The sequence below is a fragment of the Lactuca sativa genome, chromosome 2 (genome assembly GCF_002870075.4).
Source record: "Lactuca sativa cultivar Salinas chromosome 2, Lsat_Salinas_v11, whole genome shotgun sequence".
In the NCBI taxonomy this organism is placed as follows: Eukaryota; Viridiplantae; Streptophyta; class Magnoliopsida; order Asterales; family Asteraceae; genus Lactuca; species Lactuca sativa.
This window is the reverse complement of record NC_056624.2, coordinates 228,099,966-228,172,054: the sequence shown is the minus strand read 5'-3', so window position 1 is coordinate 228,172,054 and position 72,089 is coordinate 228,099,966. Positions and strand designations below refer to the sequence as shown.

At 36.5% G+C, this 72,089-nt stretch overlaps 3 protein-coding genes across 3 annotated transcripts; all 3 read right to left on the bottom strand.

Moving 5' to 3' along the window:
- Nucleotides 1-31,452: 31,452 nt before the first annotated feature.
- LOC111903248 (subtilisin-like protease SBT1.3) lies at nt 31,453-34,101 on the bottom strand. The gene has a single exon (XM_042899625.2). The coding sequence runs from the start codon at nt 33,965-33,967 to the stop codon at nt 31,625-31,627; it is 2,343 nt and encodes a 780-aa protein (XP_042755559.1). The 5' UTR covers nt 33,968-34,101; the 3' UTR covers nt 31,453-31,624.
- A 1,635-nt stretch (nt 34,102-35,736) lies between these two features.
- LOC111903293 (uncharacterized) lies at nt 35,737-36,147 on the bottom strand. The gene has a single exon (XM_023899070.1). It carries the CDS (start codon nt 36,145-36,147, stop codon nt 35,737-35,739), a length of 411 nt encoding a protein of 136 aa, XP_023754838.1.
- A 9,542-nt stretch (nt 36,148-45,689) lies between these two features.
- Nucleotides 45,690-47,506, bottom strand: LOC111903249 (3-ketoacyl-CoA synthase 5). Its single transcript, XM_023899029.3, has one exon. The coding sequence runs from the start codon at nt 47,316-47,318 to the stop codon at nt 45,867-45,869; it is 1,452 nt and encodes a 483-aa protein (XP_023754797.1). The 5' UTR covers nt 47,319-47,506; the 3' UTR covers nt 45,690-45,866.
- Nucleotides 47,507-72,089: the final 24,583 nt, after the last annotated feature.

Genomic DNA, 72,089 nt, shown 5'->3' with positions numbered 1-72,089 from the left:
ACTGTGTAAGTATTTATATCTACAAAATTGTTGGGTAGAACATAGGTAGATGGAATAGTTGGTGACTATGGAGTTAGCGCCTATTGTATAAACCTTGGCGACGATGTGACTTCGTGCCTATTGTTGAGTAAACCTTGGCGACTATGGAGTTAGCGCTTGTTGAGTAAACCTTGGTGACTATGGAGTTAGCGCCTATTGTTGAGTAAACCTTGGTGACTATGGAGTTAGCGCCTATTGTTGAGTAAACCTTAGCGACTATGGAGTTAGCGCTTGTTGAGTAAACCTTGGTGACTATGGAGTTAGCGCCTATTGCTAAGTGAACCTTGGTGACTATGGAGTTAGCGCCTATTGTTAAGTGAACCTTGGTGACTATGGAGTTAGCGCCAGATAACTATGGATTTAGTACTTGATAAATAAGCTTTGGCAGCAATGGAATTCGTGCCAATTCCTTACGAATAAATGAATGAAGGATAGTTGGTTCTTAGGGTGAAACCTTAAGAAGATAATGGGGATGGGTAATTGGGTTGATTGTTTGTTGATTAAATATAATAATTATATTATTGTGGGTTGAAAATCCTATATGCTCACCAGGCTCCCAAGCCTGACCCACTCAGTTTTCTTTTCATTACAGGTAATGGCACAAGGGTATAAGTTGGTGGACTTGACGAGAGATTTTGGGATTATAGATCAGTAGTTATAAATAACTATTGTAAGATCTATTTTATATTGTTTATGCTTTTGGTCTGTAACGAACATGACATCCCGAGGTTTTATTATTTAATGAAAATACATTCTTTTCGAGAAATGTTTTGATAAATGGTTATCATATTTTATTTTGGGAACAAATTCCGCAACCGTTTTCTTTAAACGATCACTCTGATTTATAAAACAAAGCATAAACAAATCGGTCTTTTCTGGCCGTGAAATTGGGGATGTCACAGTTGGTATCAGAGCATTAGTTTAAGCGAACTAGGAATATGGATTTATTTCTAGACTTAAACTTAGAATGCTAAGCAATGATTGTGAGTTGAGTGTGTCCATTATATTTTAGGTAGTACACCTAAATTGACACAAGCACTAGTTTATTTTAGGAGTGATGCCTAAAATGCTTTTATGTGCTAAATGTTTTGTGTGATAGCTATATTGATGCTATTATTTGTTCGGATCTATGGTCTGTTGCCGACCGGATCTGGAAACCTTATGTGTTTAGGATTCTAAGCGTATGGCTACGATATTAGAACTAGCATGTAAACGTTTCGGGGTGATAAGGAGATTTATACGTTTATCGTAATTAAAGCTTTCTTATCTTAAAAAAAATCTCGCTTGGTACACCGAATGTCTGCTTGGATGTACAAGGGGTCATGGTGAAGACTCGTAGAGAAATTGAGTAAATGGAGGAAATGAAGAAGGCTTATGATAGTGGATGACACCTATCAGAAGATATCGTAAGAGTGGTATCTTGCCTTTAGAGTATGTCTTATGAAATAAAAGTATGTTTAGAGGAGTACGGTACGTCTAAAGTACACCTTCGTTTGGCAGGATGATGGAACGATTGGTGAAATTCTTGAAGTTGTCTCATCGTCTGATATTTTCATCACCAATCGAGTTGAAGTAGAGTTGATGATAGAAGATTGAGCAATGAAAAAGTCCTAGTAGAGTCTAGGGAAATTGTTTATGATTACTTGGACACATTCGTATGTGTTAAATTGTTTTGTGATTTTCTTGTATGGTGACTTGGTCGACTGCGGGACAATACTTGGGACGAGTATGAGTAGGTGTGAAAGGTAGTAGATGCATATACTACCGGAAGCACAGGACTCACACTTGGATCAGGGAAAGTCACAAGGTTACCAAGAAGCTAGTGATTGATTCCATTTTATTCTGGTATGTCATTATCATTGTTTCGGTAATGACTAGTAAGATGGTTCTTGTTCCGACCCTAGTGGTCATATTTAAATTTGAGTTCGACTACGAGGAGTATGTTACGTGGTCTAGAGGACCAAGTTAGATGTAACATCTGACTTAAGTCAGAAGGTTGAAGTTAATGCGATTGATAGTGTCGCGCTCGTTGTTAAAAGAAGTTTGCAGGTAGAAGTGCTACATGCTGAAATGTGATTATATCACATTAGAATATGAAGGAAGGTATATTCCATTATGGAATTTAACTTTATTAAAGACCGAGTCTAAGCGTCGCATCGTGCGATGAGAGGTCAGTAGAGCACGACCCATCGGTTTGTTACAATAGATAAAGGAAAGTATTTATCCTGAGAAGAAGGAGTCCATAATAACGACTTATTTGGTAACTCGAGGGTTACGATTGAAAGTACAACATAGTACGATAAGCAGATGCAAGATTGGGCATCGTCTGCGGTCAAGAAAGCCATAGGGTTAAATACTCTTTCGAGGAAACATAGAATTTAAGGTTATTACCAAGGATGAATAAATAACGTGTGGAATCATTATGCAAGTTCTATTTTCGTTGATGATTCCGGGACGTAATCATCCTAAGGGGGAGATAATTGTAACGCCCGTAGATCAGGGCTAGTCAATTTAGAGACAATAAGCGTCAAAAATGACTTTTTGATAGAAGATTATTTAGGATGAATAATCCTAACTAAGTTGTAGTATATGTTACAAGGTTTCCGTGCATATAAAGAACGCCAAAATCCGAGTTATAACAAAGAAGTTATGACCTGTCGAAGCTTCGCGACAGAACCGGCACGACACATCGCGACGTAAAATGTGAATTTACGTTAGAGCGATATTTAGCCTTAGCAATCTAAACGAGAATCGAAGATCTCGTTGTTGGTATCGAAGCGATAAAAAGTTAGGCGAAAACGGACGTCAGACGAAGAAGTTATGAATTTATAACGAAATTTTCTGTCCCGGCCTATTAAAAATAAATAATAAAAATAAAAGTCAAAATTAGCCGACGGAGTCTAAACGAAAGTCGTAGAGCGTAGTCTCACCTACGCGTGGATATAAAGAACGTCGAAAACGGAGTTCGTATGAAGAAGATATGAATTTTCGAAGTTTATTAAATAATTAATAATTAAATTTAATTATTAAATTCGGCATTATCCGAAGAGGAGTCATCGGACTCATCCGAAGTACGCCAAGCGTACGAGCGTACGCCCCGCGTACAGCGACGCATGACACGCCTCACACTCGAGTTCTTCGGATACGTAAGCAATGACGATTTCGGACCAGTACGCCCCGCGTACTCCGAGGCTTCAGCCTCCTATAAATAGGATGCGAGGGCAGCCGACTCCTTTGCTATTTTTCTCTCTTCTCTCTCCCGTTTTGCATCGATTTGCATGCCAGAAATACCCCGAAGCCCCGGTAATATTCTCGAGCCCCGAAGCAAGTCCCGAGATCCCGAAGATCCCGAGAAGTGCGGTTCCCGAGCCGAAGCTCTGCCCGCGAGAAGTTCGATTTTTGTGGAGATCTTCCAGATCTACCGAAGAATACTACTTCTACAAGTCGTAGTGCTGTCCGATCATCTTCTAATCAAGTGAGTGTATACTACCTTTCATAAACACGATAATAATACAAGTATGGTTTGAGTGTATTAAGTATATTGTTGTTTATATGTGTGAGGGTGTAGTTACTTTCTTCTAACACATAAATATGAAGTATTTGCTATGAAATACGTGCTATGTGTTTATATGTTATTTGTCTATTTGAGATGGGCATGGAAATTGGAGTTTTATACAGGTGTTAAATGATTTAAACTGTGTAAGTATTTATATCTACAAAATTGTTGGGTAGAACATAGGTAGATGGAATAGTTGGTGACTATGGAGTTAGCGCCTATTGTATAAACCTTGGCGACGATGTGACTTCGTGCCTATTGTTGAGTAAACCTTGGCGACTATGGAGTTAGCGCTTGTTGAGTAAACCTTGGTGACTATGGAGTTAGCGCCTATTGTTGAGTAAACCTTGGTGACTATGGAGTTAGCGCCTATTGTTGAGTAAACCTTAGCGACTATGGAGTTAGCGCTTGTTGAGTAAACCTTGGTGACTATGGAGTTAGCGCCTATTGCTAAGTGAACCTTGGTGACTATGGAGTTAGCGCCTATTGTTAAGTGAACCTTGGTGACTATGGAGTTAGCGCCAGATAACTATGGATTTAGTACTTGATAAATAAGCTTTGGCAGCAATGGAATTCGTGCCAATTCCTTACGAATAAATGAATGAAGGATAGTTGGTTCTTAGGGTGAAACCTTAAGAAGATAATGGGGATGGGTAATTGGGTTGATTGTTTGTTGATTAAATATAATAATTATATTATTGTGGGTTGAAAATCCTATATGCTCACCAGGCTCCCAAGCCTGACCCACTCAGTTTTCTTTTCATTACAGGTAATGGCACAAGGGTATAAGTTGGTGGACTTGACGAGAGATTTTGGGATTATAGATCAGTAGTTATAAATAACTATTGTAAGATCTATTTTATATTGTTTATGCTTTTGGTCTGTAACGAACATGACATCCCGAGGTTTTATTATTTAATGAAAATACATTCTTTTCGAGAAATGTTTTGATAAATGGTTATCATATTTTATTTTGGGAACAAATTCCGCAACCGTTTTCTTTAAACGATCACTCTGATTTATAAAACAAAGCATAAACAAATCGGTCTTTTCTGGCCGTGAAATTGGGGATGTCACAGTTGGTATCAGAGCATTAGTTTAAGCGAACTAGGAATATGGATTTATTTCTAGACTTAAACTTAGAATGCTAAGCAATGATTGTGAGTTGAGTGTGTCCATTATATTTTAGGTAGTACACCTAAATTGACACAAGCACTAGTTTATTTTAGGAGTGATGCCTAAAATGCTTTTATGTGCTAAATGTTTTGTGTGATAGCTATATTGATGCTATTATTTGTTCGGATCTATGGTCTGTTGCCGACCGGATCTGGAAACCTTATGTGTTTAGGATTCTAAGCGTATGGTTACGATATTAGAACTAGCATGTAAACGTTTCGGGGTGATAAGGAGATTTATACGTTTATCGTAATTAAAGCTTTCTTATCTTAAAAAAATTCTCGCTTGGTACACCGAATATCTGCTTGGATGTACAAGGGGTCATGGTGAAGACTCGTAGAGAAATTGAGTAAATGGAGGAAATGAAGAAGGCTTATGATAGTGGATGACACCTATCAGAAGATATCGTAAGAGTGGTATCTTGCCTTTAGAGTATGTCTTATGAAATAAAAGTATGTTTAGAGGAGTACGGTACGTCTAAAGTACACCTTCGTTTGGCAGGATGATGGAACGATTGGTGAAATTCTTGAAGTTGTCTCATCGTCTAATATTTTCATCACCAATCGAGTTGAAGTAGAGTTGATGATAGAAGATTGAGCAATGAAAAAGTCCTAGTAGAGTCTAGGGAAATTGTTTATGATTACTTGGACACATTCGTATGTGTTAAATTGTTTTGTGATTTTCTTGTATGGTGACTTGGTCGACTGCGGGACAATACTTGGGACGAGTATGAGTAGGTGTGAAAGGTAGTAGATGCATATACTACCGGAAGCACAGGACTCACACTAGGATCAGGGAAAGTCACAAGGTTACCAAGAAGCTAGTGATTGATTCTATTTTATTCTGGTATGTCATTATCATTGTTTCGGTAATGACTAGTAAGATGGTTCTTGTTCCGACCCTAGTGGTCATATGTACGCCCAGCCACCCGTTGCATGCACACGTTTACGCTAAAGCGTACTCATATGTACGCCCAGCGTACGGAGGGTCCTTATTTGCCAAAAATGAAATACTTTGACGGTAAAAGGGGATACCTGGATTTGAGTGTCACAACTATGTCGTAACTTTTGAAGAAACATAACTTCTTCATACGAAGTCGGTTTTAAGTGCTCCTTATATCCATAAAATAGTCAGTATGGCCACTACATCTTTAGATAAGATTATTTACTATGTCTTAAATGTCTAGTCTGAATTAGCGGGCGTTACACCTACTCGGGAGGTCAATCACATAAGGCTATCAATATTTTGGACTTGTCAAGATTTGAACTATAAACTTCATGTATGTAACTCCGCACTCGACATATTGTAATCGTGAGGCTTTCATAATTTATAAACTAGAGATTATTATTGTATTTGTAAGATTCTCATAATATAGATTCATAAGATTAAAGAATGTCCGAATGTAGTTGAATTTTATTATTTATATCTAAAAGGACTTATAGAATAAAAAGTCCCAAGATTTAATTGCGTAATTGGGAAAAACCTAACATTTTTTTGGTTGACTTTGGCTACAACTTTTACACAGAGTTATCATTCTAGCCCACTTAAACAGTTTCATGGTTAACTATGTTATCTTTCTTGCAAAACCAGTTCTAAAATTGGGTTTAAAGTCCAAATTTGGTCCTTGTAGTTTGCAAAACATTACATCACATGTCCAAGAAGTTTTCAACTTACACTATAGGTCCTTGTAGTTCAGGGTTGATTTTGAGATTTTCTGATGAGAATAGGATTCTCCGACGAGACTTTTCTGTCGACAGAAGGTTGACATTGAGGGCATGGGTTTGTCTGTGATGGGGAGAGGGGTAGAAAGGTGATATCCATTTAAAAATTGAGGGGTGATGGAGGTTGTAACAACCATTTCCAGTTAGGGTGAGTTTTCAGCAGTAAGGATCTCCGACGGAGCTAGAGACGTCGAGGTTGGCTGGGTTGTGGTTGCAAGGTTGGTGCAAACACATTGGAGGCCTCAATTTGTGGCTTAGTGGCGGTTTATGGGGCCAAATTTAAGGTTATAGGTGGCTGTGGCAGATGACAAAATTAATCACATGGACTAATTCATGAACTAATTTTGCAAGAAAGATAACAAAGTTAACCATGAAATTGGTTAAGTGCATTAGAGTGATAACTCTATATAAACCTTTTAGACTTTTATGGTGTAAGTCTAGTCCAAAATGAAAATAGACCTTGGTAATGGCACAATTAAAAAGTTTGATAAAATAATTTATAAAAAACATTAATGTTTTATATTGAATGAAATATAAGAAGATTAAAATAGTAAAATAAACATGATTAGGCTAAAGTGGGTTTGTTCGATCGGGAATCAACTAGACACACGCACGCATATTCAATGTGTGCCGATCGCAAACAGTGGGGGTTAGCACGACAAATCCTGAGAGAAATTAGATGCAGTGGGTTAGTAGACAGAATCAGAAGATGCGGGAAAGAATGGGTGTCACTGAAAGAGAGATCGAGAAGGAGGAGGGTGTAGCAGGGGTGGCGATAGGTGGTATTAGGGCAGTGCAAAGAGCCCAGGGCGGACCTGGTGGTCGGAAATCCATTCAAGAAGTGGAGGAATCTACAGGAAATCGATGGGAGTTCTCCCTGTTCGTGCTGCATTATCACTTCCGAAGGCCAAATAGGAAAAATCGATTTCATAGGGGATAATTATAGACAAGCCTGGAAGATTAAACTCGATTCAAGAAGTGTTAGAAATATGGTTTAGTGGCACTTGGAAATCTGAGAATCTTGATAATCACTTTCAAATCGAAGTATTTGGGTGGTACTCCCAAATCCTCAATTAGATAAGACTCAGATAAAATCAGAGAGAAAAGAAAGAAGGAATGAGATGGTGTAATTTCGTGAGTACCAGAAAAGTGACTAAAATTGGTTATAAGCCTTCTTTATCTGAAAAACTGTCAAAACTGTCATATAACAATTTTTCTCAACAGTAAAAACTGTTATAAATCCGGGTTTTGTATAAGGATTAATGCAAAGTCAAAATCGGGTCAAATATTCAAAATTTGGATTTTATGATGCATTTTTAATACAGCCAGGGGTGCTGCCCCAAACCCCCGTTCGTTCAGGGGCTTCGCGCCTAAATGACAGTATACTTTGATACTTGATGAAACTTAAACAAGTGTGTACTCCACATCTTCCTTACTTGTTTAATATTTATCAAGATCATTTTTAGTCACCAAAGTAATCCTATTACACTTAAATAACATTGATGATAACAAATCACCAACAAGAAGTGGGACTACATTGATCATCGATGTACCAGGGGTGGTTAGGGATCGTTATTTGTGCTGGAAGTCGAGGCTTTCATGAATATTAACTCATGTGAAGGAACTAAACCTTAATATGAGGTACGATCATCTCTGTTACTGGTTGTTTAGATGCTATTGTTGTCAAGATCCGTACCCATGCCATCTTCATGTTACAGGTTCAATAAATTGATGCCATGTATTGAATTCATTAATGATGTATCATGTTTATCATGAATTCAACTTGGAACAGGTACTACTTTCATGATTTGGTTGTTCAGACCTAACATCACCTATGTTGGTTAGTTAAGTAGTTGGGTTTGAATATAAATCTGAATTAGGATGAAATTGGTGATAACTACTGAAATAAACAACTGATATAAATTGCTTACTTTGACAATATATACAATCAAATGACGATTGTTGTGTTAATTAATTGTAATTGCAATAACAGATATAAAAAGGGTTCACACGATAATACTAGACTTTTGTGGTGGGTTAGTGTTGGAAACACTCTTATTCATAGAAAGATGTAAAAATGTCACATGTATTTCAATCTTTGATATATGCCATGTATGTTGTATACAATATTATGTGTAGTTGCATCACAATTGCTATATTATATTATTATTGTATTAATGTATTGTACAAGATAGTGGTTGTTTATCATGTAGGTAAATGTCGAGTAGCCCACTAGTGATCCAAAGCCATCAATCCAATGAATCCGTTGTCAAGCCCACTTTAGGCTCTTAGCTAATGTTGATACTTGATAACTTCGAAATCTACAATAGATAAAGAAAGCCTCCAACAATGACTCATTACGTATGATTTAAAGTTTAAACAGGCAATAAAATTTGATATGGAGCAAGTCGAGCAATATGTCTAAACTCATGGATATGTTAAGAGTATGGAAACATGATCCAACTTCAAACATTCATAGCTTTTAAACTGTATTTAAAAGCTATAGAGTTCATGCACTCGACATAAAAAATTCATACTTTAGTATTTCAGGTTTATTAGGATCATTATTGTTGTTTATTTAATTTTTCTTTTTTAGTCGGTAATTTTAATTGTTACTCTTTAATTTTGAAATTTTGATCAATCCTTAAAAGGACATTTGCATTCAGCTTTGAAGACAATGAATACTATTCTGAATTTCTTGTCATGGCATGTGTAAAGACTAAAGAGTATTTGTAATCTATTTCATTACAAGTCACATGTCACAATCATAGGGAGCACAAAGCAAGTTTGAATGTTTGAATTAGAGATGTCAAATATAATTCATACCCGACTAGATAATATATAAAAGAGGCATTTTATTTGTGCTAAAATGGATTAAATACTGGTAATAGTGATGTCAAATACATACAAGTCATAACCGACTAGATAATATATAAAAAGAGGCATTTAATTTGTTCTAAAATAAATTAAAAACTGATAATTTATTAAATGTGTTGGACTTTTTTCGGTTGACTAATCAAAGCTGCAAGGAGTTGTCTAAACAATAAGCATACAAACTGATATACTTATTGTATTGTGATCAGTGATGTTTTATATTGAACTTTATTTTATGAATACAATTAAACCTGCAGCTCATATGCTTAGTTCATAGTAATTGACCTCTTGTGACATCTGGTACATTAAATCTTTGATATAAAAATTTGTCATTTTTAAGTTCCATGGGTGTTGTCGATAATTTTAAGGTTCACGACCAATGTTTTTTTTTTTTTTTTTTTTTTTTTTTTTTTTAAATTGGAAAGAAAAGTGAGGGAACATATGGATTTTCTTTATTAAAAAATGCTAGTTAGTCTTTTCCAACTAATCCTTAATATTAACTAGGAAAAGGTCCGTGCGTTGCACGGGTCATTCTTTTTAGAAAAAGACGGTGAAAGTTGTATGACGAAATTGAGAAACAATAAACAATAGAGACTAAAATTATCAAAACTTGAAAATTATATCGCCAAATTCTAAAAGCAAAAACATTCCTATTGAAAGAGTTCTTTTAAAAAAAAGACGGTGAAAGTTGTGTGACGAACTTGAGAAAAAATAAACAATAGAGACTAAAATTATCAAAGCTTGAAAATTATGTGACCTTTTAAAAAAAAACGGTGAAAGTTGTGTGACGAAATTGAGAAAAAATAAGCAATGGGGACTAAAATTATCAAAGTTTGAAAATTATGTTGCCAAACTCGAAAACAATTCTTTTAAAAAAAAGACGGTGAAAGTTGTGTGACGAAATTGAGAAAAAATAAACAATGGGGACTAAAACTATCAAAGCTTGAAAATTATGTGGCATTTTTAAAAAATGATGGTGAAAATTGTGTGCCGAAATTGAGAAAAAATAAACAATAGGGACTAAAATTATCAAAGTTTGAAAATTATGTGGCCAAACTCCAAACCCAAAAACATTCCTGTTTGGTGAGGAAGATGATCAGGAAGGAGTTAAGAGAAAACCATGTGAAAGTGAATAAGTGAGTAAGCATTTGGGATAAAAGTGTGCAAATATTAATAGACGATGAAAAAATTGAGGGTAAAGTGTGAATTAGCTAAACAAACCGTGCAGTCTTACAAATATATAAATACAGTGTGACAAAAGTGAGAAATGAAAGAAAGTTCCTGTTGAAACATGCCATGAACTTTAATATATATATATATATATATATATATATATATATATATATATATATATATATATATATATATAATTTGCAAAAGTATTCATTTCTTGGTAAAAAAAAACTCCACGCAAAAATCATTAGTAAAATGACTACAATCATTTTTAGCCCAGTTTCTAAAATGCTAGTCATGATTTTGTCATGGTGTGTCCTGACTTTAACACTTGTATTTCTCGTCAAACTTTAACAAAATGTCGTTTTATGTCATATGTATATAAAAATGAATAATAGCAGAATATATATATATATATATATATATATATATATATATATATATATATATATATATATATATATAGACACACACACACAGGGGACGGTTCCCTTGAGATTAAAAAAAATAGAGATCTTGTGATTCAAACTCAACCATATATTTCTTAGTTGCCGCTCTAACGTCCAGCGTACCGGCAGCAGCGAACTATGCTTAATCATAAATGATTATATCGCAGAGAGGTATAATCATATATGATTATGCATGTTTATACATATATGCCTAATCATAAATGATTATACATATATGTCTGTTCACAAACTGAGTAATCATATATGATTGTGACAGTTGATGGCAGAAAAGGTGGTGGTGACATAGATAGCAGTGGTATAAGTAACGTATGTGACAGTGGTGGGGTCGGCTGGTGTCAGAGGTGGTGGTAAGGGTGTTGGCGTTGGCGGTTATGGTGGTGGGGGTGGTGGCGGAGGATAAAGGAATGGGTGGTGCTGTGTAATCATTTATGATTATACCAGACCTGCCGCGCCGGTACGCTGGAAGGTTATTGCGGCAGATGTGAAATACATGGCTGGGGTTGAATCTCGAGATCTCTAATTTATTTTTAATCTCAACGGAACCTACCTCTCTCTCTCTCTTATATATATATATATATATATATATATATATATATATATATATATATATATATATATATATATATATATATATACAAAATTTCCGACTTAAATCACGTATTACAAACGGCGTGCCTCGCCACGGCTTGAAAAAGCTTAAGACTGTATATTACTGTCAAGTTACGTTTAACGTTATTTAAAACTTAGTTTCTAGCACCAACCTAATCTTCAATTACATGCCTCTTTAATATTTAACGCCTTTACACTGCAACATGCTTCTATAATGCATATGTCACCGTTTGTATCATATACATATGTATATGCAAGTATATTTTGAAAGAGGGCATAAAAAGAAAAAAACTTGTATTTACGGCTCATGCAATGGGATTTCATCCCATTTCCCACCATCAAGTTGTGTACCATTCATGTTTTTACAAATTACAAGATACATATTTTTAAATATTTATGAAATCTCTAACGTTCATTATATTAATGTTTGGTATTCTTTCCCATGAGATTTCGTTGAATCATAAATAAATACAATAGATTGGGCTACAAAACTAATGGGCTAACTATATATAGAAATGGGGAAATAATAACAAATGTAGGCACACCAATACACCTTCTCCGTTTAAATGAGAGATCGAGAACATACACTCAAATTGGTTCTAAAGTCCGTGAAAAGAGAGGTTGGTTGTCTCTTTGTGAAGATGTTTGCATACTAGAGGCAAGAAGAGACATGTAAAACACGAACTTGCTAGTGTCGAATTTATCCTATGCAAAATGAAGATGTTACAATACACAATGGTAGCTTTTACCCGCGGACAATGTAATTCCCAAAGGAGAATGTACAACCATAATGTCTCAAGGACTGCGTTTGCAACTCTCTGAAATTTCGCCTCAACACTGGATCTAGAAACAGTAATGTAACATCCATAAAAATTAAGACAATTTAAAACATTTTAAATATTCAAAAATACCATTAATTATTACAAAGTGTTTTCAAAATAGTTTAAGCATCAGAGTTCCCAGAAATCATAATCATAAATCGAGGAAGTGTACGGTCATGTCTTCGCCTTCCCGCAGTCATCCGTTGTACCTGAAACAATAATCAATAAACGTAAGCTCGAAGGCTTTGTTAGTTACCCCCAAAATACCTGTTGGATTAGTGTCTAAGTTCATAACTATTTTGGTATGTACTTGACCCGATTATGAGCATGGTCCTTTTGGGTTGCCTTCACCATAGCAATATGTAGGATGAATTAAGGAGAGAAAGGTTTAATTATGATTTATTAATATATTATGAGAATAATATATTAAAGGATAAATCATATTGTTTAATTAATATTAGTCAAGAATTAATTGATAATTAATTTTGTGGCTAAAAGAGATTAATTAAACTTAAGGGATTGGAATTGTAATTATAAGATAATTGCAAGAGTGGGCTAATGGACTCCATAGAGTGGAGTGGACGAAATTTATGGGGAAGCCCATAAGATTTCATCCATGACTCTAAAGAAAGGTATCCATGGGCTGCTTAGGTCCTAAGCAGTCAGATTAGGGTTTCCCAGTTGAAAACCCTAATAGCCTACATGTATATATAGATCCCTAAGGCCCCAAAAACGGGGTAAGGAGTTCCTCTAGGGTTTCTAGACGTTTTGGGCAGCCTCCTCTTCATCCGAGTTACTTAGTGGTGTTTGTGACTCCATTAGAGGTGCGGCACTTGAGGCACTAAGCTTTTGAATCCAATCAAAGTAAGGAATTGACTGTTATTGCAATATAACAATCAAAGGTAATTATTAAACCCTTATTTCAGTTTTTATTTGATAGATCTAGGGTTTATAGCTTTGGATATTCAATTGCATGTTCATTAGACAAACTAGATCCAAAAGCTATTAGGGTTTACATGTACACCATAGGATTGTTGTATTGCTCAAAACCCTTCAATACCAACCTCGTACAACCATAAGCATATCATATAACAAACACATAACAACCATGCATCTCGGGTCTACAGTGTGATTGGTCCGCTCGCACCAGGTCTTCAGTCCACCTGGTCTACTCTCTGAGTCAACAGTATGAATGGACCGCCCGCATCGGGCATTCAGTCTATCTGACCCAGTCTCTGAGCCTCGACACGCCTGGACCGCCCTCTTGGGGCCTTCAGCCTATTCGGACCGCTCGCTGGGCCTTCGGCCTGACTAGGTGCCCTCCTAGGCCTGCAGTCTATTTGGTCCGCCCTAGGTATGTTGGCCTATAGCACGAAGTAGGACCCGCCTCAACCCAACCCCTTACCAATCTAACAATCATGTGCACATAAATATCATGCGCTAGCATGTATGTAACAAATAATCATACCGATCTAACAGATCACTAACACAACAACCATCCTATAACCAGGATAGCAACCTAACCGGTCACTAACATAACATCATCCTATATACCAGGATACCGACCTAAACCAGGTCACTAACATAATACCATCCTAACTACCAGGATGCAAATCTAACAGATCAATAAACATATCAAGCGAATACCCGGATACAAATCCGATAAAGGGCCGACCTTGGTGCCTTAGACCTGGTTGATATAGTGAGGATAACTCACCTCGCAAGTAGCGCCGAAGTAACAAAAACCTCTGATCGCTGTCTCACCGGAAATCTCGAACTATCACATAATAAATACCAAGTCATTACACAACATAACAATCTTGACTAGGGGTCCACACAATCCATCATGTCCATTCTCTTTATTGGGCCAAGACCCAATGCCAATTCCATAACCTTGAAAGTCCTTATGTAAAGCCTATAATTGGCCCAAATTACCAAATTGGGCCCAACTCCCTAATTGGTCATAATTCCAAGATCCATTATCAAAACTTAGCCAAAACATAATATTCATAAAGTCCAGCAAAGGCCCACATCCAACTAGTCCATAAACAACCCAAAACTTGAATCCCAATTGCCAAAGAACCAACATAGGACGTACGCGGGGCGTACTCCTCTGGTACACGGGGCACTCGTCCTGATCTAGACCACCATCGGGGTAGTTGACCCAGTACGTATGCATACTGGATTTACGTTGGGCGTACGCAGGGTTTCACCAAAGCCCTAATAAGTGCTTAACGGCTTAAGCACTTAAGCCCAAACTCCAGATCCATCGACCAAATGTGCCATAGGACTATAAAGTCTCGAACTTTATCACTTTGGACGTCCAGAAAGTTCTTAACACGTGGTCTTAATCCATTAAGACCCTACTTCATGCATGAGACAAATATAGCTATTGGGACACCATTTTCATCACTTAGGACCTCCTCTAAGGTCTGAAAGGACAGCTCATTTCGTCCAAATAATAACATGCACTATTTTGGGACTTTTGGGACAAGAATGCTTCCATAAAGCTAAAATGACTAGATCTATCTCATATAAGTATAAATTTCCAAGCTTTTTACCTTCTGGAGCTTCTAGGGCACAAACCAACTTCAGATCTACAAGCTTGATCTTCTTCTCCAAATCCTTGATGCAACACCTTCTTCTTAAAACACTCGAGAAACACTCAAAAAGATCAAACACTCAAGGAAATGGCTAGGGTTTTGGGAAAACGACTCTAAGCAGTGGAGGTTGGGGTAAGGGAGGGTTTTGTGCCCATAATGTTTCTTATATATTCCCCAAACCCTAAATATTAGGGTTTCCTTCTGATATGAGTACACCCAACGTACACAAGTGTACGCCTAGCATACTAGGGCGCGCCTAGTACGCTCAGCATACCCTTATGTATGTGCGATGTACTCCTCCTAGTCCCAAAATTTCAACTTAGCCCTTAGAATTTACATGGCTTCACCCTTCCATTCTCATGGACTATAAATGGAAAATATTGGGATGTTACAAGTGATGGGTTTTGGTCATAAGACATCCTATGTGCTCATACAAACCCTAAAGCTCGGATCTAGGTTTCTCTATTGTACATACTTTGAATCCAAGACTTTGAACCCTAATTCTAGCATATGGAAATCAGAATTCACATGTAAATAGGTTTAAGAACATACCTTGATTGTTATGTAGCAATAACAATCCAATTCCTCCTTGAATTGACCTTGGAAAGCAGAGAGTCACAAGTGTCACTCCTCTAATGGCTTACAAACACCATAAGCAAGTGGAGAAGGTATAAAGAGAGAGGAGGGAGGTTAGAATTCGTCCTTAGGACCTCTTGGGAAGGGTTATACGAATTCCTAAGCCCTATGGGGTTTATATAGGTGTAAAGATTAGGGTTTTAGTCCTTATCCTTATCTAGTTGCTTGCCCACCAAGCAACCATAAGATAAGTCTTAGAAACCCTTATCCTAGTCGAATTCTAAGGGATTTACACCTCAAATTCGTTCACCATATATATAAGATAATCCTTACCTTATTTTGTAACTATCACATAATTACAATTCAGCCCCTCTAGTTTAATTAATTACACTTGATCACAAAATTAATTCTTAATTAATTATTGACCAATATTAATTAAACAAATATGATTTCTCCTTTAATATATTATTCTTATAACATATTAATAAATCATAATAACCTCTCTCTCTTTATTTATTTCTCCAATCAAGTTGCTTTGGTGAAGGCAACCCAAAAGGACCATGCACCATCGGGTCAAGTACATACCAAAATAGTTATGGACTTAGACACTAATCCAACAGTCTCCCACTTGGATAAGTCTAACAACTATTCTGCGTATGACTTAGGATCCCGATCTGCAATCGTAGCTTTCCAAAGCCGCTGTCAACTCTGATCATATCAAATACGCGTGTCCTTAGATAAGGGATCATATATTCCTCCATTCTAGATATCATATGAGATATGATTTCAAATCATTCTCGTTGTACTATATCTCGATTCCCGATTTATGACGACTGACTAATTGAACGAATCAAATTAGCCCTAGCCCGGCCGAGCATTTACGTTTGTCATCACTAAATCATCGAAGGGCCCAAAGATATCGCTTTTATTCTACTTTGAATAAAAGGAATGGATAAACTTTGATACAATGCTCGCTTGCACTCACCCACCGAATTACACACAACAATATGTTTTATAACACCAAGTTACTGGTGCGTTTACATATTATCAATGTGCAATCGATTCGCAAGATACAACTCACACATCTCGGTTTCAAGAATATAAGATGTTATCGTCTCACCAATCACTCGTGATACAATTCATGGAGTGATCCAAGTGAGCGTGGGTTTAATCCAATGCTCAAATCATATTCATAAGCACTCATGAACGTTGCAGCAAACATTTGCTTATGTCTAATACTTTTCTAGACAATCCACACACCAATTCACAACAGTCTTCATTCATATCTACTTCCAACATATGAATGACTGCGGCCCGTTCGAATAATTCGATTATTCTTAATAAACTCAATTATTCTGGAAGTCAAAACATGCAAAGTGAAACACAAGAATAATACTAATCCCATATGGCCTCAAACCTTTGAGTATAAATAAAACACCTTTTATTTATCACCATATCGATTACTCATTATTTGTCGTTTCGGTTAATCAACTTCTTACTTGAATTTCAACACTTTTCCCATGCTCCTAGCATGCACACAATGTTTACCTATGGTTCTTACTTTGTGAAATAGATCACATTGAACACATTTCCAATTCTTCTCATTTCACAACTCCAAATCCGTTTTTCATAAGTCAAAGAATATCAAATTCTTGCTACTTATAGAATATGCTAGATTCTAACATTCTATGCAACTATCCTTTCGTAATATCACTGCACCAAAGTCACAAAGACTATTGCCAATGATATTACAAAGTCCTCTATTGGAGATTGTTACAAGACAATTCCATAGACGTGATGTCTCTCACTTAAAGTACATTCTTTGAACATCCTTTTGCATAGAAGTTTCTAATCTAGTCATAGATTTCTCAATATTCAATTCCCAATATGGACACACTTCCATATGTTCCATATGACAACTCATTCTTAATAGAATCTTATCTATTCGTAATGATGTCGATACGGTCCATCTAATATGGAAACATTTCCATATTTTCCAATACTATACTTCCAACTACTCACAAGCGACCAATCCTCGTCGAACTTTGGGTTGTCCTTTGATAGTTGTTTAATTGTTTTAGTCAAAACCAATTCTAGTCCCTTTTCCCTCTAAATGCGCTCGACATTTGGAAAATTTTAGAATGGTCAAACATTAAAGCATTTGCAATCGATCCTATACCTGAAGCGTATGGGACACGACGCATAATGTTTTATTTGCTATGTTCTCAAAATTCGAATTGTGAAGAGGGATGCCGTAATCATAATCGAAATTTTAAGAACACACTTTGTACCTTTGACTAAATTTTATTAACATTTCTCAACCTAAACCTTTAGATTTGAAATGAAGCATAATATTCTCTCCCTTAATTATAGCAAAACAACTCTTCAACTATTGCGACTTTGCAAAGTATGACTCATGTTTTCTATAATTAATATTGCTAACCTTGCAATACTTTCCTTAATAATCATACAATCATAACATTTATGCTCCCACTATCATGATGATTATTATAAAACATAACACTTATGCTCCCACTAGCTTCGACATGTATTCATAAACATCTTAACTTTCAGAAAACAATACTTATTGAATTTCTTAAGTTCATGTTTTTAATACTTAGTGCTTTGATAATCTTTTATCAAGGTTTCTTGAACTTATACACATTTGCCTTCGATAGTTCATATGTGTGTCTAAACAATTAAGACTAATTGCCAAACCTCACAATTCAAATTATGGAAAGGGATACCGTAACCATAATCGAATTCGAGAATGCAATTTTACAATCACTATATTCTTAAATCTTTCTTAGTGAAAGCATTTCCTCACAATCATTTTCATGAAGGAGGAAATCTTATGACACTTAGATTTGAGCGGTGTATGTGTTCCTATCCATGTGAATTTGTCAAAACCAAAGTTTACGACAAATTCAAACTCTTATGGATCGAACTTTCTTGATCTCGATTTCTTGCCTTTATGGTAGCACAGCTGCCCACCATGTCTTCCAAGTAGTTAAGCAGCTCACCCTTTCCTATCAATGTACCTTTCATTGATTAAGGTGCTTTGCCTTTTATGCGTTCAAAATGAGAACTCATATAACTCACATGCATAATTAACTCGATTGGATTGGCACAAAATCAAAATAATGTCAACACGATAGGTTGTAAACCTCAACTCGTGTGCTAGTGATGATCGATAAGGTTTATTTGATTTGTTCTTGAAACCTTTCAAGACCATTAAGACTCCCACTGACTCCTTGACATATAAGATTCTCTTGTTAATAAACATTTCTTGACAAACAAATATTCAAGAGTTAGTGTAGTTTTTATCAAAACACTTCATAAATTGGTCCTAGTTGGTCTTTGTCTTATCCAAGACATCACAACTTTCCACATTTAATGAAAGTTACAAATCTTTTAATACTTTTCACTTATTGCCACAATCTTAACTTTAAGACTTGTTATTGGGACGAAGTATGATTGACTTCTTGATTTAACCATTTATTCAATCCTTGATTCCTCTTCTTAGACATACAATTGTACTAAGACTCACTTAGAGGATCAATTGAGATATGGTTCTTAATCATTAAGATCTATCATAAAGCATAAAAGTTACTCTCCCTTCTTCTTAGAACGGAGAAACTTTTATCTTTCTGCCTACTTGACTCTTCTTATTCGTTCTGCCGTTGATTTAAACATTTTCAATCAATTCAGAATTACACTTAATCTTATAAGTAAAATCATATTTACTAAACCTTTAGTAAATTATGACGAATATCTTTGTTACTCTTATGGTGAACTTGATCAATACACAATTTTGTGTACTCGATCTCCTAGTCCTTCACTTGACACTTTGTCAACGAATTAGTGTAATTTCCAAATATGAATTTCTCATTCATCATGCAACCAAGTTGCGTGATTCCAAATTTCTGTCCAATTGAAATTTGGGCGATGAGAAACTCTCCCTTATTTGGTAAATTCTTGACATTTCCATAAATAACATAACTAAGAATCATATCCATTCGTTGTAGAAATATGCAAACATCAATTTTCATAATGATTTCATTGCAAGGAAGTAAACAAACAAATAAATAAGTCAAACGAAAATTTATTTTATTTATAAAAGCAGTGGAAAAATTTGTCCTTACAATGCAAAATCCATTGAAAACTATGTAAAAAGAAAATTTCTAACAACTCTATCATAACTATCTAAGCTCAAAATCTAATCTTCAAGTCCATGCGATCGAGATCCATCTCTTGCGATTAGATTCATCTCGCTCTCTTATCAAGCTTCCTTTCTTTTCACCGATCCTGCAAAACATTCAAATGCAATCTTATCACATTATGTATTAAGAATCAATGAATAGGAACTTAATGGAGTTAGATAGTGGATTTTACCTGAAGTGCAGCCATACTCTTTGACTCTCCCATCTTCTGGACTCTTCAGGCTCTTTAGGCAGACTTGTATCCAACACCCTTTCTTTTGGCAGCAAACGCAGGTCGGTTCTCCTAGAACGTCCTCAGAAGTATGGTCGGTTGACTCTCCCAACAAATATGCTCCATTGCTTCGCCAAATCATTTCTGATTCAGCAGCAATGAGCATGTAAGTTAGGTCAATGAGGTTGTCGTCATGATCCAACATATAATACTTTCTTTTGAACTCATTATATGATTCTGGAAGTGACTGCAAAACCCAATTCACAGCCAACTCATTCGGGAATGACACACCCAACATTATCAACCTATCAATGTGTGATTTCATTCCTAGAACGTGGGCACACACGGGTTTACCATCTTCATGTTTCATTTCCAATAGGGCTTTAGTGATATTGAACCTTTCAATTCTTCGATCTTGTGGGTTGGGGAGAACAATAGGAGGAGGAGGAGGAAGTGAAGCATGATTTCTCGTTCCTCGATTGAATCGTGGAATACCATCTTCATGTGGAATGTTTGTTCCACGGGATTTGGGAAGACCATAGTTGTCGAACTTTGACATTTACAAAACGGGAGAAAAAAACAAATTCAAGTTAGTTGATAGATCGAGTCCTTAGTAAATCACCCAAATGAAATACTAAGGCTAGGACCCAACACAATATTCTACAACTCGGGAGAGGGATGCCGTAACCCAAATTGTAAAACATTTGAAGGTAAGTGAATGACGATTCACTAATTTCCACCATGAAAAACGAAAAGAAATTTAAGTTTTAAATCTATGAAAACTCCTAGATCCTTTGAGATTCATCGAACTTTCAATGGCATGTTTAAATCTCGATATGCCCCTCTAGTTTGTGACTGGGATGCCGAGGATCACAAAGCGGGTGTGAATAACCATGCAAACTTACATGGTGCCCTCACATGTTACAGTCACCTATTCGATGTGCCGGTAAACCACACACGCTCCACCGAACTATGACAAACATTGAGTCACCCTTTGCTACCATTGCTTAGAACCATTTAGTGTGCCGGTAAACCACACACGCTCCACTAACGTCTTTGCAAGGGCACAAAGTGTAATTTCATGGAATTGCATCAATTCACTTTTGCCTAAGTAACTAAGATTGGGAATTTTATGAAACATTTAGTTACTTTAATAATTCCATTACTTATAATGGAAGGTTTCGTCCTATCCTACCCGTTCGGCTAACGACCCTCCACTAGTCAAGAGTGCGGTGGGTAAGAGTGGATACCCATTCAATCGCCATTTTATAGGCAATTTCCTTAAACACCCCTTATAGACTAGCTTCGTGAATGAGGCCTACTAACGGTAAGACTGACTTTTACTCATACATATATATAATGTTAGACTTTTAATGTTATATAAAGTATAGGGTGTATTCTTTATACTTTTAAAAATACTAGGTGGTCTAATTTAACAATTATACTTTTAATTCAATTAAATTGTAAACCTAAACTTTTATGGATTTATTAAACCTCTTTTAATTATACACCTTAATTAATTAATAAAACCATAAGGGTGTGATTTGAACCTTTTCAAAACTATACTAGGGTTTTAGAATTTAACATTCCTAATTAAACTTTTAATCAACTTTTAAATTCCAAAACTTGAGGGCAAGTTTTGAAACATTTCAACACATTAGGGTTTAGAATTTAAATATGCATCAAAATTAAACTATTTAATCAAAATTTAAATTCCAAAACTTGAGGGCAAGTTTTGAAACCTTTTTCAAAACATTAGGGTTTCAACTATTTAAATTTCAAAACAACAAAACTTTTGGGGTTCAAATTTAAACTATAAAACCTAAAGGGCCAAATATGAAACTTTTCACAACAACAAGGATCAAATAACAAATAATTCAAATTAACATTTAATCACATAATTATCCATATTTGATGATTTCTTGCAAAATAATTTATCAATTTACTTAAAATAATTAATCAATTATCTTATAAGGAAACAATTATCCTATTAATTGATAAATATCTTCAATCAGATTAAAATTATAGTCAAATATATCATATAATCGGATTAATATTAATCTAACATGATAAGGTAATTATCCCAATGCAAAAACAGCAAGAAATCCCGAGATAAGCACTGTCTGACGCACCGACTCGCCGAGTCACCCTCTGGAACTCGCCGAGTAAGGCTGACTCGCCGAGTCCAAGAGTGACTCGCCGAGTCAAGTCGAACAGTGAGGCCAAAACACGATTTTCAGTTACATCAAGCATCAATACAATAGAAACCAATCATGGCTCTGATACCACTGATGGGTTTTGGTCATAAGACATCCTATGTGCTCATACAAACCCTAAAGCTCGGATCTAGGTTTCTCTATTGTACATACTTTGAATCCAAGACTTTGAACCCTAGTTCTAGCATATGGAAATCAGAATTCACATGTAAATAGGTTTAAGAACATATCTTGATTGTTATGTAGCAATAACAATCCAATTCCTCCTTGAATTGACCTTGGAAAGCAGAGAGTCACAAGTGTCACTCCTCTAATGGCTTACAAACACCATAAGCAAGTGGAGAAGGTATAAGAGAGAGGAGGGAGGTTAGAATTCGTCCTTAGGACCTCTTGGGAAGGGTTAGACGAATTCCTAAGCCTTATGGGGTTTATATAGGTGTAAAGATTAGGGTTTTAGTCCTTATCCTTATCTAGTTGCTTGCCCACCAAGCAACCATAAGATAAGTCTTAGAAACCCTTATCCTAGTCGAATTCTAAGGGATTTACACCTCAAATTCGTTCACCATATATATAAGATAATCCTTACCTTATTTTGTAACTATCACATAATTACAATTCAGCCCCTCTAGTTTAATTAATTACACTTGATCACAAAATTAATTCTTAATTAATTATTGACCAATATTAATTAAACAAATATGATTTCTCCTTTAATATATTATTCTTATAACATATTAATAAATCATAATAACCTCTCTCTCTTTATTTATTTCTCCAATCAAGTTGCTTTGGTGAAGGCAACCCAAAAGGACCATGCACCATCGGGTCAAATACATACCAAAATAGTTATGGACTTAGACACTAATCCAACAACAAGTAGCTTGGTGTTAAGGCGACCAAAATATCAAGTTCTTGTTGAGTTAAACTTAGTACCCATGCATAGAACGACACTAAGCGGGGCATACACCAAATCAGCATTAGAATAAGCTGTCAAGCTTGTAGTGGTGGAGGGGAGGATCTATAATCTGTGATTAAGAGTCCCCTGAAGATAACGAAGGACAAGCTTGAGAGCATGAAAATGAGGCTCTTAGGGATCATGCATATAGATACAAATCTACTACATTACATATGTTATGGAAAAATAGGTGAAGGTCAGATACTAAAGGCCACATGAGAGACTGCGATAGAAAGTTGAGTCCTTGACCGAAGGATCTATATAATCCAATTTTGTTTGGATATCGACAATTGTGCGAAGCGGATTACATGAAGACATGTGAGCACGATCAATAAGGTCTAACACATATTTGCGTTGAGAAAGGAACATGTATGAGTGGTTTCGTGTAGCTAAAACACCAAGAAAATATGACAGGTTGCCCATATCAGTCATGACAAACTCAATGGATAAAAGAGGAGTGATGTGCCGAATTAGATCGATCGAGGATGTTGTTAGGATAATATGGTCAATATATATGAGTAGGTATGCAATGACATACCTGTTCTGATAGATAAATAAGGATGAATCAGATTTCATGTGAAGAAATCCAATCTGTGTGATGAACTCTATAAACCGGTAGAATAATGCTCCATGAGCTTGTTTCAAGCCATATAGGCAATTCTATAAGTGGAGATATAATCCAGATGATATGGGTGGTGAAATCCATGCGGATGATGCATGTATACCTTATCGTTCAGTTGACTATGCAAGAAAGTATTCTTGACGTTGACTTGATGAATGAGTCTCTAACTCTTGACATTATCCATTTAGCGAGATTTATACATGTCTTTAGAACTATATGCCTTTTATTTATTTTTAAACAACCATATAGATCTAGCAATATTCTCCCATTGGGGCCTCAAGACAAGTTTCCAAGTTTAGTTAGAAATAAGAGCATCAAATTCATCTTGTCTGTCAATGGTCCAGTTAGGGTCACAAAGTGCATGAAGATGTGATTTGGGCATTGGAGATTCGGTGGTAGTGTGAAATTTGTTTTTAGTAACACATTAAACTCGAGTCATCATGAGATAAGTGGGAGGAGGTGGATGAGTTGGTATAGCAGTAACCAATAGAGAGGAGGGTTGCCAATATTGGGAGTTGAGAAGGGATATGACGTATCAAAAGTCGTGTGGCTATCGGATGAATAAGAAGTAGGTGGGTTCTGAGAAGCCAAGCCCGAGGGATGATTTTCAAAGGTGGTGGTGGGAGACTCACGAAGGATACGTGAGATAGGAGAGGCGAGTGAGGGATCATCAAAGAAAGTGTAAGAGGGTGGACGAGCGGTTCCTTGTGGCCGATAACAGTGAGTTGGTGACTATATGGTTAACCTTTGGTGGGAGCTTATCGAGGAAGTATGCAACGAGAGTGTGCTCCGGTATCGGGGAGTCAATGTTGTTTAGGATATCGGCAGTGACCTTCATCTTCTCATAGTAGTCGTTGATCAAATTATCTCCCATAGTCATTAGGTGGAGTTCAATGTCAAGTTCAATAATGCAGACATCCTTGTTATCACAAAATAAGGCTCGAATGGCTAACCATGTGGAGTTGGTGGTAGATTCGGGTGTGGTCACCATGTTCAGAAGATATTGCATTAAAGTACCATGAATCCACATCTTTACAAGAGAATCGGGGGTATGCCACTCGGTATCTTTGGTGCTGGTTGGTTTGGAGGCGCTGATCAAGTGACCAAGGACACTAAATTCGGTACAATGAGTTTGAAACAACTCCCTCCATGAATCATAAATGAGTTGGTTTAAATCAAGGGTAAGTGTAATGTAGGATTTGATGTTGGTAATTGCTTAAGGTTTCATATTTGTGGTAGTAGGGTTAGAGTTAAAGCTTTCTGGCATGGTGATGTGAAATAAATGGTGGGGAGCGGCTGAGATGAGAGCTACGAACAGGAGAAGACGGATGGAGGTCATCCGGAGGGTGGTGCCGAAGCCAGATGGCTGGAAAATGGGAGCCAATGGTAGGGTTGTGGTGGATCTCTTTAGGACTCTAATACCATATTAATGTTTGTTATATTTTCCTACAATGAGAGATTTTATAAAATCATGAGTAAATACATTAGAACATAATATTATGCTACAATATTATTGGAAATGATGCACATATTATAAAATGTATCTCAACTAATAATATAATATAATATTATATATATATATATATATATATATATATATATATATATATATATATATATATATATATATATATATAAAGTACAAATTATAATGCCTTTGATCATATGGCATGTCTCATAAGCTTCACACATCTATTTGTTGAAAAGGATGAACATGTTATAAAATGGCTTTAAATTTATTTTAAACAATCATTATTGTTAATAATTATTGATATCAATTATGTACTCATTAAACTTTATCATACATTTTGAGGCATGTCTTCCTAAATTTATCATGGAAGGGATTTGTATCAAGTGCAAGAGATGCTTCAAATTTATAACATGTATAGAAGGAGTTTGTGGTATACATCGAACACAACAATTTTTAAATGGAATAAGTCCCCAAGTAGTAATGTTCGAGGGAGAGGTCTTCGGCACAATCCTCGACATGCTGAGTCAGATCGATATATACTATGTTGGTGTTCGTCATCTCCGCTTTCGTGTCCTCTTTCTCTCTCTCTCTCTCTCTCTCTCTCTTTTTCTCTCTCTTTCTCTTTCTCTCTCTCTCTTCCCAAATTTACTATTTGACCTTTTTTATATTTGATTTTTTTAACATTATAATTACTAACCTTATTAACCATTTAAACCATAAAAAATGCATATATCTTCAACCTCTATACTAAAAAAATGTATTGATCAAAGTCTCCAAATAATAAAAAAATATACCAAATAGAAACATCTCAAACCCTCCGTCATTCAACCATCCACAAATGGATTGACTGATTAATTCACCACCACTATTCCATTATATATTGATGTGACACTATACTACATTCAATATCCAATGCAAACCAAATTCACTCAACCACCCGCAGCCGAATGCGATTCCTTCAAATGTGTTCTAGAAAGTTAACCCAACTCCAATCCGAATCTGAACCCAAAAAAGACGGAGGAGCCTAGTTTCCATTGGGACCAAAATAAGAGAAGACATAGGCAACTGCATGTATCGATGTATCGGAGGATCACATGGTTAGAAACGACAAAAAAATGGCCAACTTTTTGGATGCGTGCTACTAAATGTTTCCTCGAAAAAATGAATATATGAGAGTACTAAAACATAAACTATATCTACACAAAATGGTGGAACATGAATAAAGGGGTAATGCTCTTTTATGATTTATCGAACAGGGACCGAGTTATGAGTTCTACGACCTTGGTTAGTATAATGAAATTTATAGATTATTAATAGAATTTACATTAATGGGATGCACGTTTATATAAATTGACTTTGATCTCAGTTCAACCAAAATGAAAAGGTTCAACGGTAGTGTTTCGGCCTGGAAATTGTACGGAAATATTGTTTTTGGAATATATTTTCGACAATTATCTTTCAAACCATTATCCTTAATTAAATGATAAAATCAACATTTAATGTTGATTTTGTTCTTATCTTTGGTAATCAGAAAAAATTTGAATTCTATATAAATCCCTAGTTGATGATTTCTTATTAGTGCCTTGATAAGAAATTGTTCTTTTAAATTTTATCCACATAATCTAGATTTCATAATGCTTATGCATAGCGTTAAAATATCATATTCGAAATGTGATCGCATGATCCTTCAAGCAGATCCAAAACACCCTTCGATTTTAGAAACAACAATTCCTCCCAAACCCCAAACCCTTCAATAACAATTACACCATTGTTTCTAATAAAGACTCATAGAGAAATATGGTTTTGGTAACAAATTCCTTGCACCGCAGTTGCTACCGAAGTACCAAACTTTGTTGGATTTTCTCGGAGTTCATATACATGATTGTTGACGCTTTCAAAGGCATGATGGTTGATATTTACCTATCCATACCTTATATTATTAGGATTTACAAGATCTATTGTCTAGGCATTGAATTTGTCTTTGCGTTTGACTTTGTTTCTTCACATTGCAAGAAAGACGGTATAACCTCACCGGTGTTGTAACGTTTCAAATTCCAGAATAAACTTTTTATTTTTAAAATAGAAGAAACACCCATTTTTATAAAGTTACATTCAAGTCAAACCACTTGTTCATAAACCATAATTCAAAATCCAAATTTATAAGGAAGATAATGTGGAATCTCAAATCATAAATTTGTTTATATGTGTGCACAATCTCGCCTTCGAAATTCGATAAGTACCTAGAAATATTTAATCCACAACTATAAGCACAAAGCTTAGTGAGCTCCCCCAAATATCACATACATCACAACATAATAATCAGTTATGGGTTATCAACAACCCTAGGACTATCAACAATCATGAGGACTATCAGCAGACCTAAATATCACATGTGGTGCAACAACATGAACAAATTTGGGTTACCAGCAACCCTGGGACTATCAACACTCATATGGGCTCACAACCGCCCTATGAGTTATCAGCAACCATGTGGACTATCAGCAGTCCTGGAGTTATCAACAATACAATAAATATATATATATATATATATATATATATATATATATATATATATATATATATATATATATATAACTACAATCAACAAATAAGACTCAGCTAGTCTAGTATGCACACCATTATGACACAGGTAATATAATGAGAAGACTCACCAAAACGAAGAGCTGAAATCATTACTAAAAGTCCCACAAAATCAGCTACATGAACCTCATAAACCAATCACAATCTAAACCTTAGACTATAGCTTAACAGCTCTCAAAGTTTGACCAAAAGTCAAACTGGTCAAAGAGTTAATGGTCAACAGTCAAAGTCAACAACCAAAAGTCAACAAATTTGATCACCACGATGTAGCCATGCACCTGCCACAACGTGGCAATCCCTCAACAAAACGGTCATAAAGAGTCCACTCGCCACAACATGGTAAGCAGGTTGCCACGTTGTGGGAACTATCCAAAAACCACTTAATGGATTAAGCCCTTAATCCATTAAGCCACAAACTCATCTCTTCCAGAATACTTCCAAATGTCCATAAGCTTCATAAAAACCTTTACTTTATGTACATGCATGTCTTGAACTTGTTTAAGTCAAAATGGTGAAAATGAGGTCAAAAACTCATACATGAAACCAAAACTTATCCAAACTTCAAATCTAACACACCAACCCTCAAAGGGACCCTATGGATTCATAAAGTTGCCAACTTTATGGAAATCCAAACACTCAAACTACCCCAAACATGAAGAACAAATCATAACATCCTAAATCTAGAAACATGACACATAAAGGTTGGAACTTGGGGACTTACAATGGTCTAAAATATGTGCTCCAAGGTGGTGAGGGAACTTACATGATGGATCTATGCACCAAGAACATCTCCTTCTTCTCCAAGGCAGAAAAACAACACCAAAAGCTCACAAATGGATGAAAGAGGAGAAAGAGGCTCAAAGTGGTGAAACGGAGGCTAGGGTTTCATTTTAGAAGGTTGGAAGCTGAAGAGGATGTCCTAACATTGAAGTTAGAGGCTTTAAATACAGATGAAACCCTAAAAGATCATGGGCTTGGGCTGCCACAAATAAGAAATCATCAACTAGGGATTTATATAGAATTCAAATTTTTTCTGATTACCAAAGATAAGAACAAAATGAGCATTAAATGTCGATTTTATCATTTAATTAAGGATAATGGTTTGAAAGATAATTGTCGAAAATATATTCCAAAAACAATATTTCCGTACAATTTCCAGGCCGAAACACTATCGTTGAACCTTTTCATTTTGGTTGAACTGAGATCAAAGTCAATTTATATAAACGTGCATCCCATTAATGTAAATTCTATTAATAATCTATAAATTTCATTATACTCACCAAGGTCGTAGAACTCATAACTCGGTACCTGTTCGATCGACTACCAAGTAGCGAGTACTCAGAAGTACTTGGGGAGTACTAGGATTCGATAATTCATTTAGAAATATTTTTAGGGAAATTATATATGTCAAAATCATAAGTCGATTGAAATATATAACAAAATTAGATACAGGTTAATACACAAAAACTAAAAAACATATAATGGTCTCACTTTGTAAATAATTACTGAAAATCTAAGACATATATATGTAGTAATAATCACATGTATGTGTTAAATAATAAATCATTAAGTATATTATACATATTAATCACCGAATTGACCGAGTTTTATAACAATGCTCAGTTCGGTAAGAGACTGATCGGAGAGTACTCGAGATTTTCTAACTCGCCTCGATAAGGGGACGAATAGCGAGTACTCGAAAGTCGAAAGAGTAATCAGCCAACTCAGTGAGTTTTACAACACCGATACTAAGATGATTTATTGACCCCTAGGATCACCAAGAGTAGTTACATTAGTTATATGCATCATATATTCTTACGAGTTGTGCAGTGGCGGACCGTAAGAGGGGGCCGGGGGGCCATGGCCTCCCCGGTTTTAAAGTTTCTAATACCTAGATATATCGTTTTTATATTGAACGATCCAATGATCACAAAAATGTGCTAATTAGGCCCCCCAACTTTAAGCTTTTACATGTACTATAATTTATATAATTTACTTATCAACCAAGAATCTGAATTAAAAAGCAAGTTAAACAAACATCCGGAAATCTCTGATAAAATCAAAAGAAATCGTAACTAATTAAACTAGGAAACAATCCTTCAACTTTCTAGAAATTAAAAAATTGTAATCCAATATACATAATTCTAAAATCAAGATTTGCGTTTAAGAAAAACATTAAGACCCAGAAACTTTCGAAGCCAGAAAACGTCCAAATCTCACCGGAAACTCATGAATCTCACCGGATAATGTCTAGACTCTCGCTTCTCCGATGTGCGTTCTGCCGGCTGGATGTGCTTTCTGCCGGCTGCCGCTCTCCGCCTTTCCCTCTAATAGTTTTAGATCTCTTATTCTTAAGAGTAATCTATACTACATGTATTTTACCCTTGCTTTTACAATGTTTCTTTTCATTTTTTTCTCTCTTTTTCTCGATCTTTCTTTCACTATATGAGATAAGAAGATAATGATGTCTGGAAAATGTAAACAATAAATGATGTGCCTGATGGAGTATGAATATTGATATCTAGTACATGCTACACTGTAAAAAATCTATAGGTCTTATTTTATATTTTCATTATTGATAACATTTACTTTAATTTACCGATATCACTTATTGTTTTTGAATTTCAATATTAAAAGCAATATAAAAACATTAAAAGTAAAATATATTTATTAGTGTACGATGAAAATTTACACATGAAAACACTAAAAGAAATATATTATGCATTAGTTTACTTATTGTTTTTGAATTTCAATATTAAAAGCAATATAAAAACGTTAAAAGTAAAATATATTTATTAGTGTATATGAAAATTTTCACATGAAAACACTAAAAAAAATATATTATGCGTTAGTTTATAATGGAATTATGGAGTAGTTAAGATTAAAATATATTAAATATTTAAACTTGATATAAGTATTAAAAAAATTTCATTAACTTTTATAAAAATGTAATTATCTGCTATAGTGCTATACTTTATTTATTTATTGATTTTTAGTTTATTTTATTATTATTATTTTTAAAGAGAATATTTATTATTTATTAATTGATAGTTATATGAAAAAAAGAACCCACAATTGATAACTTTTTTAAAGAAAAACATGTCAATCCTAGTCAAAATCCGAAAAGGCCATCAAAGACTTATTTTTTATAAGTATTGATTTCGGCCTCCCTAGTTATAACGACCGTGTTCCGCCCCTGGAGAGTCGTGAAAAGATGTTGATTTATAACTACCATATGCATCATATATGCTTATGAGTCGTGGAAAAGATGTTGATTTACAACTACCATTAACCACCCCATTAATGTAACATGATATAACTTTTTAAAAAAATGTCTCCATTCCCTTTGTCGGTGTTTCCAATTTTGAAATTGATAGCTTATGTCTCTTTTGCCCATAGTACCATTCAATTTGCTTTCCACTTGTACAGGTAATACCAACACATAATAACTCCGTTTGTCGGTTTATCAGTTGATATAAGAATCGGTAAACTAAAAATTGCAGCAATCTTAAGAGTTCTGTATCTTTTGGTCATCTTTTCTCATCTCAAACTAGGAAATTCTCAAATTGCAAGCATACACCTTACAATAGTTAAATCTTAAATCTAAACCAAAAAACAAAAAAGGATTACATGATATGAGAACGAATCTAAGACTTTATCATTGCTCTCTCTCTCTTTTATTGTCGATCCTTAACATCATTCATGGTTTATAGTGGTGACAGCCATGTGAGTATAACTGGGCTTCTTACTCTGTGTACACCATCTTTCCAAATCAAAGCCCCAGACTGTGGTGCTGTTTGCCTAGTCTTTGTTGTAAACGTGACCTTGTACGACAGTTTTTGATATTTTTTGGTGAAATTTAATGTCGATGGCTCCACCTTCACATTCACACCTTTGAATTCTGAAACCACAACATGGTACTTTGAAACCGGAGGTCCGACATTAGTCACTGTTCTATGAACTGTCAAACTAGAAACTCTTTTATCTTCAGGAAACACAACTGAGATAGCCGGGTAGTTCAAATCACTCGGCCCGGAAACCGAATGATGACATGTCCTATTTGAGAACTTAGCGAAAACCATGAGCTGGATTCGGGTCAAACCCTGTGTGCATAAAAAGTCAAAGTAATCTTGTGGCCCAATGTCGTAAATCAAACCCGGGTCAACCGCTTTAGACGGGTTGATATGACCCGCACCATGGTCATACGGGCTGGATAGTCCACCGGTTGAAGAATCATGTAAAGGGTGATAGGTGTTATCATGGATATACGCGGTTGTCATCAGGGCTGATTTTATAGCAGCTGGGCTCCACTCTGGGTGTCTTGCCTTGAGTAATGCAGCAACACCACTCACGTGAGGACATGACATGGAAGTTCCTGAGAGAATATTGAACGCGACTCTCCGGCGATCAGTCTCCAGACTCGATGGGCCCATGTCGCCGGTCCATGCCGCCAGTATGTTCACTCCCGGAGCCACCAGATCCGGCTTTAAAACCTCCAATGACAGGAAATTAGGTCCTCTGGATGAAAAAGCGGCCACCACCGGAGATGGTTTTATACCGATTTTAGTCCCGTAAAATGCGAGATTTGCTGTGGGGTTTCGACCTGTCATCGCGTACTGTTTGATTGCTTTTCCTTCTTTTTCTCCGACAGCCACCGCCGGAAGAAGGTGGCAGTCCGCCACGAGCTCCTCCCCATTGGCGGCGGTGTTGGACAGAATCATGCCGATGCCGCCTGCTTGTTTCACCACTTGACCTTTTTGAACTCGAGGACTGATTCCCCTGTCGCATATCACAATCTTCCCGGAAACCACATGTGGGTCCAGAGTTCCTTCCAAACACAGAGAGCCCGGGTCGGGGCTACTTGAATTACTCCCGGTGTAAACCACTGGGTACATCATTTTTGGTGATAGATTTCTTCGCCCTTTGTAAAGAGAGACTCCTTTTAGCATCGCCCCGGATCCGAGCTTTACAGACCCGGGAAAATCTCGGTCCATGGTGCTTGCTCCGACTGTCGTAATCCATGGAGAAACATTAGTCAGGCTGACCGGGTCAGGCCCACCGTTTCCTGCGGAGCACGAAATGAGAATCCCCTTCTCCATGGCTCCAAAAGCTGCAATCGATAAACTGTCACGGTGGTACGACGAAACTCCACCGCCTAAAGAAATAGACATGACATTGACTCCGTCTGTCACCGCCTTGTCAACGGCGGACAGAATATCAGAGCTAAAACACCCACCGGTCCAACACACTTTATAGGCAGCAATTCTAGCTCCGGGGGACATTCCTCGAGCTGTGCCGTAAGCGTACCCCAAAAGATTTGCCCCATGCACCGGCGAACCTGCAACTGTCGCCGCCGTGTGCGTTCCATGCCCGTCTTGATCTCTAGGAGATTTGTATTCTTTCTCTTCATTTATATTCCCGGTGGCAGCTTCGTATCCACGGTAAAACGCTCTAGCCCCGACTATCTTTTTATTACAATGACGCTTTTCGAAACCCCGGCCCACTTCACATACGCCTCTCCAGTGAGCGGGAACCGAGGTAAATCCTGTGTCGTTGAAACTCTGACTCTCCGGCCAGATTCCGGTATCCAGTACACCGACAACAACGTCGTGATCAGTCAGTTTGTCAGTCCAGACGCTCGTACTATCTTGTGGCTCAAGCCCTAAAAACATTGGACTTCGTGTGGTATGAAGTTCATATCTAACCTCGGGGAGTACGCTAACAACGCCATTCTGATCCTCAAGCCGCTCCGCTTCCTCCTCGCTCAGCCTCGCCGCCATACCATGGAAAGCCGACTGGTACGTATACATCACCCTTTCTTCTTCTTCTTCATTGAAATCATCCAATGGAACCGCAATTGATTTCACGAGCGATGAGTACCACGAAACATGGTCGGTGAAGGTGGTAGGGATGGCGGTGATATCCATGTGAACAATATAAGTTTTCTTGGAGACGCCATTGTTGGTGGAAGAGAGAGCAATGTTGTTGATTGTGAGATAGGTTGATAGATACAAGAATATCCACCATTTGACTGGATTAATCCCACCCATTTCTTCCAATTTAAAATTCTTGGGATAAGATGAAACGAAGAAGATGAGTGAAGAAGAAAAAGGCAAATGGAGTATTTTTATTAGAGGCGGTGTGTGGAGTGGAGTAAAGAGTAAAGAGTAAAGAGTAAAGAGGAGGGTACGTGCTTGGTTCTGTCATCTTGTGCAGGTAATAAAAGTGGTAGTTGTATAATTATGGCGGTTCGTATTTAGTTTTTGGGACATGGACTTTGGACTTTGGCTGGTGATAAGAATTTAATGAATCATTACCACTTCAGGTATTTAAACTTTCAAACACATTAACATTATCAACATTATTATATTATGTTATTTAGTGGTAACAAAGGGGATTTACTACTTATATCTAAGGTGATGATGATGTTCAAATGACATTTAAATTGTTTATTCCATTAACTACCATGACATGACAACTAGAAAGCGGGACCTTTATTTCCCAAATTGGAGATATGATACATGACGAAAGATATAGAAAGTAATCTTGTGATAATGGTACTACAAAAAAAATAAAAAAAAAAGGAACTTTTTGTACCTTATGTTTATGTTTTCTTTATAAACAGAATTGGTCAGTTGTTATGTATGGCAAATTGGCAATGACAAGATGTAAAACACAACCCCACTGCCAGCAACTCGTTTTTAATGTTCAACGGTTGGTAAAATGGAAGAGTAACTCCCAACAGTTACTAATAATTACTATCTGTAGTTGTAGTTGTAGGCCTGTAGCTTATTATGTAATGGAGCATTTGTTTATCACAAGTACCTGCACAATAAGAATTTACTGTTGCCGTTTACCGCCGCACATCCCGAGAGACCATAGCAGCATTTATATTCTTTTCATTTATAAAAATAAGTAAAATAATAATAATAAAAAAGTGGACCTGACCTCATTTGCAAAAGGTTTTAGGAAATAAACCGTTTTTTTTTTTTTTCAGACATTTTTATTTTAAAAAATAACCACCATTTTCGAAAATACTGTAATTCTAAATTTCAAAGTGGTGGAAGGGGGTGTCGAACATAAGAAAAAATTAAAAATAAAATAAAAATTTTATTTTATATTATTACCCGAAAATCAGTTTCGAAGTCTGTCCCTAAATGATATATTCACAAATCCGTCCTTGTAAATTTTGAAGAATGAAAAGACAAGTTAAGGTCACCAAATATGGTTGGTAGGTCGAGCTAAGAGCTGAAATAATTTGGAAAAATGACTTAAAAGCCCAACAAAGTTTTCAAACCATTTAAAAAATTACAATCATGTTTTGTCTGTTCAAAAAAACCCAACGAACTTAACTTTTTGTCTAGAAAGTCCAAAACCATTCAAAAAATCCTAATTTTGTTTTGATTAAGTTCATTGGGGTTTTTTTAATACTCAAAACATGATTGGAGTTTTTTAAACGTTTTGGAAACTTTGTTGGTCTAACAAGTCATTTTCCCGATCTGATAATAAGCCACGTCATCTATTTCTCTTATTTGACTTTCAGCAAAGTGTAACTTAGTTAGGCTTTTTAGACAAAATGTTAAGTTCGTTGGGTTTTTTTGGACAGACAAAACATTATTGGGGTTTTTTGAACAGTTTGGAAACTTCGTTGGGCTTATAAATCATTTTCCCTATATAATTTTGTTGGAGAGTTTTCTTTTAGAAACAACAAATACTTTATATAAGGAAAAAGAGGCATAGCAAGAAGCTATGACAAAAGGAACCAACAACAAAAGTTTTAGTTTTACCAAAATACAAACTTAAAAGAAAGAAAATCAAACTATAAAATGAGAACAACTTCAATCCACCCATCTTGTGCCTCTGTTCCTTTGTATTTGATAAATTCTAATGATTGTGCTACGATGGAATCTACTGTTTTTGCAAGATTAACCCCCATTTTATTGAAAACTTTATCATTTCTGGTTAACCAAATATTCCACAAGGTAGAATATAGTATCATCTTAGTAATTTCCTTTTTCCTTGGGTAGTTCCCTCCTGGAGCAACAAAGTCGATAACTTTACTAAGAAACCCACACCAACGCATTATCCAGTAATATACCTCCTTGGAAAAGTCGCATTCCACCATGAGATGCTTAACAGATTCATTACATTTTCCATACAATTGACAAATTTGGTTTTCGATAGAAATACCCATATGGTTAAGTTCTTCTGTAATTGGGATTCTATTCATTGACGCCCTCCATACAAAACATTTCACTTTTAAGGGGATGAGTTTTGACCGATATATCTATGGTCCCACGTATTGATTAAGTTTAGGGTCCACTAATTTTCATAATGTGCTGACCAGATATATGTCGTCTGTGTTAAGATTGGATCGGAAACATATGTTTGTTGTGCGAGAGAAATTCAAAGATCCAAATACAGAACATAATACATGTAGTTCAGAAATGGCAGCAACATCATTAAGGTTTGTTTTCCAATTCCAAGCAAAACCATGTTGCATAAACGATCAATAAGCCGAAATTTTTGACCGCTTCTTGCTGGTACAAAAGTGGGAATTTGTTATGCAACATGAACTCGCCATACCAAGTATATTTCTAGAATAGAAGTTGAGGATAAAGAGATGGTTCCAGCGAAAACAATCTATTTGGGTCAATGTTCATATTGTTGAGACTCTTTATTGCTTTGGATACATTGCTCCACACGCCCACTGTACTTCTACTACAGAGATAATTCGCAAGTTTCTTATTTAGGTTATTGTAACGCCCGTAGATCAGGGCTAGTCAATTTAAGGACGATAAGCGTCAAAAATGAGTTTCTAATAGAAGATTATTTAGAATGAATAATCTTAACTAGGTTATAGTATATGTTACAAGGATTCCGTACATATAAAGAACGTCGAAATCCGAATTATAACGAAGAAGTTATGACCTGTCGAAGTTTCGCGACAGAATCGGCACGACGCCGAATGACGTAAAAAGTGAATTTATGTTAGAGCGATATTTAGCCTTAGTGATCTAAACGAAAGTTGTAGAGTTCGTTAAACCGTGAGCGTGCATAAAAAGAACGTCCAAATCTGACTGCGTATGAGGAAGTTATGATTTTTCTAAGTTGCAGCTTAGCAGTATGCAGCCCAAATACTCGATTTGAGATCGAGCGGTTTTTAGCCAAAACAATCTAAACGAGAATCGAAGATCTCGTCAATTGTAGTGAAAAGATAAAAAGATAGGCGAAAACGGACGTCGGATGAAGAAGCTATGAATTTATAACGGAGTTTTCCAGTCCCGGCCTACTAAAAACAATATAATAAAACTAAAGTCAAAATTAGCCAACGGAGTCTAAACGAAAGTTGTAGAGCGTAGTCTCACCTACGCGTGGATATAAAGAACGTCAAAACGGAGCTCGTATGCGAAAGTTACGCAATTTAGAAGTTCGACGAGTCAAATTCCGCCCAGCGTAATTTGAGTACGCCCAGCATACTCAAAGCGGTGCAACTTGTATGACCAATACTCGAGTGCCACCAGTCGACGCACGCAATGACGTCAAAGTACGCCCTGCGTAACTCGAGTACGCCCCGCGTACTGAGTACGCCCTGCATAATTTGAGATTACGCCCCGCGTAATCCCAGACCCTCAGCCTATAAATAGAACTCGAAATCAGCCATTTTCTCTTGTTCAAACTCTTTCTTCTTTCTAGTTTTTGCCTCTTTTTGCGTGCCGTTTATACCCCGAAGCCCCGGTAATATTTCCGAGCCCCAAAGCAAGATCCAAAGCCCCGAGGATCCCGAAGAGCGTTATTCCCGAGCCGAAGCGCTGCCCGCGATGAGCCGGTTTTTGTGAAGATCTTCCAGACCTACAGAGAAACACTACTTCTGCAAGCCGTAGTGCTGCCTGATCATCTTCTGATCAAGTGAGTGTATAGTCACTTTCATCTTACACATAAATATGAAGTATTTTATAAAATACGTGCTATGTGTTATATATTAATTATCTATTTGAGATGGATTTGGAATTGATGTTTTTATACGGGTGTTAAATGATTTAAATTGTGTTTGTATTTATGTCTACAAAAATGTTGGGTAGAACATGGGTAGATGGAATAGTTGGTGACGATGCGACTTCGTACCTATTGAGTAAGCCTTGGTGACGATGCGACTTCGTGCCTATTTGATAAACCTTGGTGACGATGTGACTTCGTGCCTTTTGTGTAAACCCGGGTGACTATGAGACGTAGTGCCTATTGTGTAAACCCTGGTGACTATGAGACGTAGTGCCAATTGTATGAACCCTGGTGACTATGCGACGTAGTGCCTGTTGTATAAACCATGGTAGCAAATGGACTGTGTGCCAGTTCCTTAGGTAAACCCTTAGGAATGAATGAAGAAAGTATAATCGATTCTTAGGGTAAAACCTTAATAAATAAAGAAGATAATGGGGATGGGTATTTGGGTTGATTGTTGATAATTGTATTTAATAAATGTATTATTGTGGGTTGAAAACCCTATATGCTCACCAGACTCCCAAGCCTGACCCACTCAGTTTTCGTTGTATCACATGTATCAATACGAAGACATAATTCACTGAGAGAATAAAGGAGATGTAAATCATTAGTGTAAATAATTGTAAGTTTTGTTTATGCTTATGTGTCTGTATCGAAACATGACATCCCGAGATTTTGTTATATAATGAAAATACTTTTCTTTAAGAAATGCTTTGATAAATTCTTATCATATTTTTTTATTTTGGGGACAAATTTCGCAACAATTTTCTTTAAACGATTACTCTTATTTTAAAAAAAACAAAGCATAAACAAATCGGTCTTTTCTGGCCATGAAATTGGGGATGTCACAGTTATGGATGCTTACAATAACTCCTGGCCACAGACAATTCGCTTCATTTTTCAATCGTTACCACCATTTTGTTAATAATACAATATTTTGTGCTTTTAGTGAACCCACACCTAAACCTCCATGTTTTCTTTCTGCAGTCACTTTTGACGAATCCACCCAGTGGATTTTTCGTTTTTCATTTGTTCCTCCCTAAAGAAACCTGCGTCTAAGCTTTTCCGGCTTACCCAAACTCCTATTGGTTCCTTGTATAATGATATATAATATGTTGGAAGACTCCCTAACACCGATTTAATTAAAGTTAATTGTCCCACAAATAACAAAGTGTCTGCCTTCAAATTTGATAATTTCGATTGAAATTTATTAATAATGGGTTTCCAATTATTTTTTGCCACCACATTAGCTCCAACATGTACACCAAGGTACGAGAAGGGAAGCAGCTTTTCAAGCAACCTAGGATTTTAGCCATGTCTTGTAATTCGGTTTCAAAGGTGCAGATACCAAATAGTCGCGATTTTTGAAAGTTTACCTTGAGTTCGGGTGAGATTTCAAAGCATTTGAGAATTCGTGAGAGGTTTTTTATGTTGCCCTTATCCCAATTTCCCACAAAAATTGCATTGTCTGCATAGAAAATGTGTGAGATAATCGACCCGTTATGTGGTAGTTTGAGCCCCTGGATTAACAACATATCATTTGTGTCTTGTATTGCCACATGGAGACCTTCCATTGCTTGGATAAAAAGGAATGGTGAGAATGGGTCCCATTGTCTCACTTCCCTCAATATTGGAAACTCTTCCGTAGGAGTCTTGTTGATAAAGACTGAGGCTCTTGCAGTAGAAAGACAAATATGTATCCAAGTTCTCCATTTTCTCGTAAAACCCATTTGTTCCATCATTGAATCTGAATAGGCCCGGTTTATGGAATTGAATGCCTTTTCAAAATCCATTTTGAAGAGAAATGTCAGCTTCTTTGCTTTCTTAGCCCATGTAAAGATTTCATTCATCACCAATGGTCCGTCAAGGATGTTCCCGTCCTTTACATATGTTGATTAAACTTCGTCTACAACTGATCCAATGACATCTTTCAAACGATTTGCAAGTATTTTAGCAATGATTTTGTATAAGCACCCAATCAGACTTGTGGGTCTACAATCTGCCAATACAATTGGATCCTTTCCTTTTGGGACTAATGTAATGAATGATGAATTACATCCGTGAGAGATAGAGAATGTCTCCTCAAATTTCTTTACATACCAAACTATATCATCTTTCATGACCTCCCATTTGGATTTTATAAGTTTGAATGTGTACCCGTCAAGGCCTGGTGCTTTCTCAGAGCCACAACACCATATTGTCGATATTATTTCTTTAATCAAAATTGGGGACTCGATTTGGGATCTTTGAATCGGGTTTAACTATTTGAATAGTGGGTTGATCAGCTTGGGTCTATTGGGCCATGTTTTATGGAATTTTCCATTGAAGTATTCGACAACCTCCTTCATGATAAGTTTTGGATCAGTGCACCACTAACCGTTTATTCTGATTCCATGAATCCTGTTTTTCGTATTCTTGTTTCTCAACATCCCGTGAAACAATCTAGTATTCTCATCCCCGTTACAAATCCATTTAACTTTGGCTTTCTGTTTTACATCAAGTTTGGTAGCATAATCAAGCTCACGAATTATGTTTTGTGCTTCTCTTCAAAAATTGATTTTTGCTTCTGATAGTGATCTAGTTTCCGCCTCTACATCTAAATAATTCACTTCCTCACTTAATTTTTTTAAGGTTCCAGATCCCATTTCGGATTCAAGTCTTCTTTATTTTCTGAGATTATCTTTGATATGTTTGAGTTTTGCCATAAATATTGATCATGAGCACCATAGCCTAGAAAGGTCGTCTAATATTTGTCAAAGACTTGATTGAAATCTTTACTGAGTATCCAAGAGTTGAATAATTGAAATGGAGGTGGGCCAAAATCAACGTTGTAGGCTTTAAGGATCACCGAGGTATGATCTAAATGCTCACATAGGAGATTTGTCACTGAAGTTTGAGGTTGCACTTGAATGAAATTTTGACATACCAAAAATCTATCTGGCTTACTTAATTTCATGTCGTCCTCACGTAAGTAAGTATATTTCATACCATCAGTGTTGAATTCATGCAAACCCAAGTCGACAATGAAACGGTTGAAATCTGATGTTGTATAATGATAGAATGAGGAGTTGAACTTGTCACTAGCATACCTTACAACGTTAAAATCACCGAGAAACACCCACGTTCCAATTGTCCCTCTTTTAGCTCCAACAATTTTTCCCAAAGTTTGTGCTTATCAGTTATAGATTGTGGTCCATAAACGTTTACAATGACGGTAATTCCTAGAATATCCAACCAAGCTCTAGAGGTGGCTATATAATGTCTTGGTGTTACAGTTTGTGACTTGAGAAATACCATTGGGTCCCATAAACTTATGATACCCCCATATTCTCCTGTTGTATTCACAAAATCACAGTCAAAATTTTGTGAACCCCGACACCCACTTGTACCAATTGTATTGAAATCATTCACTCTTGTTTCTTGGATACCGATAAATTCCACTTTATGAGAGAATTTGAGCTTTTTAATCCACTCCACTTTATTCGATTCTCCAATTCCCCTGATGTTGAGATTCATAAGATTCATTGAGCACTAGTGGAGCCGCCAACACCATCACATACTGTAACCACGACTTCAATTTCTTTCTCAATCTAGAATCCCACCTCATTACCAATCTGTACCGCACTATCAATTTCATTCGAAGAGGAGCATCCGTCATTTAAGGAATTGGAGGTGTTGGAATCAGAGATCAAACTCGCTTTGTTCATGTCAATGGAAGAAGACTCGTAGCAGGAAACTGCCAGTATTTGGATTGAATTAGTTTTTTTTTTTACAGAATCTGAGATATGAGGGTTGAAAATTCTTCTAGGTGTAATGACAGAGAAGAGATTGCGCTCAATCTTCCTTTGCTTTCCAGTAAATAAAGAACACCGGTTAAAAAAGTTTGAATTACATTTATAATGAAGAAAATTATAAAATGTACTAGTCTTTCCATTCTTCAAAATTTTTTAAAAAAATAGCGTGTTTTTTTCTAAAGCATCTCACACTGCCTCATAGAAAAATCTTTCATGTTGTGGCTTCGCAATATATATATATATATATATATATATATATATATATATATATATATATATATATATAATTTTGCGTTTAAGACATTGTCGTCGGAAATTCCAATCACACTAGTATTTATCTTTTGGATGAAAATGTAATTGAAGTTTGTTAACTTCCGTGTGCATGTCCTTCCATTTGGAGTTTATATGATGCATGACATGATATGAACCCCTCAAGTTGGAGTTTAAAATGATACAACATTGTTCCCCATAAATGAAACGAACTTTATGGATTTTTCCGGTCATTATATACTAAAGATTCAATGTAAGCTTTCGCCAATGTCACTTCTTCTTGTTCTAACCATTGTTTGGATCTTTAGGATTGACTAGGAGTTAAATTTATTTGAAATGAAATCGGATTGGAATTAAAGAAAGTGAGAATGGAATTGAAAAGAAATCTAATAGAATAAAATAAAAAGTGTGGTTTTGAATCGAAGGAAGGTTATATTTATAGTGGGAAAATGGATTTAAATAAAAAAAATAGATAATTTGGCTGTTGGTTAAGCACTCAACAAGAAAATGGTAGAGAGAGATTAGCGATAGAGTAAATGGCAACATATTACATAGCCCGCTTCTTGTTTCAATTGATAGTACCGATCTTGGAAGGGACAATGTAGGTATACATGTTGTGCATGTTGTAAATGGTAGAAATAAGATTTTCCATTATATATAAGGTAAGATTAAAAATAGAAACTTTATGTGAGAACAATAAACATAACTACATAACAAAGGATCCAAGACCACCAAAACCATACGAAAAATTACAAAGAAACTAAAGGTTTTTTTGAATCAAAACATTCTAGTTAATTATTATTTTTATTCCTACTACTATATCATCAATGAGAAGTAAGAATAACTCTCCAAAGTTGAGCTCTTCAAGAATTTGACCAAATTATTTTGAATCACCAAAGCAAACAAATAATCGTCACAATTATCAACTCAAAAGCTTGTTTATTTTGTTTTGAGATACTTACAGTATCAACCCCATATCAAGAGCTCTGTAATGTTAATCATTATAGGGAAAGAAAGGCCCACCCACTTAGCAATAGCATCCACACTTTCAACTTGCTATCTAACAAAAACAAAACAAAACGTGATTGGTGTCTTATTGTCCCGACTCATAAATTGGATACAAAGAAGATAGAACGCCAATAACATGAATAACAAGATTAACTCGAGTAGGGATCCCATTAAGCAAAACTCTCCAAATCAAGACATTAACTGTTATGGGAATACATTATACCATCAAGTTTTATGAAGCACCCGATGCATCTGTAGCGACTCAATATGCCTCCTAATTGCTTTTAGAAACATCGCTTCATCGAGTTTTATGAACAAATTGATGGGGACACTAGTTGACAATGACAGTGGTTGACAATGATGGTGTTGAGCGGTGATAGTGGTGGTAGGTGGTTGTAGGCATTTTCCTAATTTAATAATTATATCAAGATTAATAGAAATTCTTGTTAAACATAAAGATAAAGATAAAATATACTAAAAATGTATGAAACTTATTTTATAAGTGTCAGGGTCAATCTTGAAAGATTTTTGAAACCACAAGGACCATCTATGTAACAATAAAAGTTATGAACAAAACTTACAAATCTAAAAAACCACAAGGATCATTTATATAATTTTGTCTAACAATAACTTGGGCGAAAAAAAGATTAAAGTCGTTTTTCAAAAAGCAACAATTTACAAATGTGAATATAATATACCCTTATTAAAATTTGAGTTTTTGATATAAAAGTTCTTAAGTTTGTCAAAATGTGATGATTTTATCAATACCATAATTTTAGGTGTGTTAATGATTAAGGCGTTGTTTGATAGTTGCTAATTGAGTAAGATCTAACTGAGTAAGGACCTGATTGACTAGGTCTGAAGCTCTGACTGTATTTGCTTCTGACCAAAATTATGTTGTTTGATTATGCATCTAACTGGTTGTATTGACTGTGCAAAATGACAATTTTACCCTTATATAAACAATCAAAAAACAAATGAACAAATTCATTTTCTAGATAACATACAACACATGAACGAATTCGTTTTCTAGATAATCTATTGCAAATTCTTAAAATCTATTGCAAATTTCCATCAATAAGTTCAATAAATTATTTATAGGTTTTACCCAAAAAGAAACTTGATAATCAGGGGAGATACATAACTGTTATTTCCATTAATAAGTTCTACAAATTATATGGTCTTAATTATCCTCCACAATCTCCATAAGCATTACTTGAGTTCACTAATCAAAGTAAACATATAATAATATAACTATGACCCAAAATGAAATGTATCACACTATAATGTATATACCCGAAGTCCTTGTTAAACCATAATTAAGAAAACCAGTTACATATATAAACAACAAAGAATCCATTCATTGGTCAGTCAAACATAAACCATTTCTCACTATCCTATATACATGAAATAAATCTTCTAAATTTATTAATGGCAAACTCATTAGATAATAAAAAAGAATACAAAGGTTTTAAAAGAGACTAATTACAGAAAGACTTTTTCTTTAATAAAAAAAACTTTCTACTCTTCATACTCATAATGATCATAAACCATTAACCACTCCAATAATCATTTAGATAGAAATGAAATAAACTTTCAACACCTAAATCCAATCCAAGAGTTGACATATGTCATAGTTGTTAAATGATCCTTCCAGGATACACATCTAATTTCGAAGAATCGAAGTATACACATCTAATTAAACAATTAAGAGAAAGATTAGATGCAAATATTATAATAGTGAAACTGTTTGGACCATGGAAGATCGTTACCTTTAGTGAGAACCCTAGCAATAGTGGTAGCGATTCAACAACTATAGAAGAACAATCGAGATTTGAGCATGGATTCTAAAAATCGTGAGCTTTAAACCTGTCAATTAAGAGCATGAGCCCAATAGGTGAACTTGTGAAGGTATCTGTCGATTGAAATTCCTGGTCGGCACTGTAGACGAAGGCAGTGAAGGAGGTGGCGCGATGCTGGAAATGAAGGCAGTGGAGGAGGTGGCCGGAGGCTGAAGCGGATCGAGAGGGAGAGGACAGAGTGCAGTCCTGTCCAAGGAGAAATAAGGAGAAGGGTAAAGAAGGGTAGAGACGTTTCTTTTTCTCAGTCAGCATTGTTTTTTGAATGACTCGGTAAGAGCAACATTGACCGAGTAAGAGTTTTAAGCGGTGCTATCAAACGTTATGATTCGGACTGAGTCAGACCGGACCCAATAAGAGGCTTATCAAACAAGCCCTAAAGTATTTTAAGGGTTTTTTTTCCATTTTTTCCCTTAGTTTACAATTTGGAAAAAAAAACTAAATATGAAATCAAATTTGTAAAAAACTTTATTTTTACATATCTTTTTATGTTTTTACCCTAATTATATTTTTCAAATTTGACATGAAAGTCTTTATGTTCGACAAATTTTGTTGGTTTCGTCTCTGAAAAGTTGCTATCATAGGTAACAAGAAAAAAAATGATAAACTTTAAACATTGATGAGTAAAAAATCGTGATATGTATAAAACCGACAAAATTTGATAAACTAAAAGAGTTTCATTATTGTGCACTATTTAGTGAATAAAATTAATAAGTTATGTAATATGGACAAACCCATAAAAATCGACACACTAAAGACTTTGCATATTTCAGAAAGACCCTACAATGTTTCATTATTGTGCACTATTTAGTTAATAAAATTAATAAGTTATGTAGCAAAACTTATAAAAGTTTATTGTCAATATATTAGATAATTAACTATAACCAATGCCCGAAATCATAAGGAAAGAAAGCTTAAGAAATATAAGCAATTTTCCATCCACAATCAATGTGCCTCGATAACAAATATGTCCTGACTTAGTTAAATATATAATTTATACCCAACTATCGAATATAGAGTCAAGTCAAAAAACTATAAATAGGATAACTATTGATACTGTCGGCCCATGGGCCCTTAGCAGACTCTCCAACAATCGGCCTGTTACACTCCCATACCAAACTGGTACATTTGGGCCCACTTCCCATCCCAAGCTGCAACACTCTCTCCCCTTGCTTCACTCGCTCTTTCCCTTCCATGTACGCCAATTCATACCACAATGAAGAAGATGACTGGTTCCCAAACCTATGTAACGTCATCAGTGCAGCCTCCACTTCCTCATCTTTTAACTTCATCTTTCTCCCTATCTCCATTATCATCGCCTTCCCAGACGTCGGCAAACAGTAATGTTGTATCACTTTCCTGAAGTTTGGTACGTAAAGCTCAGTCGATTTGTCGAGGAATTTCTTTCTAATCACAGAAAACCCGTATCGGATTTTCTCTTCTAATGGAAGAATAGAAGAACCCATAATGTGAAAGCTCGATCGGAGTAATTCTCCGACCACATGTAGTACGTCTTTTTTAAGCCTAAACCCCAAGAAGCCTTTGGAGTCTTCTTCACGGATTGCAGCGTTATACGCTATATCATCGAACGCACCTTGGGTTCGAAGAGTGTAGAGTAATCTGTATTTGGATATCTTTCTGGCGGATTCCTTGTTGGTGATTAGAATCGCTGCGCTGCCTGATCGGAAGAGGCAATTCAGGATCATCATTGACCGGTCTTTTCCTGCATACCAACCGTTTGATAAAATCTCTGTACTAAGAATTACAGCGTTAGAGTTCTTGTGAACTTTTAAAAGGTTCTGCGCCATGTCAACAGCTAATGCACTCGCACTACACCCCATACCACTGATGTTGAAGCTCTTTATGTCTTCTCGCATCGAGTACCTGTTGATAATGATTGACGATAGCGAAGGAGTGGAACAATACCCGCTACAGTTGACTATGATAATGTCAATATCGAGAGGGGAGAGTTTTGTTTTAGACAGAAGGTCTTCAAAAACTGGGAACAGAACCATTTGAGCTTCGTTAATGGCATCTTCATGAGATGATCTTGGTGGAAGGTAGTGTAGAGCTGGAGGAATGCATGTCTTTTGACTTTGACCCGAAGTCACCAACACTCTAGACATGAAATCAACACTTTCTTGGTCAAGAGAGTGAACGATACGTGAGTGTTCAAGGAAAGACGAAAAGGGTACTCTCCAAAAGTTTGGTGGCTTTAGGCAAGAGTAGTCAACAAGGTAGATATCTGAAGACCTTGATATCAGGTAAGTTTTATAGATAAGGAATACGAAACTAACACATAATACTAAAAAGTTAGCTTTTTGTATTTGATTGAGAAAAAGGAACGCAAGCAAAGTAAGGAGGATAAACGATAAGATCTTGAAAGAAGTTGATAGAATACTTGTGCGATTTTGTGGAATGGATTTGTGGAGAAGCAGAGTGTCATGGGTGAACTTAGAAAGTTGCTCCATTTTTGTGAAAAGAAAAGAAAAGAAAAGGTGCAAGATATGTGATGTTTTGAGGTCAAATTATATAGACTTGTGCATGGGAAGTGCAGAATGGGGTTTTTCTGCTTATCACATTGATGAGTTTGGTCAGGGAAGGTGACCAGAATGAATGCGAGTTATTGCAGTTTTATCAAAACAAATCATAATCGGTTATCTCAAAATAAAAAGCCACACAACACAAGTAAATAAGGGGTTTTCTTTATATATAGTTTATACTTTGGTAAAGAATGTTGGTACTATATATATATACTATAGTTATTATAAGGTAAAAAACGATAGAAGATGAGTCTAGTATATTGAAAAATGAAAAGTGAAAACATGCATATGCCCAAAAAGATGAGAACGTCTTAAATGAAGAAGGGAAAAACTAGATAGCATGCATTAAAAAGCAGTAGGTAGCTTCTTGCGAGTAATTATGGCAGGGTGTATAAAGTCAAACTGTACATGCAGTATTAATTCATGAAGATTGATTAAACCATTTGGGTAATCGGAATTCTATATATCCTTCTCCCAACACGTATTAATCCCTCTTTCCAAGAACATGAACAAATCAAAATCTTAAATTCTAATTAAGGCTTCATTTCATTTAATTTGTTCATATATTATGAGACATAAGTAACTTATGTTAATGGTTTCTTTAGAGTATGGGCCCGTTTTCGGTCGTTATTGCCAATGTGGACACGGCTTAACATCGTGGTAACGTGAGGAACACCGGCTCCCCTTTGTTTCTCGTTGCTTCCCGTTGCCAGCGTAACATTCGTCAAAGCTATTTATTCTTTCTTCCCTCTGCTTTTCTTCTTTCTTAACGTCGTTTTTCACGAGGAACATCATCCCCACTAGGAATGGTGAAATGAAGACAAAAATTTATGCAGATGTGGCTTTGAACGATGTTCTTATTTCTTGAACCATACCGAGTAGTCTTACGTCAAGTAGGCTGGAGAATTGTAACGTGGGTGCCGAGGTCCATCTTAGTGCCAAAGAGAGAGAAACCACATTGTTTTAACCAAATCACCATCTTCTATATATCGTCTAGACTCTAGATATTTCCATTACTTCTTTACACTTGAACATTGTGAGAATGAAGATATTAAGTTATGCAGTATATGTCATGATAATGATTTTGTTTCAGTTATGAATTATTCATGTTTGATTTATTTTGGAAACTAGCAAGATGTGTTTAGCAACTCACATCATATTCGATATAGCTAATGCTCTTGAAATAGCCATTAGAATTTGTCTTTTAAAACTAGGGAAAATGACTTATAAATTCAACGAAGTTTCTAAACCGTTCAAAACACATCAATCATGTTTTGTTTGTTCAAGAAAATTCAACCAACTTAACCTTTTGTCTAAAAAAGTCCAACGAAGTTTTCAAACATTTCAAAAAATTTCAATCATATTTTGTCTGTTCAAATGGTTAAGTTTGTTAGGTTTTTTTTTTTGAACAGACAAAACAAACGAACATAACCTTTTAAACAGACAAAACATGATTGAGGTTTTTGAATGATTTGAAAACTTTTTTGGTCTTACAAGTCATTTTCCCGATATGATAATAAGCCATGTCATCTGGTTCTTTTCTTTGACTTTCATAGAATTGAACAAAAATGTAACTTAGTTGGATTTTTTAGACAAAATGTTAAGTTTGTTGGGTTTTTTTTTTAACAGAACACATGATTGTGGTTTTTTGAACGATTTGAAAGCTTTATTGGGCTCGTAGTCATTTTCTTTTAAAACCATATCATAGATACTCACAAATCTATAATAAAAAACTATATGGTTTCCAAATAGAAAGTAAAACCAATAAAAATTAAATATTCAAAAATACTTGTAGTGAGTCAGATCATCTCCTCCTTAATAAATAAAGGTTTTTTTTGACACATGTCAATCTTTCATAAATTTTGACACTTGTCATTTTATGGTATTTTTGAATAAATGTTTTTTCCATTTGTCATTTTTTCATTTTTTTTTTTATCTTTTTTAATTAACACTTCATATTTACACCTTAATTAATAATTGCCTTAATTGAAAATAACCAATAAATTACAATATTACAACTCGTATAGTATTTAATATGTTTTCTTTTAAATTCAAATTTTAAATTTTAAATTTAAATAATTTTTTGTTTAAACCTTCATATATTTTTTTTGCCACATGTCCTCTTCTCATTCATTTGGACACATGGCATTTTCTAACATTTTTAAATTTTCTATTTTCCACTTGTCATTTTATTGTATTTTTCATTTTATTAAATTAAAATTCCATATTTAATATGTAAGGTAATATATATGTAAGATATTTATTAGAAATGGTTTATATATATAATGTATCTAATACATTAAAGCCTCTTTAATTTTAATAATTCAAAAGATTCCTCATTTTTCTTATAAATTCAAACTTTTCAAATTGTTAAAATTATAAATATATATTTTAAATAAACTCATGTAATACATGGGTCTTACACCTAGTATCATAAAAATTGATACCAACCGGAAAAAAAAATCATCCAGCTTAGTGAAAACGTGGTTAAACGGGAAAGGTTAAATCGGTAAAATACCTTTTTTTTTTTTTAATATAATTTTGAATTCTAAATCGGGCTTTGATATTGCTAACAGGCCCAATTCACTCGATGTTTATAAACAAATCGTGAATTTGTTGTACATGATCTTTACATAACAATTTCAGGCTAAAACACCACCAAGTCACTTGCTTTATAAAAGAAGGTAGGACTCAAATTCTACACATATAGTTTGGGAAAAATCATTATATATATTAATTTTTTTGGTTTAGGCCTGAATTTTTCCGCAAAATTATCATTCTAGCTCTCTTAATTAGTTTCATGGTTAAATCTGTTATCCTTTTTACAAAATTAGGCACTATAATTTGCAAAAAAATGTGGATAAGGTCCAAAAAGTTTTCAACTTACCCATTGATGATAAACTCATGCCCTCAATTTCAACCTCATGTCGCCGGAAAAGTCTCGCCGAAGAATCATATTGTCATAGAAAAAGCATAAAATTAGGACATGTAGTGTAAGTTGAAACATTTTGGACTTGTGGTGCATGTTGAAAACTTTTCGGATCTCATCTATATTTTTTTGCAAACTACAGGGATCAATTTTGCAAAAAAGATAACAGAGTTAATTATGAATCTTGTTAAGTGGCTAGAAAGATAACTCTACGTAAAAATTATGGATAGAGCCAACGAAAAAATATGTTAAAGCTTTTCCCAAATACACGTGTAGAACTTGAAACCTTTATAGTATTATTCCTAAGAAGCTATACAGAAAATTGTTTCGTTGTTGTGTCAATCTAGGTGCCTTCAAAGTTGTAAAGGTGCTTCTCCATGTGCAAATTTTGTTTTATATATGTTTTATTTACATGAAGGTTTTATAAATGTTTTTTTAGCATTTGTCAGGCATATCATTTTAAATTTAAGTAGGATTGGACTATTATTTTTGGCATACTTTTTTTCTTTTAAGTCATTCTTTTTAGTAGGAACTAGTAAGTTTTTACCCTAACTTCATGGGTGGATTGAAATTGTGTAACTGCAAAAGTGTAGGGAGCAAACTTATAAATATACAAAAGTTTTGTGGTCAAAATATGAAACCAAAAAAGTGTATGGATGAAATACATCAATATATTGTGGGAGCCTATGATGCATGGAAACGCCTAGTATGGAGTCGTTCCCGTATCTGAAACGTGGGGGAAACGTCGGGAAACGTTTCCGGCAAGTATCGGCAAACCCAGAAACGTTTCTGGTAAGTTTCATAAACGTTTCCAATTTTCTTCATGGGCTTTTTATGTCCACTAATGAGTAATGGGTTGTAGTCCTATTGTAGCTGATATTACCCTACAATTAGTCGATTACAAGCCTAAACCGCAAAATTGATCGCTGCCTTGGTGAACAATGTTTACTGCCTTGCGCCCTTGCCTCCTGTGTCGTCGATCAAGATGACAAGAACAATAAAAAATTCAGATTACAATTTAAATAATTTGAAATTTCTTTAATATATTTTGGAATTTCTTATATATATATATATATATATATATATATATATATATATATATATATATATATATATATATGTGTGTGTGTGTGTGTGTGTGTGTGTTTATATTTTAATATTGTCGTATCTCTACCGTATCCGTATCTTGAATTTTAGAGTTTTGCCGTTTCCCGTTTCCGTTCCGTATCCGTTTCCCGTTGTCGTATCCGTTTCCGTGCAACTTAGGTGGGAGCGATACGGGAATCGTAATCTGCAGATTTTCTATTAAATAGGGATTATTTTTTTAAAAATTTTCAAAACATAGATCGTTTATATAAAAAAAAATGCATAAAGGCCTTTTCAATAAATTAATGGGATAATTTTTGTAAATTATTTTCCTAACAAAGGCCAAAAAAAATTCACAATCATGTTTTTTTTTAATTCAAAAATTATAAAGAATAAATCTGTCAAAATTCAAAACTTCTGTGACAAAGATCTAAATTTGTCATTATTCAAAAACCTTTATGCTAAAAGTCTAAAATTTAAAAATATTTTAGGATTAAATATTACAATATTCAACACCTTTAAAGCAAAAATCTAATAAAAATGCCTATTGCCAACATCTAAAACATTTATGACAAAAGTTCAAATAAAAACATTTCATTTCAAGTTTTAAATGTATACTATAACATTTTTTTTATTACTTTAAATATGAATTCATATATATATATATATAGGGATAATGACTTGAAAGGGTAACGAACTTTCGACTTTTGTTACATTTAGTCACTAAACTTTTTTTCGTTATCTATTTGCCATTGAACTATTGAAACTGTTCATATTTCACCCTTATGACCGGCTGTTGCCGGTCATAAGGGTGAAATATGAACAGTTTCAATAGTTCAATGGCAAATAGATAACGAAAAAAAGTTTAGTGACTAAATATGAACAAAATCGAAAGTTTGTTTCCCTCTAAAAAGTTCAATGACTAAATATGAACAAACTTTCTCTTGTATTATGTTTTAGCAAATTATTTGTTTTTGTTAAATTGTAGCAACATTTGTTGATTAAGAAATCTATGAAATAAATAAAAAAATAATAATAAAAAAAAAAAAAAACAGAACCCTGAAAATATATTTAAAAAAAACAAAAAACCAAAACCGAAATAAAAAACCAATGGTTTGACATTTTCCAAAATAAATAATCAAAATTTCCAATCTGATTTTGGTTTTACAAAAAAATGAACCATTCTCACTGATGTGAATTATGACCATTAGTTTGGCATGTGGAATTTGTGACATCCCATGAATATGTAGTTACAACATCGTCTGAACTCGTAATTCATAGTAAGGGGTTAGAGTATCATCGCATGAATACGTAGTTACAACATCGCCTGAACTCGTAATTCATCACCTACAGGTTATGGGCCTGCTGGTGTTTCCACTGAGTTGTCTAGAATAGTCCGTGGTCGCCATCTATACTTTGATAGATGACTACATCGCCACATTGTTGGTTAAGGTTATGGTATCTCCTTTCATCCTACATCACATATTCATCATCATCGATTTACCTAATTATCATCACCTTTCTATCATCATCTATCTCTCATCATTTTATTTCATCACACACCAACTATTTCATCTACCCATGTTTCATCCGCAACATATTTGTAGATATAAAATAAATATACCCTTTAAATCTTTTAAAACATGTATAAAATCGTTCATCCAGCATAGACAACAAGCATTCAAATAATATGCATACATAGCACGCAATTTATATAAAATACTTCATATCTATATGTAAGATGAAAATAACTATATATACCATAAAAATCCCATAAATGCTTCCTAACTTCGAACCCCAAGGTTTACTCTACTAAAGCTTCATATTCTCGGCTCTCTGGACCTAGAAGGATCTAGATCTATCACACCAAAAAGCTCAAGATAGCTCTTCCTTTCACTCTACACACTCAAGCTCGCTAGGGTTCTCACTTATGGGAAATGTAGTCGCAATTGAAGGTCATAAGTGCCTTTAAATATGGCTCGGGTCCAAAGATTTAGGGTTTCTGCCAACAACGCGGACTCGTCGAGTCGCCTCACCGACTCGTCGAGTCCATTCATTAATCTGAGTCATCAGTCGCGACCTTACTCGACGAGTTGAGGCGTCAACTCGTTGAGTCTCTCTTCTTAACTCAAAAGAAAAATACTTAAATTATGATACCTGAAAATCCGGATGTTACATTTTGTTTTTTTATTTCATAGATTTCTTTATCAACAAATGTTGCTACAATTAAACAAAAATAAATAATTTGGTAAAACATAATACAATAGGAAGTTTGTTCACATTTAGTCATTGAACTTTTTAGAGGGAAACGAACTTTCGATTTTGTTCACATTTAGTCACTAAACTTTTTTTCGTTATCTATTTGCCACTGAACTATTAAAACTGTTCACATTTTACCTTTATGACCGGTAACAGCCGGTCATAAGGGTAAAATATAAACAGTTTCAATAATTCAATGGCAAATAGATAACGAAAAAAAAAAGTTTAGTGACTAAATGTGATAAAAATCGAAAGTTCATTACCCTTTTAAGTCATTATCCCATATATATATATATATATATATATATATATATATATATATATATATATATATATATATATATATATATATATATATATATATATATATATAACGTTTTTGGTACAAATCAATTATGTATAAATAATTAATTAATAGTTGTCAAAAGTTTGAAAACTTGAATTAAAGAAAATAGTTAAGAAATTAAATTTGGAGCAAAACAAAAATTTTAAAATATTAAGTTCATGTATATATATATATATATATATTTATTTACTTTTCTTAAACTAAACATCAATATTATTTAATTTACATCAATAGTATATATAGACAATATAAATATAAGGCATAAATATAAATATTTTATTTAAAAATTGTATTTTTTTATAAAATAATAACTAATAATAAAATTTAATAATTGTTTGCCTGTAAGAAATTATTCGCCAAAAATATTATTTATCGATGCCGCTTTGCGCCATATGTATTGGACCTGTACCTGGTAAGTCTCAACAGATTTCGTCTAAAGTCCACAAATTTATGTCAAACCGGTTAGGTCCAAGAGTCGGTCTGGTCCGAGTCAGTCGAAATGTCCAACCCTACAATCGTAAGAGATAAACAAGCTTTCAGTAAGACTTCAACGAGTTGTACCACATGTACTTAAAATTATACAGGTCCAATGGGTACAAAAACTGGAAAACCCATATTTGAACTGGACCCGGTAAGTCTCAACATGTCCGCTCTAAGATCCATCAGTTTTTGCTAGTCCTGTCCAGTCAAAATGCTCATATATATATATATATATATATATATATATATATATATATATATATATATATATATATATATATATATATATAGAGAGAGAGAGAGAGAGCTAGGTTCAGGTATTAAAAGCAATTATTGTGTTATTGTATGCATTAATATGGGCCAATCATTTCAAAAACTTAAATAAGGATGTGTAATCTTACCTATTAATTAATTTAGTTAATTAAATAAAAAATTAATTAATCCTTAAAATATTGGATTGCTTTCCTTTAAATCCCTTCAAGCCGTTACTGCTTCTTTATCACCGATCCATCTCGTCTTTCTCCTCATCACCTTCCCGTTTCTTGCTTCTCGTCGGCGCTTCCTCACCAGCATCCTTCTTGGTCGTCGACATATCTCCCCGCCGGAGCACCGTTGCAGCCACACCTCCGCCCCACAGGTAAGCATCTCCTTTATTTAATTATTTATTTATTTTTCTGTTTTGTTCCTTCTGTTCGTTGCAACCACGACTTCATCTGTTTCATCTTTTTTCTTCTGATTTTGGACCATCTAATCTCTTTTTTTTCTGATTTGTTTCTTCATAAATTCCGATTTTACCATACATTTTGTGAATTTGTGATTTGTGATCTTCTTTGTATATTATAGAAGCATAAACTAGCATAGATGTTGATTTGAACTTTGTTTGTGGTTATTGAAGTGTACATACATGTTGTGCATTTTAAATTCTTGATTTATTGATAGGAAAAAGAAAATACATGTTGAATTTTGTGTTGATTTTTGTTCAAACATGCTAATGTAAAATATAAGCTATAATATTATTTCTCGTGAACAGTAATTATGTGATTCTAACAAGTCATGGCGGTTCAGAAATCTTAAACAACATAAAAATAATTCTACGAGAATATTGCACACCAGGTGTTTGTAGAAATGTCTAAAAGAGAACTTGATGTTCAAATTCTTGAAGAGCAAAAAAATAATTTATGAGTTTGTTATTTGTGTTACTTGATTTTAACATGTAGTATGAATTCTCTAATAACTTGATGTTCAACTTTAACTCTTTTGTAACATGTAGTTATTCTTATAAAATGCTCAATTTCATGGAAGTTATTCCCATAGAATGCGTGAAAGAGACATGTTGATCAAGGGCATGAACGTTGGATGATGGCGCGTGAGATGAAGATAAATAATGTTCAATGGTCTTCACAAAAGCAAGCATTATTCATCGTTATATTGAAACGACCCGAAAATACGACCCAAAAATTTCGTTTTTCAACATAACCAAAAACCATAATCTGAGTGTCATATCATAACCATACATGATGTATCTCAAAATAATAATAAAACACTGTGCGGAAAAACTGTATCATATCATGTCATATAAAAATCAAGAACCAAGTCAACTCCCAGGATAAAAGCTAAAGCTGTGGTGTGTGCGATGCCATCATCCCGAGCTCTTCCCTCTACAAGCGGAAGTACCTGAAACCAAAACTGAAACTGTAAGCACGAAGCTTAGTGAGTTCCCCCAAATTACCACATACCATACAAAAATATATATCAAGCACATTCTGGGGCCTTGCCCCCCTCCATCGGACCAAAGTCCGAAGCTGACTGACTGGGACTAGGGATGAGCATTGGCGGGTACCCGCCTCATTTGGCGAGAACCGGAACCGGAACCGGAACCAGCGGTTCTTAGAAAGTTAGAACCGGAACCGGAACCGCTCTAGGCAGTTCTTAAATATTTGGAACCAGTCCCGGAACCGGCGGTTCCAGTTCCGGGAGCGGGTAACCCGGTTACATTAATTTTGTTAACTTTTGTCGATAAAACCGCAATTTAGTTCGATTCAAATCAAGTCAATTCGGACCAAAGACGGACAAAACCGGACCAATATATATTCTAAATTGGTCTAAGTAACACACATATTTATATGAGATAATATATATATATATATATATATATATATATATATATATATTAACCGGTTCCGGCGGGTACCCAGCGGGTAGCGGTTCCGAAAAAACGAGAACCGGAACCGGAACCGCTTAAGGCAGTTCCATAACTTTAGGAACCGGAACCGGAACCACCTAAGGCAGTTTCGGTTCCAAAACCGGCAGTTCCAAGGCGGTTCCGGTTCCAAAAGCGGGTACCCGGTTCCGATGCCCATCCCTAACTGGGACCTTGTCCCCTACATCGGACCGCAATCCGAAGCTCACATCAGACCGAGTCTGAAGCTGACCGGGACCTTGTCCCCTACATCGAACCGAAGTCCGAAGCTGACATCGGGCCGAAGTCCGAAGCTGACCGGGACCTTGTCCCCTACATCGAACCGAAGTCCGAAGCTGACATCGGACCGAAGTCCGAAGCTAACTGATCATAACATAACGTACCACTTAGCATGAACACACATAATCCTGTCTGAGCCACGGAGGCTTCAAACATGCTAACTACTGCGTCAGATAAAAATCTAGATACTACTGCTAGCTAAACGGGCCGGCATTGTGGCCTTAGACCCGCCCCTACTAAAAAGGAACTCACCTCGTGAACTGGCTGCTGAGTGAATAACTCTGAGGGCTAACTGCTGCTGCTCCGGTATCTCCCCGGCTACAAGTCCATAAACACACTCAATCAAATACTAAACACTGCACTGGGTAAAATGACTCTTTTACCCTTGGCCAAAGTCAATTCTCGGTCAAAGTCAACTCACAGTTGACCTGACTCGCCGAGTTGGGCCGCCAACTCGCCGAGTCCCTATTCTCACTCCTCGACCCTACCCGCTGCTACTCGTCGAGCATGGCATCGACTCGACGAGTACTCATTCGATCCAAGAACTCAGACAATCTTCATCCGACTCGCCGAGTCATATGAACAACTCGACGAGTTGTTCTTGAGCTTAAGAAGATTGCCTTGGACTCGCCGAGTTGTATGAACAACTCGCCGAGTCCCTCCATTACTGAGTCTACCCTCGAACTCGCTGAGTCCACTCCACAACTCACTGGGCCCACTCGACATCGCCCAAAAGGAAGAAATCGGGGACTCGCGACTCGACTCGCCGAGTCGTTCTTCCGACTCGCCGAGTCACCGCCATGCAACTATTCTATACTCGATTCTGCTCGAAACCAATACATACAAATGATAGATCTGGGTCCAATAAGCTGATTTACCACGTAAAGTTTCCAACTTTACGTGTACAAACACATGAACAAGGGAATAAAGGCTAAAAAGGCACTTAAAAGGGTAGATCTAGGGTTATGATGCACAATGGCTCCATAAAGACAATAGATCTGGACTCTACAACCCCTAAATGAACAGATCTATGGATATCTCGACATACAATGGCTTCCATATCAACATAAAGCTTGAGAAAAGCATCAACTAGATCTAAAGGGGATTTTAAAGCATAAAAGGGAAGGAAATCTGAAGAATACCTCAAAGAACTCTTGCTTTCCCTTGAATCTTCGCTTTACACTTCTTCTCCTTGCTCCTTTCTTCTTCTCCTTCTTCAAGCCTTCACAATTAGTACACAAAATCACTTAGAACACTCAAGAACAAATTAGGGTTTTTCTCACAGCTTTAGAGGGTGAAGGAGGCGAGATTGGGGGCTATAAGGTGGCTTAAATAGTGGGCAACCCGGGGATTTAGGGTTTCTCCCAGACGGACAGACTCGTCGAGTCCAGAATATGGACTCGCCGAGTCACCAGCTAACACGTGCTCGAAATCCCGTCCCTACTCGGCGAGTCAGGCTATGAACTCGCCGAGTCCCTTTACAAAACTTCAAAATAAATACCAAGGAATCATCATACCGGGAACGGGTCGTTACAATTCTCCCCCACTTATCTCAGACTTCGTCCTCGAAGTCTGCTACGGCTGAATCTGCAAATATCTCTGGGTAGTGCTCCCTCATCTCCTCCTCAGCCTCCCACGTCCACTCAGACCCCTTCCGGTGCTGCCACTGCACCTTCACTAACTGAATTACCTTGTTCCTCAAGGTCTTGGTCTTCCGGTCCAGAATCGCGACCGGCCTCTCAATATAATTCAGGCTACTATCAACCTGAATATCCTCTAGGGGAACGACTGCTGATTCATCCACCAAACACTTCCTCAACTGAGATACATGGAAAGTGTTGTGGATCTGACTAAGCTCCTCAGGAAGATCTAACCGATAAGCAACCCGACCCACCCGGGCCAAAACCCTGAAAGGACCAATAAATCTGGGGCCCAACTTGCCCCTCTTCCGGAACCTGATAACACCCTTCCAAGGTGAGACTTTCAGAAGAACCATATCCCCCACCTGGAACTCCAAGTCCGTACGCCTCCTATCGGCGTAGCTCTTCTGCCGACTCTGAGCAGTCTGCAGTCTACTACGGACCTGCTGGATCAACTCAGTCGTCTTGAGCACCACCTCCGTGCTCCCGATGACCCGCTGACCGACCTCGCCCCAACAAATCGGGGTCCTACACTTCCTCCCATACAGCATCTCAAAGGGAGGTCGGTCAATGCTCGCATGATAACTGTTGTTATACGAGAATTCCGCTAACGGAAGATACGTATCCCAACTGCCACCGAAATCTAGGACACATGCCCTAAGCATGTTCTCGAGAGTCTGGATCGTCCTCTCGCTCTGCCCGTCTGTCTGAGGGTGGAAAGCGGTGCTCAAATGGAGACGAGTACCCATCTCGTCGTGGAACCGCTTCCAGAACCTGGATGTGAAACGGACATCTCGGTCAGACACCACCGATACCGGCACTCCATGACGTGCCACAATCTCACGCACATAGATATCGGCTAACTTCTCCGCCGATATACTCTCCTGGATCGGGATAAAATGAGCACTCTTCGTCAATCGATCCACTACTACCCATATCGAATCCACTCCACGTGCGGGCCGGGGAAGCTTGGTGACAAAATCCATGGTAATGTCCTCCCATTTCCACACGGGAATGTCTAACGGCTGCATCCTGCCGTGAGGCCTCTGGTGCTCTGCCTTGACCTTCCGGCAGGTCAGGCATCTCTCTACGTACCAGGCGACGTCCCGCTTCATACAGGGCCACCAATAATCAGGTCGAAGATCTCGATACATCTTCTTCGCCCCTGGGTGGATAGAAAACCGAGACTTATGAGCCTCATCCATCAACACTTGCCGTACTCCACCCCAGTACGGTACCCACACTCTCCCGTGAAGCGTCAGCAAACCACGACTATCATAATCGAACGAGGCTACTCGGCCCACGATCCTCTCACACTTCTGTCTTTCCTCCTTGAGGCCCTCCACCTGAGCCTCCTTGATCCGCTCCATCAACGGAGTGATCACTGTCATCCTCAAACACAGATCTCTGATAGGGGTCGCCGACACTTTGCGGCTCAGGGCATCGGCCACCACGTTGGCCTTCCCTGGATGGTAAAGGATCTCACAGTCGTAATCCTTTAGCACATCCAACCACCTTTTCTGCCTCATATTCAGACTCGGCTGATCCATAAGATACCTCAAACTCTTGTGATCCGTGTAAATAGTACAACGGACCCCATAAAGGTAATGCCTCCAAATCTTGAGGGAAAACACAACTGCCCCCAGCTCCAAATCATGGGTAGGATAATTAGCCTCGTGAGGCTTCAACTGCCTCGAGGCATAAGCTATCACATGGCCTCGCTGCATCAAAACTGCTCCCAAACCTATGATCGAGGCATCACAATAGACTACAAAGTCCTCTACTCCCTCTGGCAAGGTAAGGATCGGAGCCTCGCACAATCTCTGCCTGAGGGTCTCGAATGCTGTCTGCTGCTCCGGACCCCAACGAAATACTACTGCCTTCTTGGTCAGTCGGGTGAGCGGCACTGCAATCTTGGAGAAATCCTGAATAAATCTCCGATAATACCCTGCCAACCCTAGGAAGCTCCGAATCTCAGATGGAGACTTCGGGACCTCCCACTGCATCACGGCCTCTATCTTGGCCGGATCTACGAGAATACCCTTCCGGTTGACGAGGTGACCAAGGAACTGCACCTCGCGCAACCAGAACTCACATTTGGAGAACTTTGCGAAAAGTCTCTCCCTCCTCAAAACCTCCAGCACCTCCCGCAGGTGCTCCTCGTGCTGCTCCTGCGTCTTGGAATATACCAAGATATCATCTATGAATACTATCACTGACCGATCCAACATCGGCCTACACACGCGGTTCATGAGATCCATGAACGCGGCTGGAGCATTGGTGAGCCCAAATGGCATCACCACAAACTCGTAATGACCATACCTGGTCCTGAAAGCAGTCTTCTGTACATCCTCATCTCTAACCCGCATCTGATGATATCCGGAGCGTAGATCGATCTTGGAGAACCAAGACGCTCCCTGAAGCTGATCAAACAAATCATCTATCCTCGGGAGTGGGTAACGGTTCTTCACCGTTACCTTATTCAACTCCCGATAATCAATACACATACAATGCGACCCATCCTTCTTCCTCACAAACAGGATCGGCGCTCCCCAAGGCGAACTGCTCGGCCGAATGAAACCCTTGTCTAACAGCTCCTGCAGCTGTGTAGACAACTCCTGCATCTCAGGGGGGGCTAGTCGATACGGTGCCTTGGCTACCGGAGTCGCACCAGGAATGAGGTCGATCCTGAACTCAACCTGTCTCTCAGGAGGTATCCCCGACAAATCCTCGGGAAACACGTCCGGGTAGTCTCGAACAATAGGAACATCATCAACTGTCGTCTTGCCCTTCTCCCGGGCATCCAAAACGTAAGCTACAAAACCAGCGCAACCCTGCTGAACATAACGCCTCGCCCTTGCGGCGGAACAAAAGGTCGGTCCTCGCTGTGGCCTCTCGCCCTGAATCACCAACTCTCCCCCACTAGGAGTGTGAACCCTCACTAGCTGAAGCTCACAATCAATCACCGCCCCATTGGGGCTTAGCCAATCCATACCCACAATAACCTTATTCCCTCGCAGGGGAATAGGTACCAGATCCACTGAAAACTGCTCATCGAATAACTGAAGAGAGCACCCTCTATGCACTCTGCCGACCCTCACGGTCCTATCATCCGCTATCTCAACCTCTAATGGACAATCCAGCTCCCCTGGAGCTCTACTGAATCTCTTGCTAAGCGCAAGTGATACGAATGATCGGGTAGCCCCCGAATCGAATAATACCATAGCAGAAATGTCGTTCACAGAGAACGACCCTGAATAAAACATACAATCATAAGCAATATACAATCAATAATAATAAAGAGATAAATGGAAGATACATACCCGTCACCACATCAGGAGTCGCTCGCGCCTCCTCTGCTGTCATCTGAAACGCCCTACTCTTCGCCACTGGCGCATCAGCTCGGCCCTGCCGGCCATCTGTAATCCTCAAGGTAGCAGGGGCAGGTGCAACCACCTTCCCTGCTGCGGCTAAGCTCGGACACTGGGACTTTTTATGTCCCCTCTGATTGCACTGAAAGCAAATCAGATCTGATGCTGCGACGGCAGTAGCAGGGGCCGTACAATCCCTACTCAAATGTCCAATTCGACCGCACTTGAAGCAGCCGGAACTCCCTGCCTTGCACGCTCCTTCGCGCATCTTCCCACACCTACCACATCGACCGTGGCTCGGCTGGCCCCTGGACCTGTGATCTGAAACCCTGGGCTTTTTGCCCGAACTGCCTGAACCCGAAACCGCCTCTGGTTTCCTCTTCTTCTCCATCTCAAGATCAATCTCCCTCTCCCGAGCTCTAGCAATCATATCTTCTAGCGTTTTACAGCTGGACCGGCTCACAAACTGGCGGATATCGCTCCGCAACATCTCATGATAACGGGCCTTCTTCATTTCCTCATCAGCTACATACTGAGGAACGAGAAGAGCCCTCTCCCTGAACTTGGCGGTGATCTCCGCCACTGTCTCTGTAGTCTGGGTGAGGTCCTGAAACTCCCTAGCTAGCTGTTGCACCTCAATGACCGGTGCAAACTCCGCCCTGAACCTGGTAGAGAAATCAGCCTAGGTCATGGCTTCCAATGCTGCATCATCCCCAATGGCATGTCCGACCTCCTCCCACCAATCCCGTGCCCTGTCCTTCAGAAGACAGGATGCCAATCTGACCTTGTCCCCCTCGGGACATCTGCTAGTACGGAAAGCGTTGGCCACATCTGCCAACCATCTGGTGCTCGCTATGGGGTCTCGCGCCCCATGATAGTCCGGAGCTCCACATGCCCTGAACTCCCTGAAGGTAAGGGTGCGCGACCCCATCATGGCCGCCACCTCGGCACGGAAGGTGCCCAATCTCTCATCCATCAGCTCTAGAATCCCCTCCTTGATCGAACCGAAGATCATAGGAGTATGCTCTATAATGATGCGCGTAATCTCCGAAGAAAGAAACTCTCGGGTCTGCTCATCCATGCGCTCATCCCCCGAGTCTGAACCTGATCCCTCCCCGGCACCTCCACTGCCGGCTGCTGGTCTCGAACGCAAAACCACCATTCTGAAACACATCACAACTACATCAGAAAACAGAAATACCTCAAGGGATCATTGATACTACAACTAGCTTCCTGGTATCGTCTCAGCCTTTCTTGATTCGAGTACGGATCCTCTGCTTCCAGTAGTACGGGCCCATACTACCTTCCACATCTATCCGTACTTTCTTCAAGAACTGCCCTGACTCCACCAAGTCACTTCTACTACTACTGATCTCTGCTACTCTCATCCTAGGCTTGCCCCATGGAAACCTCAGACTCAACTCAACTGGTCCTCAGCTGCTGTAGGTCTCCTTATAATGCTAATTAACCATCACCTGAACACCATCACATGTGACGAAGATCAGATAATCCTTCAAGTAAAAGACCCGTCCCTATAACGGTTGGACTCAAACAAGAGTTGCGCAATAGGGCCAGTTCCAGCACTCTGGAATTATTCAACCCTGATCACATGTGGTGTAACGTGTTCACCTAATGGCTAACTTCCATCACTCAGAACTCCCACAAAGAACGAAGCAAGCAGCATTCGGATAAGGAAACATACTCAGGCAAAACTATTCTCAAAACGAGAAACTAATCTAGCATACAGTGCTAAGCTCATACTATCAGGCCTTGCCCCCCCTCCATCGGACCAAAGTCCGAAGCTGACTGACTGGGACCTTGTCCCCTACATCGGACCGCAATCCGAAGCTCACATCAGACCGAGTCCGAAGCTGACCGGGACCTTGTCCCCTACATCGAACCGAAGTCCGAAGCTGACATCGGGCCGAAGTCCGAAGCTGACCGGGACCTTGTCCCCTACATCGAACCGAAGTCCGAAGCTGACATCGGACCGAAGTCCGAAGCTAACTGATCATAACATAACGTACCACTTAGCATGAACACACATAATCCTGTCTGAGCCACGGAGGCTTCAAACATGCTAACTACTGCGTCAGATAAAAATCTAGATACTACTGCTAGCTAAACGGGTCGGCATTGTGGCCTTAGACCCGCCCCTACTAAAAAGGAACTCACCTCGTGAACTGGCTGCTGAGTGAATAACTCTGAGGGCTAACTGCTGCTGCTCCGGTATCTCCCCGGCTACAAGTCCATAAACACACTCAATCAAATACTAAACACTGCACTGGGTAAAATGACTCTTTTACCCTTGGCCAAAGTCAATTCTCGGTCAAAGTCAACTCACAGTTGACCTGACTCGCCGAGTTGGGCCGCCAACTCGCCGAGTCCCTATTCTCACTCCTCGACCCTACCCGCTGCTACTCGTCGAGCATGGCATCGACTCGACGAGTACTCATTCGATCCAAGAACTCAGACAATCTTCATCCGACTCGCCGAGTCATATGAACAACTCGACGAGTTGTTCTTGAGCTTAAGAAGATTGCCTTGGACTCGCCGAGTTGTATGAACAACTCGCCGAGTCCCTCCATTACTGAGTCTACCCTCGAACTCGCTGAGTCCACTCCACAACTCACTGGGCCCACTCGACATCGCCCAAAAGGAAGAAATCGGGGACTCGCGACTCGACTCGCCGAGTCGTTCTTCCGACTCGCCGAGTCACCGCCATGCAACTATTCTATACTCGATTCTGCTCGAAACCAATACATACAAATGATAGATCTGGGTCCAATAAGCTGATTTACCACGTAAAGTTTCCAACTTTACGTGTACAAACACATGAACAAGGGAATAAAGGCTAAAAAGGCACTTAAAAGGGTAGATCTAGGGTTATGATGCACAATGGCTCCATAAAGACAATAGATCTGGACTCTACAACCCCTAAATGAACAGATCTATGGATATCTCGACATACAATGGCTTCCATATCAACATAAAGCTTGAGAAAAGCATCAACTAGATCTAAAGGGGATTTTAAAGCATAAAAGGGAAGGAAATCTGAAGAATACCTCAAAGAACTCTTGCTTTCCCTTGAATCTTCGCTTTACACTTCTTCTCCTTGCTCCTTTCTTCTTCTCCTTCTTCAAGCCTTCACAATTAGTACACAAAATCACTTAGAACACTCAAGAACAAATTAGGGTTTTTCTCACAGCTTTAGAGGGTGAAGGAGGCGAGATTGGGGGCTATAAGGTGGCTTAAATAGTGGGCAACCTGGGGATTTAGGGTTTCTCCCAGACGGACAGACTCGCCGAGTCCAGAATATGGACTCGCCGAGTCACCAGCTAACACGTGCTCGAAATCCCGTCCCTACTCGGCGAGTCAGGCTATGAACTCGCCGAGTCCCTTTACAAAACTTCAAAATAAATACCAAGGAATCATCATACTGGGAACGAGTCGTTACATATATTCTAGCAGAATAGTCCATAATAAAATGATCAAGTGCATTCGTTCAAGAATTCTATATTTAAGAATTCTATGCTTTTTAAGATATTTATTTATTTTTTTATGACATTCTGTTAGAATATGTGTAATTGTATTAAAATGTACAAGACTATTACTCTATAAGATTATGTATGAATCTATATTTACATTCAATGTCTATGAATATATATATAAGAATCATGTTATTTTTAAACTGATGTTCAAAACTATTGTTTGTCTTCAAAATATTCATTCATTCAAAACATTTATTTTGTCAGAATAGATAATCTAACATTCTCATAGAATATCATTCTAACAGAATTATTTTAGAATTATAATCTAATTAGTTAAAAAAATCAAAATTCAAAATTAAAAAAATCAGATATCTCTGAAAATTTGAAACTTTTTATTAATTAAAATTATGTTTCCTAATTAGTAAATTTTTGGTAAACTAAGAAAGTGAGTGTTACCTATTTATTAAATGGAAAGCTTTTTCTTTTTCTTTTTTAATTTCTTTAACCACAATAATCACTTTCTTAATTTACCAAAAATGATTGACCCACATTTATGCATACAATAACACAATAATTACTTTGAATAGAATAACCTAAGCATATATATATATATATATATATATATATATATATATATATATATATATATATATATATATATATATATATATATATATATATATATATAAAGGAAAAGTTAGATAGAGAACCGTTATTAATAGTTCTTTAAGGAACCAAATATTTTTCAACTTTTAAAACTTATTTTATATATATATATATATATATATATATATATATATATATACAGAGAGAGAGAGAGAGAGAGATAGGTTCAGGTCTTTTAACTAAGTATTGTTCAAAAACTAATTGAAAAAACAATAATTAAATAAATCAATAAGGGTAACTAGGTGATTTGACAAATAAATTCCACAAATACTCCCTATAATTTTGCTAGTTACGTTGATTTTAACCTAATTCCCCCCTTTTATATATGGCCTACGACTGATCTGATCAATCTTCATCACCTGTGTAGGATCAATCTTCATCACCGGTTGAAGACTCCTTCACGCAGACCATCCAATCGGCTACTGACCTAATTTGCCGGAGACGATGAAGAAGATACTGAAGAATCCCACACCCGTCGTTGAAGAAGGCATCACTAAATCGGTAGCATCAGTAGCAGCGACGGAGGCACCGAAGCAGCGGCGACCGACGCCAGTGATCGACGGTGATCGACGAGCGGTGGGTTTCCTTTGACGGTGTGTGACGATGCAGTCGATGAGAACAGCAGAGAATGAAGAAAACAAGGGGAAAATGGAGGACCTCTGGGGTTTGGCTAGACCTAAGGAAGAAGCAACAAAGCTATGGTGGCCTTCGGTGGGTGCATATGGGAGTTGTAGGGTGGCAGTGGGTCATCTAGGGTGGTGGCAGTTGGCATTTCCGTCTGCTTTTTTAAGGTTTCTTTCTTTTCTTTTTTTGCTTGTTTAAGACAAAAATCAATAGAGGGAAAAAATAGGTGTTTGGGTTTGTTGTTTTTACATGGAAGAGAACATGAAAATGGGGCTATTTACCAATGAAACAGAAAGGGGAAGAGAGATATGCAGTGAAACAGGTGAGCAGGGGGTTGTTTCTGCAACCCTTTCGTTCTTCATCTTTTCTTTGTTTAATTTTAATGGTAAGGAAGCAAGAAATCAGTGGCTTTTGCTTGTGGAATCGATGATGAGCAAGGATGACCAAGAGAGGGTTGTTGCTCTCTTGGTTTACCCATCTCTAGTCGTGTTCTTTGGCAGGAAAACAAAGGAGAATACCAGGGAAGGCTTTGGTTGATTCATTTGAAAGAAAAGAGAAGGAATAACAATGGTGACGATCTCTTCTTTGATTGGGTATGTTTCTTTTGATTGGGTTTTACTAGTTAAATCGATATAAAAAATCGATTCTCTTGATGATCTTATTGTATAGTTGTGAATTTTGATAGATATGGAGTAAATTGTGATCTAAGGGAAAGAAAACATAAATGTGTGGTACAATTTTTGAGATTGACGAGAAGAAGATAAAAGGAATCATGAATTCCAATTCTGTTGGAATGGAATCATGAATTCCAATTTTGTTGGAATGGAGTCATGAAGAAGATAAAAGGAATCATGAATTCCAATTCTTTTGGAATTGAGTATGGATATTTTCTCACTGATTCATGCATGTTCTACAATTCTTGTTTATTGGTTTTGGTGCAATTCACAAGTCCACATCTTTTTCCAAAGGAATTTAGTTTTTTATTTTTCATTTGCTAATGCATTATCGGAATCTAAACTACAATTTGGTTTTGTTTTCACAAAAGTTGATGCTTGAAGAACGGACCACAAAATTGAAAGTGATTCTAAGCAACATTATTTTTTAGAATGTATTAGTGTCGTTGTTAGATTTGATGTTTTCATTCCCATTTTGAAAGTTTTTTAGTTTTATTCTTTAACAATAAATGTAATTCTTAACAATTGTTACTCGTATTCTATAAGAAATAATGTATTTTTTGTATTTATTCGTCAATTGATTGTTCAAGAATTTGTTATTGTACAAGAAGTTTTTAAAGTCATGATCAAGAAAAACAGATTCAAGAATATTTTTATTATTTATGGTTCAAGAATATTTTTAGTTTTGAATATACTTATAAACATATTCTATCAGAATGTCCGAATTAAAAGAATTATAATTCGTACAATCGGATTTTTAAAATTAATATAATCTATGATCCCTAAAAAAATGCAGTTTCCCTTTATTAATTCTATATTAATTGACTAAACTACCATTGTAATTAATTAAGATAATATTTTTCAATTATATTTAATTCAATAATATATATTAATCACTTTCTTAAAATAAGTTAATTTGATTCGCCACATTTATGCATATATATATATATATATATATATATATATATATATATATATATATATATATATATATATATATATATATATATATATATATATATATATATATATATATATAAAACTTCTCATTGTGAATGCTAAAAAATAAATTATATATTTTTCGAATTTACATTATGAATTTGCACAGATTCACAATATTAATTTGATGAAGAAAAGTAAAAAAAAAATTATTGAGTTTAATATCATCGGAAAAATGATAAAAAGTTATGAAGTTTTGTATTTTTTTTTTTTTTTGATAAAAAAACTCAAAATGTTGAATAAAAATTGGTTTCTTGGTTTCATAGTTAATAATGGTTTTATATTAAACATCGCCCTATATATATATATATATATATATATATATATATATATATATATATATATATATATATATATATATTATAGACACTCCTTATTCTGCAAATTTGGTCAAAGACTGATTTTTAAGAGGTACATGACCAAATGCAATATGTACAACCATTTACAGAATTATAGAAAAACTTGATCTTATATGGTCAACCATTGAAAAAGTCATCCGACCTTTGAATTGGTATTCCCCATTTTCATCCAAATGAATCGGTCAACACCAACTACACTTTATATAACATCTCATCTTTACTATTCAATCATCACTTCCCTTCTCCCCATAACTAAACGATCATCACTCCCCCTTCTCCCCAACTATCCATCGCACAAACAACATACCACCACAAACTTGCCGCCTTCATCACCTGTGACTATCATTTTCCGCCACCAAAACTAACCCTCAAATCGACTGTCTCTCTATGTGTGCATCTGCTATCTTTGTAAACATGGCTAAAGAAACCTGGAAACGAAGCAAATCTAGGGTTTTTTACTTTTGAGTTGTCGATCGGATCTAAAACTTAATGGTTAGTTTTTTGTTTCTTTTCAAGCCTTCATAATCATTTCTCAAATCGTTGCTTTCAAGATCATGAGAAACTTTTCATGGGACTTTTTTGTTACCTTTTCATTATCAAGTTTCTTTTGTTGTAGGATAAAATCGGGAAGACCAGCAAGAAATAAAAATATTTATGTGTGTGTAGTGATATCATGCTCCAATCCTCCCTCTCTATCTCGATTTCAATCCTTAACTTACTCTCGATCTTGATATTTTGCAGATAAGAGACATTCTGCGATTTCAAGTCCTAAATTGCATCAGCGAGCCTTTTTTTTGTTTTTCTTATTTTGGGTTTGTTCTTAAGTTAACGACTCACATATAATTCATATCTGATTTGGAAACTTTGTTACTTGCTAGCTAGGTATGTTTCTTCTTCTTTTTATATGATTAAGAGGTATTGAATTTCTCTTGGGTTATGTAGTTGCTCACAATTCGAGTTTCAGTTTGGACTCCATTGCTCTCTCACACATATAATTTTTGATGAAGATATGTATCTGTACAGTTTTAGGCTATAAAAGACTAATAAGTTTTGTTCCTGATATGCATTAAGGATTTTGGTTCTTTAGATTTATGGTGTGGATTTGTTGGAGCATTCAAATAAAGGCCAATATTGCATTTTCGAATGGTAATTACATCTTTTTGCTTGCTAATTTAAGTTGTTTTAGCTAGTTTTGTCTTTCATTTCGTGTCTAACGGGGGTAAAAATAAAAGATTTTACAAAAATCATATCTCTCTCATATAGATCATATTTTCAGAAAACTTTGTCCTAAAGTTTATATCTTGAGGAGTACTATGAAACTCCTTTTTGCACTTTTAGTCAAAACTCAACCAATCTTTGAGTAGCGTTTTGACGTAATTAATTTTAATTACACGGTTGATTCCTGTTTCTATAAAATCCATAACTCTTTCTTGTGGAGTCAGATTATTAGTAATCTAATATCATTGACATCACGTTAACGAGTATTATACAAGTATGTTACTCAGCTTAGAAAATAATAAATTTTCAGACGTTAATTTTTTAGCCTAATGGACGTTTTAACAAATAAATTTAATGACACATTTGATTCTTATTATCTCAAAAATCAAATATCACAATACTAAACTATTACATTTATTTTTTCTACTCTTTACTAATGGTGATTAGTGACGAAACCTCTTGGTTGTCACAACGGAGGCTAAAAATGAAGCAATAATTATGAGGTTAGATGCTTAAATACGAAGGGAACCCTAAAATTATGGGTGTGTGCCTAAGCATATCGTGGCCCTACTCTTGCCACGTCGTGGGGCTTATCAGGATGACACGCTCATTTAAGTCATGCCACGTCGTATGCATCCTTGCGTTATGTCATGGCATAGAGTTTTTCCCAAAACTTCATTTTTGATCATGGTAAGTTTTTAGTTAAACCATATTGAAAAACGAGCGTAACTACCCAAAATAATGTCGATTGTTTTCATGGAATTCGTTACCTTCACAATGGTATTGAAACGTCAAAAACTAATGCATCAAAGCAACGACAATTTTCCATGCGACTTAGCAAAGCAACCAAGTTGAAGTGAAGCGACAACAATTTTTCAACCGACTGCGACTCTATTCCTCTCACTCTCCGAGTTTTTCGATTTTTGATTGTCCATTTTGTCAACTAGTTTGCTAATATGTTCCTGACGTGATTTTTGATTTCTAATCTCTAAAGCTCTACAAGATTTTTGATTTATGATTGTCCATTTTATAGACTATAAGTTGCAATTCAATATCAGCATCCAGACTTGGTTGTATGATTATGTTTTTGTTTTACTAATAAAGGCAACGTGAAATTGTGTTTATGATTTGGTTGTTCAAGTTGTTTGGACACATGATTTTGCCCCAACTTCTTGGGTACATAAGCTAGTAAAAATATATAAGATCCTAAAACTTCATCTAATAATGGTGATACATGTTCTTGGAAAGGAGTAGGGTAAAAACATTGAAGACGTGTTTGGAAGATTGGAATGGCATGTTATAGATTTCGCTTCAATTACGCACGCATATTATTTTACTACAATTGTTAAAGCTTATTATACTTCAGCTTTAGTTATTTAATATAATTTCATTATTTTGAAGAGCCACATATTTGCTATTGTTTCGGGCCTCATATTGGCCTGGACCCGGCCTAACATGAAAATGTAAAAATCCTTATATTACAACTTTAGACTTAAGTATTGCTCCAAACTAATGTTTTTTTATTTAGGTTCCACATTTCTTTAGTAATTCTTAAAAAGTTGTAGGCATTACATACATGCCTTGTAAGAGGCATTCCATGGAACTAGTACGTTGTTCCTATAACAAATATCTAACTTTAGCCTACCTAAACTTAGCATTCATAATTTAAATGCTAGACAGTGCAATTAACTAGCCACTTGTACTTGGCATTGATAATTTAAATGCTTGACAATGCAACACCCATAATAATAAATAAATAAATAAAAACTCCAAAATTCTTATACTTTTTTTTACAAAATCTGCAAAGATAGAAGTGACATTGATCTAAAAACACAATTGACCGTTAGTTAGACTTGAGTTAAATTAAGAAACTTTATGTACGAAATAAGTATGAGTTGCTATTTAGAGAAATCAAATATCTTTCTAATTATTTTCTAATAATGACATATATACTAAAATATTATTAATTAGGTTATAACATGTAGAAGTTATGGTCGTTATGTTTAAACTTATTATATATACAAAAATATCAGGAAAATAAAAATTTTGTTACCAAAAAAAAAAATTATATAAATCAT

Excerpts from the sequence above, each read along its gene's own strand:
- LOC111903249 (XM_023899029.3), bottom strand. The coding sequence starts at position 47,318 with ATGGAGCAACTTTCTAAGTTCACCCATGACACTCTGCTTCTCCACAAA.
- LOC111903248 (XM_042899625.2), bottom strand. The coding sequence starts at position 33,967 with ATGGGTGGGATTAATCCAGTCAAATGGTGGATATTCTTGTATCTATCA.
- LOC111903293 (XM_023899070.1), bottom strand. The coding sequence starts at position 36,147 with ATGAATAGAATCCCAATTACAGAAGAACTTAACCATATGGGTATTTCT.